This window comes from Pan troglodytes, chromosome X (genome assembly GCF_028858775.2).
Source record: "Pan troglodytes isolate AG18354 chromosome X, NHGRI_mPanTro3-v2.0_pri, whole genome shotgun sequence".
Lineage (NCBI taxonomy): Eukaryota > Metazoa > Chordata > Mammalia > Primates > Hominidae > Pan > Pan troglodytes.
This window is the reverse complement of record NC_072421.2, coordinates 3388747-3460835: the sequence shown is the minus strand read 5'-3', so window position 1 is coordinate 3460835 and position 72089 is coordinate 3388747. Positions and strand designations below refer to the sequence as shown.

Here is a 72089-nt window from a genome sequence, read left to right as displayed (position 1 = left end):
GAAAAATGAAGGTAGAAAGGAAATTAACTTGGGTTGGGAGCTGGGCTACACATATATGTACATTGTCTCATCTAATCTCCAGAAAAAAGCAAAGAACCATTAGTGCACAGACTTGTCTTTTCACTCTTCTATCTAAAAAACCAAAAACTTTTGTGAATTATAATAATAGAAGAGGCTGAAATATGAACTCTGAATAACTGTGAACCTTAGCTATAATTCTGGGAGGCAATATCCATTTCTCCCAAAGGACATCAGGAAACCTGGCATCTAGTAACTACTTTGTTGTTGATAAGATGTGTGACTTTAGACAAGCTACGTGGTCCCATTAGGGCTCACTTTCTGCTGCCTTCTTCAAATGAGAAGATTGGATTATTTCTACAGACCCTTCCCTTTGATATTCTATTCCAGGAATTGACAACTATCTTCTACAAAGGGCCAGATAGTAAATATTTTAGGCTTTGCAGACCATAATGTCTCTGTCAAAACTACTCAACTCTATCTGTACAGAACAAAGACAGCTGTAGATAATATGTAAATTAATTGGCATGACTACATTAGAGTAAAACTCTACTTACAAAACAGAGTGTGGCCTGAATTTAGCCCAGAGAACTTAGTTTGATGAGCCGTGGTCTATGGAGCAATGAAGAATTTTGTGTGTGACCAATTCCACTCTTCCTTTTTCTGTTTGGATCAATATAGTCAGAACTAATTTTGTTCATGCCTCGCCTAAAGGTGTCTCTCTGTTGAAGTGGAGTTTACTTATGTGCTTCCATCTTTTTTGTTCAAGTCAGAATTAAGCTGGGAATTTTGAGAAGTAAATAGGTTTTTGGCTGTAGCTTATTAAGAAGAGCATTGGCTATCTTAAGCATACATGAATACTATCGTGTTCTACATATGAACATGACAGAAATGAAGAAAACATTAATGAATAAAAGTTATATGATAGTTACGAATTTGGATAGATTTAAGATCCTACTCTCACCTATTTGTTCCAATTTTTATGTGTGATTACATTCTCACAGCATCCTAGCCAATATATTGACACCAATCAAAATACACATTGGATTGCATTTTAAGTTATCAAACATATTGCTTTTATGAAATGCACAGAGATCTTTAATGAGGCTTCTTAGCTATAAGAAAATTTTTCACAAAGGATGGGGAATTAAGAATTTTCATGTATTTCTGCAGATGGTAGATGGACAGATGGCCTGTTAAAGGTATTTGATTAGGTTAAGCAACCGTCACAGGAAAGTGACTTGGAAATCACTGTCGAAGCCAGCATTTGAACAATAATGTAACTTTAGGTCTGTGTACTCTAAGTTTTTCTTTATGTATGGCTTGGCCAGTTCAACAATGGTAGCATTACTTTAGAACTTTCTTTTTCTTTTGCTGTTGTTTAATTCAGCTAGCTCTTTGTGCTAAAGATGAATCTGATGGCAATGTGTATCACCAAAGGTTTTCATCACAGCAAGAAGTACTTCTGAAGCTGGAGGAAGCTTTGGGCACATTGACAAATATCCCCAAAGCAAGACTGCAGTATGGGCTCCTAAATCAGCAAGTGTTTTGATATTTGCATGTTCTCTTTATTTTCTATTCTCATTGTTTCTTTCTGTTCTGCTATGCCTTCAACTTCACTTGCTCAGTGACTTCAGTCATAGGAAATATTCAGAGGGCATGGGCAGATGGTGAATTCACCAGGGAGTTTATGCAATTCTCTGATTCATTTCATCATTCTAGAATTATACAGAAATAAGCCCAGTATGAGCTTAAGCATATTCTGCCTTGAAGAATGAAAAAAAAAAACACCAAAAATGATTAAAACATAAATTTAAGTAGTCTTCTATTTGCCCTGGAGAATATTTCTAATTAGATTTAATTGAATTCTGTCAGTTCCTTACCCCTGATAGCTGCATTTTTCAGTTCTGGATAACATTTTTATCAGTGTTTGTTTTTTTTCTAATAATGACATTTTTCTCATGATTTTTTATCTGATCAACCTTTCATGAATTTTATAAATAAATATGTATTTATTGTATGAGCTTCAACATTATTGTGCTTACTTTTGACATGATCCATTTTGTTATTGCAATCTGGTGCCGTGTAAAGAATCTGTCAATTCCACTGGTTCTCAGTGAGATGCAATTTTGTCCCACGTCACACATTTGGAAATGTTTGGAGACATCTGTGGCTCTCACCACCTGGGGTGAGAGGAGACAGGGAGAGATACTAGTTGCATCTAATGGGTACATGTCAGGGATTTGGCCAATGGTCTTGCTATGCACAGTCCAGACCCTCATCCCCAACAAGGAAAAAAAAAAATATCCAGTTCAAGTTACCAATAGTGTCCAGGTCTAAAAAATTCAGGTCTGGTCTAAAAGCATGTAAAAATGTACACAGATAATTCAAGCAATTCTATATCGTAGCACAAATCTTTAACATGCCCTAAGTCCTTACAGTACATATGGGAAAGTTTTACAGGAAAGTGCTAGAAGCTTTGTTTCTGATGGTATTCAATCTACTCTTATATTAAGAAAGTTGCAAAGTAGGGAGTCTTACAATGCACCCAAATTAATATATTTTTCCTTGAGAAATGACCAGGAGGATTTGATTAAGAATATATATTTTTGTTTGTAGTTATCTTCATAGTTATATCTGCACAGAACTTTTTTTTCGATTAACTGCTGTCAGTCACTCTATTCCATTTCTTTGCTACCCATACTTGAGTAATGGAGGAGCTGCCATGTTAATTCAATATAAGCTTTGACCCTGGAAATTTGGGGAAAGACATTGGGAGTGAGAATCTACTCTCTCTTTCATTCCCTATGGTGACTAAACCTATAATACACAATGTACCAGATATTTCTAAGGCCGTACTTTTGATTACATGAATTGAAGAAGCACTGAAGATCTAGAGGGAGACAGAGATAAACAAAAAGAGGAAGAAGTTGTGTAATAAGCTCTTCTGTGCATTATGAATATATTTTCCACTCTGGCACATTTTCAAAAGTAGGAAATGAAAAATAAAGTTGCTTTGTGCATATTGGCAATGATAGACTGTTGTTTCTTTGTTTCTTTTTTTTTTTTTTTTTTTTTTTTTTGAGACGGAGTTTCGCTCTTGTTGCCCAGGCTGGAATGCAATGGTGCCATCTCGGCTCACCGCAACCTCCGCCTCCCGGGTTCTAGCGATTCTCCTGCCTCAGTCTCCTGGGTAGCTGGGATTACGGGCATGCACCACTACGCCCGGCTTATTTTTGTATTTTTTAGTAAAGACAGGGTTTCACCATGTTGGTCAGGCTGGTCTCGAACTCCCAACCTCAGGTGATCCGCCTGCCTCGGCCTCCCAAAGTGCTGGGATTACAGGTGTGAGCCACTGTGCCCAGCCGACTGTTGTTTCTTTGAATGAGAAACACTGGAAATAGACTTTAATGAGAGAACATGAAGGTCAAGATTATTTTAGTCATACATTCATATATGTGCACACAAGTGCACACACACGCCTTTACACATATAAATCCATAATGTATATGTTATCTGCTACTTTGCTACTTTTACTCATGAATGTCTCGTAAATGCCTTTTTATTTCCACTTACATCACTATTTTCATAGCTGATGAATGGTTCATGGCTTTACAGTTCTTTCCTAAGCTATGCTTTTCTTGACTGGAATTTAGGTGGTTTGTTAGCAGAGCTTCCCTGATAAAACAATGCTGGAGTGATCATGCTGGTGCAAACTCTTTATGCATTTTTTGCTATCATCTTCAGAAATATTTCTGCAAGATCTGTTAAGCCAAATAATATTTAATTTAAACAGTTTTGAAGCACAATGCTAATTCCCCTTCTGGAAAGGCTGGGACAAGTTGCATTCCCACCAGTGCACAGATATGCCCACATCATACACCTTTCCTGACAGCGGGAGACCTCAGGCTCCTCCAGCTTTGTTAACATTTTCTTAATTATCACTATGAAGGGTAAAAAAAACTTCATTTTCATCTACATTTTTGATAAATAGTGAAGGTGAACATCTTTTCATTTTTACTAACAATTTTCAATTCTTATTTTGGCATTTTCAATTCTTAATTGGCTTTTCATGTTTGTTGCTCAGTTTTAAAAAATGTTACTCATCTTTTTAGTTTAAATTTATACAAGCTCTTTGAATATTAAGAAAATTAGTCTGTCAAATGTATTACACATATGTTTCCCAGATTGCCTTTTAACTCTCATTATGGTATTTTTTAGCTAAAAAGAAGCTTACATTTTTATGTCATCATATTTATCATTTTTTAGAAGTTCTTGGTATGCTAGTGAGGTTGAGAAAGGCATGACCTACATCAAGATTATAAAAAGCATTCATACATAACTCCTTCAACTGTAATTTAATTTTTAACATTTAAATATTTGATCTATCTGGAATTGATTTGAGAGCTTTGGAGTGAGGTACTGTCATCAAGCTTAGTAACTAGTGGTTAGGCTATATAATAAGAAAGACTTGTATTAAGGTCTGAGCTCCATCACTTAATTGCCAAGTGACCTTGAAGAAAATCACTTAACCTTTTGAAGCCTGTTTTTTTTAATCTGTGAAAAGGGACAATTATACTCCCTAACTCACAGGTTTGTGATGAAAATAACGGGTCACAGAATTTAGAGCAAATGTTGGAACATATTAAGCATGTTATTAATGTTAGCTGGACTTTGTCATGTTATTATTACTATTCCAAGTAAGTAAACAGTTTTCCCCAGACGATTTATTGATTAGTCTACCTTTTACCCAAAGATTGAAAATGTTATCTTCAATACATACTTAATTACAATATACGATTAGATATATGTCTAAATGTCTAAACCCTCTAATCTGCCATATTGTTCCGCCTGCGCATCTGGGTAACGTCTTTTGAATTACAAGAGCATTTAGGGTAGTTTTTAATGTCTAGTGGGCAAGGTCCCTGCCATTACTCTACTTTACTTGGTCTTTGTATAGATATTCTTCCATATTATTACCCTCCAGGTACACTTTGGAACTATTGAGTTGAGATCCACACACACACGGAATCCCATTCAGTAATATTTTTAACTTGTTTTTTAAATGAAAGAATGATATTATAATTATATACTAATTTTGCTATCAGTTGCATTCATTTCTGATGTATAAAAAAAATGATGTTGTCTTTTCCAAAAACATTAGAGTACTCTCAAAATATTTTTTTGTTGTTGTTGTTTGAGATGAAGTCTTGCTCTGTCGCCCAGGCTGGAGTGCTGTGGTGCGATCTTGGCTCACTGCAACATCTGCCTCCCCGGTTCAAGCGATTCTCCTGCCTCAGCCTCCTGAGTAGCTGGGACTACAGCTAATTTTTTGTATTTTTTGTAGAGATGGGGTTTCACCGTGTTAGCCAGGATGGTCTCGATCTCCTGCCCTCGTGATCCACCCGCCTCGGCCTCCCAAAGTGCTGGGATTGCAGACGTGAGCCACCGCGCCCGGCCAAAAGAATTTTTAGTAAACAGTAAGCATCCTTCACTTGTTTCTGGAATTAATTTTGAACTTTCTTTATTTTTTATGATTAAATATGCTGTTTTTAGTTTGAGTCCTATATTTAAGTTGTTAAGAAAGCACAGTGCTAATTGCCCATCCAAAAAGCTAGAAAAATTTGCATTTGCAACAGTGTGCATAAATATGCCCACATTCCATGACATCCCTGACAGCAGATTTCCTTATGTTCTTTTCTTTTGGCTAATGTTTTTGTTATCAATTTGAAAGGTCAAATATCTCATTTTAATCTCTTTATAGACACAGGAAGAACTGATATCTTTAAATCACTGCCTTTTCTATGTTTCTCTACTTTGATTCAGGCCTTTTTCTTTTAATCTCTCCCAGTCAAGTTTTATATGGTAGTTTTCTTCATTTAGTGCTCATGCATCCCTTATTTAATTTATTCCTTGTTATTGTTTTTTCATTTTGCTTTTGACTGCTTGTGTGAATGGGCTTTTTCATTTCATTTTAGCTTTTTGTTGGTATGAAAGGAAGATATTAGACATTATATATTAATTTTACAGTCACTTTCATATCAAACATGTAAAATTTTTCTACCCTTTTCTTTTTTTTTTCTTTTTTGAGACACACTCTCACTCTGTTGCCCAGGCTGGAGTGCAGTGGCGTAATCTCAGCTCACTGCAACCTCTACCTCCCAGATTCAAGCGATCCTTGTGCCTCAGCCTCCCAAGTAGCTGGGATTACAGGCACACATCACCATGCCTAACTAATTTTTGTATTTTTAGTAGAGACGGGATTTCACCATGTTGGCCAGGCAGGTCTCGAACCCCTGACCTCAGGTGATCCACCCACCTCGGCCTCCCAAAGTGCTGGGATTACAGGCATGAGCCACTGTGCCTGGGCTTTTTCTTTTCTTTTCTAAATGTATTATGTAGCAATTGTTAAAAAATATTTTTTTGTATATATTCAAGGTATAAAATGTGATGTTATACACATATACAGCATAAAATCTATCAATTTTAAAGCAATTTTATATAACTGTCAAAAGCCACATCCTAATTTTCTTCATATATAAATTTTAAATTTTTCAATTATTTTTACAATTAAACATAAGGCTTTTAATTTGAGTCATATGTTACACATTTCAAGAAAGCACTTATATTTAAATGAAGTTTTAACTTTATAAATTCCCTCATTGACATCTACCGGAATGGCCATATTTCTCCCCTCCTTTGGCTTATTAATATGGTAAATTATATTTACATAATTCTTTACAGGATTCCTGATTTCGAATGCTTTTCATTCTTAGAATGTCTCCCACTTCATCGTTATATATTATTTTATTGATATACTGTTGGATTAGTTTTACAAATATTTTCAAATACTTTATTTCAGACTTTTGTGTTAAGATATATTTTTCAGTAGATTTCTCTGCATTCATTATTGCCATTAGGTTCATTTGGGTATTAGTATTATGCTTCCTTAATGAAACAATTAGAAAAGTGTTGTTGTCTTCCACACTCTGAAACAGTTTAAAATATGTAGCAATTATACTGGTTAAAGGAATGACCTCTCTAGCCAGAGAATGGGAGAGAGAGAGAGAGAGAGAGAGGGGCAAAGATTCAAAATCTGGATTTCCCTACTCTTCTACCTACTGTTTGTTTTTACATTTATAAAATGGTTATAATAATTGATACGATTTGGCTGTGTCCCCACCCAAATCTCATCTTGGATTGTCACCCCCATAATTCCCATGTCTGGTGGGAGGGTCCTGGTGGGAGACAATTGAAACGTAGGGGTTGTTTCCCCCATACTGTTCTTGTGGTAGTGAATAAGTCTCATGAGATCTGATGGTTTTATAAGGGGAAACCCCTTTCTCTTGGTTCTCATATTCTCTCTTGTCTGACACCATGTAAGACGTGTCTTTTGCCTTCTGCCGTGATTGTGAGGTCTCCCCAGCCATGACTTAAGGGCTCTTAAGCCCAACTGACTTAGGGCTCTTTTTGGGCAATGAAAATGTTCTATAACTGGATTCTCATGATGATTGCACAACTGCATAAATTAAATATTAAATTGCGCAATTTATAATTCATAACCTTTATGGTACGTTAATTATACCTCAATAAAGCTGTTAAAGTCAAGAAAGTATAGAAAACAGTTTATGCAAGTAATATTAAGAGATGATACATTTGGTGATTTCATGTGAGAGAATGGGGAATGAAAACACTTTACCGTAATACCCAAGGCTCTGGATTGAGTAACAGGGATTACAGTCTTGAAATTCACTATATTGACGAACACAGGAGGAGAAACCAGATCCACGGGAGAAGATAAATTCGTGTTTAACAGTTGAGTTGGAAGCGCTAGTGAGATTTTCAAGTGGATGTCTGCGAGGCAGTTCAGTATAAGAGTTGGAGATTAAGAAATTGGTCCAAATGGTAATTTGGATTTGGAACTTCTTTTCATCAGTATTATTGTTTTTCACCCTTTCTAAATAAGTAACTCTTGTGATCTTCCTTAATCTACTTTATTTATCTACTATCTCATATTTTTACTGTTTATATTCAATATTCTATATTAAAAATGATTGCTACTTGTAATATGTGTTTTTCAAACTACGTATTCTCCCCTATCATGCACTTCTAGATACTTTGATAATTCCTCTATGGGCTTGTATTGAAACATTTCATCAATGGTAACTGAATCCATTGGAGTGGCTGAGTTTGCTCATAGCACAATGAGAAGTGGCCATAGATCAAAAGACTGAGAAATATAGAAATATTATTAATGAACTTGTGAGAATAGTTTCAGAGGACTGGAAGGAACAGAATTCCAATTACAGTGGGAAGTTGTCTGTGAAGCAATTTTCAGCTAAGACAGAGGAAAGATATAGGGCAGTAGCTGGTGGGATTTGGAGAGAAGCAAAGGTTAAGATGAAAAATATGTTAGCATATTTATATGGAGATGTGACAGATCAATGACATAACTGGAGATAAAAAAGGGTGAATGTTTAAAAAGTTAATTTCCTTAGAAGATGAAAGATGAAAGGAATTTGGTGCATGCTTAAGAAAGGCAGTTTTTTTCTACTATAACCTGAAGAAAAGATGAAAGAATAGCTGCCCGTACACAGATATTCATAGTTGTTCCTCTGTGTTCATACCCTGTCTCCTCGTTTTCTATTTGAAATTTTGGGGATATTGGCCCCATTATGTTGTAATTATTTATAACATATTACATTGTAATTATTTATAACCCATTTTGCTCATTTTTCAAGGGTGTGTGTGTGTGTGTGTACATATATTCTATAATCATCAATTGTTTTATGGGTCAGTACATTGTTTTCTACACAGTAACCCCTGACTCGTAGCTCTAAAAGAGTTGCCTCAAGACTCTGTTTAGGAAGCTGGGCCAGGAAAAACATGGTGATGCATTTAGTCATGTGGCTGTTCCTCTAGCCCTCCCTTCCCTGTAGAGAGCTGAGGTCAAGGAATACAAAGCAAGCGGGGTGTGCTATTTCGTATGATTTGCTTTTGCTTCCCTCCCCAGCCTTCTAAGCTGAGACCTATCACTGGAAATATTAATAACTTCTTCCACGTACTTACTGAAGAAAATCAGTTATATATGGCATTCAAAACCTGCAGAGTCTGAATTGTTGTATCCACTCTCCTTTTGGTCTAACTGGATTGTTCTTGAACAGTAATATTATCTGGAGATTCTAGTATGTCCTTGTGACTTTTCCTGGTCTTCGTGGAGGTATATTTATTTTGTTTGTTTTGGTGGCTGTTAGAGAGGAAGCATTGTTGGTGTGCAATTATGCCACTTCCTTTCTCAGAAGTTCTAGAGAAGATTTTGAGGCCTCGATTAGTCTTTTTCAATTGCCCTGCTAACCAGTACACCATTCAGTCCCAATTAATGGGCAAGATTCAGCTTGGCAGAAATGACTTTGGGATAGTGTCAACTACATCTATGTAATGACACATTTAAATAAATTCATATTTGTGTGAGGGGTTTCTCATCAATAGAAATTTGGAAGCTAGGTCACTTAGTAAACCAATTAATTAACATTGTGTATATAAACCTTCTTTATAAGCTAATACTGTAAAGAATACAACCCATTAACGGAATACATAAAAGTTAGATTGTTTTAGTAAGAATAATTTCTTACACTTGTATAGTGGATAGTGTCCTGTTTAAAATGTTCTTTCTCTACTAGCTAAATGACTTATTACAGGAAGACTGGGCTGGGTGTGGTGACTGACGCCTGTAATCCCAGCACTTTGGGAGGCTGAGGTGGGTGGATCACCTGAGGTCAGGAGTTCAAGACCAGCCTGGTCTTGTCTCTAGTAACCCCCCGTCTCTAGTAAAAATACAAAAAAAAAAAAAAAATGAGCCAGGTGTCATGGCAGGCACCTGTAATCCCAGCTGCTTGGGAGGCTGAGGCATGAGAACCACTTGAACCCGAGAGGTGGAGGATGCAGAGAGCTGAGATCGAGCCACTGCACTCCAGCCTGGGTGACACAGCAAGACTCTGTTTCAAAAAAAAAAAAAGAATTCATAGAAAAGTGTTAACTAGGCCCTGTCAGAAGCACTTTTACATAAATTATCTAATTTAATTCTTCCACAATCTAGTGGAAGTTTCCATTATTATCGTAATATTAGAGAAAAGGGGACTGAAAGATGTAGGTGGCTGACATTTGCTCAAAGTCACACAATTAGTTCTCCAGGTTGGAAGCCAAGCCCTATTCCATAGAGCTCACAGCTTTAACCATGATAGCAGCGTGTCACCTCACGTGAGATCGACAGCAGCAGTGTAAGGTAAGCATGACATAGCATCCAGGTTCTCCACATGAGGAACCGAAAATTCAGAGAGGTTAGAAAATTGTCCAAAATAACCCCCTAGCAGCAAATATGATGCACCTGGGAATAAAAGTCAGGTCTCAAGGCAAGTTCATTGTTCCATTTTATTACACTGCCTCTGTCTGTGCCCTGCCTTTGAGTTATCTAGAGACTGACACTGTGTTATGGAAGGTTATTTCCTAAGTAGGAAGACTGCAGCTACATAATGCCAGTACATCCCTCATAGGTCAATTGTGAGTTTCAAGTTAGGTAGTGGCTGTAAATGCCTCTCACATTCCTTACACCTAACACATATTCTATAATCTCCTTGCACATCCTAGTACTGATCATTTACCTTATTTTATTGACTCTCTGTTCTTTATTTTGATTCACTTTATTACAAAGTAACAAACATCTCTGTTTACCTTCATATCTTTGACCTCATTCCTTAGTCAGTGCTACTTTCCTTAGCTTTCTACTTTTACTGACTGCTAAGCTCAATTTACTGCATGAATTCTACCAGTTGGAAAAAAAAAAAAAAAAAAAAAAAAAGCATGGAATAAAGCCCTAATGAAGGGATAAAGCTTGGGAGCCTGGAGGACATAAGACATCAATGACAGGAAGTCTGAGGAGTTCCTATGAGTAGCAATGAGCAGAGTTCAGAGCCAAGGTGAACGCTAAGCAGACCTATAACACTAATGTGATAAATGATGTAATAAGAAAGTAATGATCATCTTTTCCAAATTAATACATCCTGCAAAGCACCTACACTATAAAGACAGCAATTCCATTCTTGAGGTTTATACCTGAAGCTTAGATGGGGTCTATGATAGTCCATTTTAATTGCCAACTTGACTGGGCCACTGGGTGTCCATATATTTAGTTAAATATTATGCTGGTTTGTCTGTGAAGGTGTTTTGGGATGGATTTGAGTGGGTAGACTGAGTAAAGCAGATTGCCCTCCCTGATGTGGATGGGCATCATCCAATCAATTGAGGGCCTGAATAAAACAAAAAGACAGAGTAAGAGAATTGTTTCTCCACCTTACTGATTGGGCTGGGGCATCAGTCTTCTCCTGCCCTTGTACTGGGACTTACATAGTCAGCACTCCTGGTTCTCAGATCTTAAACATGGACTCGAATTTACACCATTGGTTCTCCTTGTTTTCTAGCTTGCAGAGAGCAGATTGTGAGACTTCTCACAATAAAATATGGAATTGACTCATTTGATTTTGGAGGCTGATATATAAATATCTTATATTACAAATCTATTACATATATAAGAATCTTATATTATTATATATGTTTTTTATTTGTTTTGTTTTTCTGGAGAACTCTGACAAATGCAGGGCCTAAGTTATTAGGATTTTAATCATTTGGGAACTATTATTGCAGATTGATTGTACTAGCCGTGTATATAAAATGTCAGTTACAAATATATTTACTACTGGCCCACTTTTACATGCATTATCACATATAAACTTCATAACAAACCAGAAAAACAGCAAAGCTACTATAATCTCCATTTTAACATAAGGAAGAATCAAGGTTCAAAGAGTTCAAATAATTAGCTACAAATCACACACCATCAAGTGGTGGAAGACCATTTGACTCTGTTTGACTCCAAATTCCTTCTTTTTCCATTTTTCCACACTGTCTCACTAAAATGAAACATAAAGGTTTGTTAAGGAATAAATTAATAAATAATTGATAATACGAGTACTCAGAGTTTTTGGCTTCAGTGTTAGTGACTTTGCTGGATGTTCTTCTTATTTGTATGGTGCAAGATTTAGGGTGGAGCTACCTAAGCAGGTTTTGTTCTCATATTAAACATCTTCTCTCCACTGAACCTATTCTATACTCAGCACAAGGTCTAGAAAATCTGTGATTTGTTGTGGTTGTGAGTCTTTTTGAGCAGCCTTGCAAATAGACAGATACCTTAAACAAAGCTACTCTTGTAAAGGCATTGCTTTCATTTCCTTTTTCATTTGTCTACACATTATTCTCTAATTCTTCCAGCAGCAAGGATGTTTTCCAAACAGTCTGTTAGTTTTTGCACTTTGCTGGAAATTTCAACTTCATGGGCTCCCGATGGGAACAGGCAGGAGATTATTTGGGTGTATAACTAGGAAGAACCACTCATTATTCTTTTCTTTCTCTAAAGTAAATTGCCAGAATTTCAATCCATTATTTTGTACCAAATTGGTTTTTTTTGGCATGGTCTCTGTTTGCTCTTTTTCCATCAAAATGTATAGTAACTTGAGGAACAGTATCTTCTTGGTCTAAAAATAGTGTATGTCAACAATACTGGTGGAAGAAGGTTGTCTGTGGGGTGTGTGTGTGTGTGTGTGTGTGTGTGTATGCATTTATTTAGAAGGGAACCTTTCCATTTAACCACCGAGAGTCCTCTTGCGAACAAGGACCTGGACACAATCTCAATTTTATCCTTAGAGCACAGGCTCACTAAAAATACAGAGTTGGAGGGCCTCTCAACCCTTTGCTGGTTTCCTTTCTGGAAGTTTGAACACTTCAATGGTGTGGCCTGTACTGGACCTATCATTATATACCTGGCACCTGGCAAAGATATTTGACAAGGTAGGTGCTCAGTAAGTGTTTCTAAAATAGATGAGTAAGTAACTGTAAAGGAATGAGTAAATGAATGGATAAGTTAATAAATAAATGAATGAATGAATACAGTATTAAGAATAGAAGTTAGAATGGCTGGAAAGCAGCAAGGGCCAGATTGGGCTAAGGATGTAACTCCTAAGGAGTCAGGAAAATGAACTCCTTTGATGTCTTTCAAGAGGATACTCAGAAGGTCTGATTTAGTTACCGTGAAAAAGAAAAGTTCTATTTCTTATTCATATGGTGGATTAACTTCTCATGTTTACCATGTCTCTTCAAAAACATTGTTTCAATGGTTGTAAAGGAATAAAAATTGTATAAAACCCAAGGATAAAGAAAATAAGAGAAGTCACTGGCCCAAAAGAGATTTCAACATTCATTCATTTCTGCAACTATGTCCGGGATGCCTTGCTATGCGCCAGGTACTCTTCTCAACGCTGACAACAAATCAGTAAGCTGAACAGACAAAAATTCCTGCCATCACGTATCCAATGTTCTAGCGGCCAGAGCACATTTTCAAAAGAAGCCTGAAAGTGATGGAAGGATAGCGATTGAGTTAGCAAAGTAGAGGAAGTTAAAAATGTCAACATGGGGCAGACATAAAAGGAGGTGAGACAATTTGCCACACGGAAGCCAGGATAGGTCAGGTCTTGAGGCATCAGATACTGCAGAAGACAGGTATGGAAAGCTGGAATTAAAACAGAGAGAGTTGTTGAAAGTCTGTGTTTATAGGTGATAGACTTCCAGGTCTCCCTCTGCTACCCTCCACTTTCTGCTCCTCTCAGATAAGAGACTAAATGTTTTCCTTCTGAAAGTTGAACTTGTGAAGTTCTAGACTTTGAGACACCTAACACTGGCTGGCAGTGGCAAGATCCAGAGTGGATTTAAAAAAAAGGATGAAGTGAAGACGTGCATACTGAGATTCCTATGTGTCTATCAATTTCTTCTTCCCAGAACACTAGGTTATGGCACCCTGAGATGACATTGGTGGATTTTTCTATTGAGAAACTGACTGACCTCATAAAAATTATTTCCAGATACTGACATTCAGTGGTCCCTCAATAAGAAGAGTCAAACAGAGCTCTCAACGAGTATGTGTTGGATGTAATCTTTTTCTTTTTTTTTTTTTTTTTGAGACGGAGTCTCGCTCTGTCACCCAGGCTGCAGTGCAGTGGCTCAATCTCAGCTCACTGCAACCTCCGCCTCTGGGGTTCAAGCAATTATCCTACCTCAGCCTCCCGAGCAGCTGGGATTACAGGCTTGCACCACCAGGACCAGCTAATTTTCATATTTTTAGTAGAGACAGGGTTTCAACATATTGGCCAGACTGGTCTTGAACTCCAGACCTCATGATCCACCCACCTGGGCCTCCCAAAGTGCTAGGATTACAGGCATGAGCCACCACACCCAGCCTGATTTAATCTTAAATGTGAATAAGCCACCCTGAGATGATCAGACATTTCAGAAATCCCGAGACAGTGTAGGAAAAACATTGAAAGAGCAGACATTTTTTCCTTCATTTCAACTTTGGTGAATCTGACAATTATGTGTCTTCTCGAGGAGTATCTTTGTGGCGTTCTCTGTATTTCCTGAATTTGAATGTTGGCCTGCCTTGCTAGGTTGGGGAAGTTCTCCTGGATAATATCCTGATGAGTGTTTTCCAACTTGGTTCCATTCTCCCTGTCACTTTCAGGTACACTGATCAGACGTAGATTTGGTCTTTTCACATAGTCCCATATTTCTTGGAGGCTTTGTTCATTTCTTTTTACTCTTTTTTCTCTAAACTTCTCTCATCACTTTATTTCATTCATTTGATCTTCAATCACTGATACCCTTTCTTGCACTTGATCGAATCGGCTATTGAAGCTTGTGCATGCATCACGTAGCTCTTATGCCGTGGTTTTCAGCTCCGTCAGGTCATTTAAGGTCTTCTCTACACTGTTTATTCTAGTTAGCTGTTCGTCTAATCTTTTTTCAAGGTTTTTAGCGTCCTTGTGATGGGTTTGAATGTTTCCTTTAGCTCGGAGAAGTTTGTTATTACCGACCTTCTGAAGCCTACTACTGTCAGCTCGTCAAAGTCATTCTCCATCCAGCTTTGTTCCGTTGCTGGCGAGGAGCTGCAACCCTTTGGAGAAGAGGCACTCTGGTTTTTAGAATTTTCAGCTTTTCTGCTCTGGTTTCTCTCCATCTTTGTGGTTTTATCTACCTTTTGTCTTTGATGCTGGTGACCTACAGATGGAGTTTTGCTGTGGATGTCCTTTTTGTTGGTGTTGATGCTATTCCTTTCTGTTTGTTAGTTTTCCTTCTGACAGTCAGGTCCCTCAGCTGCAGGTCTGTTGGAGTTTGCTGGAGGTCCACTCCAGACCCTGTTTGCCTGGATATCACCAGTGGAGGCTGCAGAACAGCAAATATTGCAGAACAGCAAATATTGCAGAACAGCAAATATTGCTGCCTGATCCTTCCTCTGGAAACTTCATCCCAGAGGGGCACCACCTGTATGAGTTGTCAGTTGGTCCCTACTGGGAGGTGTCTCCCAGTTAGGCTACAAGGGGGTCAGGGACCCACTTGAGGAGGCAGTCTGTCCATTCTCAGAGCTCAAACACCATGCTGGGAGCACCACTGCTCTCTTCAGAGCTGTCAGACAGGGACGTTTAAGTCTGCAGAAGTTTCTGCTGCCTTTTGTTCAGCTATACCCTGCCCCCAGAGGTGGAATCTACAGAGGCAATAGGCCTTGCTGAGCTGCAGTGGGCTCTGCCCAGTTCGAGCTTCCCTGGCCGCTTGGTTTACCTACTGAAGCCTCAGCAATGTCGGATGCCCACCCCCCCAGCCAGGCTGCTGCCTCACAGTTCGATCTTAGACTGCTGTGCTAGCAGTGAGCAAGGCTCTGTGGGCGTGGGACCTGCCGAGCCAGGTGCAGGATATAATCTCCTGGTGTGCTCTTTGCTAAGACCATTGGAAAAGTGCAGTATGTGGGTGAGAGTGTCCCAATTTTCCAGGTACAGTCTGTCACAGCTTCCTTGGCTAGGAAAGGGAAATCCTCTGACACTTCCCAGGTGAGGCAATGCCCTGCCCTGTTTTGGCTTGCCCTCTGTGGGCTGCACCCACTGTCCAACCAGTCCCAATTAGATGAACAAGATACCTCAGTTGGAAATGCAGAAATCACCCGTTTTCTGTGTTGATCACGCTGGGAGCTATAGACCGGAGCTGTTTCTATTTGGCCATCTTGGAATGGAATCCCAATTTTTGTATTTTTAGTAGAGACGGGGTTTCACCATGTTGGTCAGGCTGGTCTCAAACTCCTGATCTCAGGTGATCCACCCACCCCAGCCTCCCAAAGTGCTGGGATTACAAGCATGAGCCACCGTGCCTGGCCGCATTTTCAACCCAAACAATAAAATACAAAGAATAAAAGTGACTGTAATTCAGATTCCCATGGCAGCTCCATGACCATCGGTTTGCAGTCTCATTGGTGAATTAGTTAAGTGACTCTGCTTTCTACAGATTCCTCTCCTCCCAGCTTCCAGGACTCTCTCAATTCATTCTGTTTCTCCATGGAATAAGTATTCACTTTGAGGACTTCTTTCAGAATCCCTACTTATAATCACAGAAAGGTTTTCCACCTTCGTGCAACTGCTCGTGGTAAAATCTTGGTTTCTAAAGAATTTACTAATCTCTTTTTTTCTTTTTCTTTTAGAGACAGGGTCTCATTCTGTCACCCAAGCTGGAGTGCACTAGTGTGATAAGAGCTCGCTGCAGCCTCAGCCTCCTAAGCTCGAAAGATCCTCCAGTCTCAGCCTCTGGAGTGGCTGGAACTACAGGCATGCACCACTGCACCTGGGTAATTTCTTTATTTTCTATTTTTTTGTAGAGACAAGGTCTCCCTATATTGCCCAGGCTGGTTTTGAACTCCTGGCCTCAAAGAATCCTCCTGCCTTGGCCTCATGAAGCACTGTGATTACAGGTGTGAGCCATCAGGCCCAGCCTAGATTTACTGATCTTGATATGTTCTGCCTTTTCTGACTCCCTTTTATGTTGACAAAAACAGCAAGTAGCCTGCCTGTGGTCCCGGCTACTCAGGAGACTGAGGTGGGGGATGGCTTGGGCCCAGAAGTTCTGGGCTATGGTGCGCTAGGCTGATCAAGTATCTGCACTGCATTCAGCACCAGCATGGTGACCTCCCAGGAGCAGAAGACCACCAGGCCGCCTAAGGCCTGGTGAACCACCCTAAGTCACAAATGCAGCAGGTCAAAACTCTCGTGCTGATCAGTGGGGGAATCACATGCCTGAATAGCCACTGTACTCCAGCCTGGGCAACACAGCAAGACCCTATCTCCTAAAAAAAGAAAAAGAAAAAACAAACAGTAACATAGCCACACTTAGCCAAATTCTAAACTATGGTTCATGCTACCTAATCAGTCGTGTCTATTTAATGCAATAATGCCATTGCACACAACTGTCATAAGGGCAGGAAAAGAAAACACTAGAACACAAAATGAAAAGGAACAAACCTTTGACCAAACCAAGTGTTGTTTCCTGAGCTGTGTAAGTCAAAGACAGTCCTATTACAGGTCATGATTTGCAATGTTCTGCTGTCCATTGAGTGGTTGTCGGGGTAAGGTGCATGTGTCTGACTTCACCCAAATTGTTCAGAAATGGCACTTGCCTGCCATCTCTGAAAGACATAGATGAATCTTAATACAGTCCTTGTACATAGCTTTTCTATGTATTTTTTCCAGTGGGACAAGAAACACATGGCAGACTTTATTGTCATGCTGGGTATAGTGACCCAGTGAAGAGAAAGCTCCCCTAAGGAAATTGATAGCATGTCTATTTTATCAAAGTTTGCATTTCTTTCAAAGGGTAGCATCTGGCCAGGAAATATAATGTCCCCTCTTCTAGGAAATAAAGTGAAATTGTAATAAATGCAATGTTTATCATCGACACATCTACATTCCTGAAATTCTTGGAGTTCACTTTTCTCATGGGTGAAATCAGGATTGGCGTGTTATCTGTGCATAGCCTTTGATGTAAAGATGACGACACTCCCTAGCCACATTCCCTAGACGATTTCAGCTGCCCCCTAATAAGACGTTCTGCCTGTTACTCTTCAGAATTATGGGATGAAGAGGGCTCCATAAACCATCTCACCGAAAGAGAATCAGAACCACCCACTCTTCCAGGAGCTGAAGGGAGCTTTTAAGCAGATCACAGATGACCAAGTGTCCAAGTAATGTCAGAGTTTCTGGGGAAAAAAACGCTAATAAAGAGCAAAAGTGCTCCCTGCATTTCTGATGCAACAGATAATTCTTGCTGAAGCAAAGCAAAACAAACAAACTGTTTTTTGCTTCTCATTAATATAAATTTTGCTTAACAATATTCAGCTCCAGAGAAGATATGACACATGTCATTTTGCAATAAGCAACCTGCTAGGGTGTTTTTTATGAAAAAATATCCAGGGATCTATCAAATGATGGGCAACCCACTCTTTTACCCCAAAGCCAAAGTTCATTTGTTCATGGAATATTTATAAAATCCCACCTGAGCATCTGACTTCCAGGGTAGACTTTGGAGTCACAATGAATGGAATCAGAATAGCTCCTCTCTCAGCAGAGAGGATCAGTGTCAGTCGTGGCTATTAAAAAGTTCAATAAAGTGTCACAGACAACAAGCTTAATGTATCCTGGGCTGAAACAGACACAGGTTAGAAAGTGAAAGGAATTCTACCTAGGGTGATCGGAAGAGAATCATAGAAAAAGATCAATGTTCTCCCGTTTTCTAATAAAGCAGTCGGCCTGTCTACAAGAAAATTGAGTGAAGCAGATTTTGTTTAAGATTTGAGATAAAGTCAGCACTGCCTCCATCTGTTTCAGGTTGGGTGGAGAGGGTCATTCTCTTCAACAAGATGTTGTTTTGATACGATCCAATATGTTCAATTCTTTTAAATGTCTAGACTAGACATTGAAATTAAGAACGATGCTTCATCCAGGAGTGGTGGCTCACGCCTGGAATCTCACCACTTTGGGAGTTGAGGCAAGCAGATGGCTTGAGCCCAGGAGTTCGAGACCAGCCTGGCCAACAGGGCAAAACCCCGTCTCTACTAAAAATATAAAAATTAGCCAGGTGTGGTGGCACATGACTGTAATCCCAACTACTCAGGAGGCTGAGACAGGAGAATCACTTGAAGCCGGGAGGCAGAGGTTGCAGTGAGCCGAGATCGCGCCACTGTGCTCCAGCCTGGGTGACAGAGGGAACTTCATTTCCAAAAAAAAAAAAAAAATAGGAATGATGGTGCGACCCGGCGCAGTGGCTCACGCCTGTAATCCCAACACCTTGGGAGGTTGAGACAGGCAGATTGATTGAGCCTGGGAGTTTGAGACCAGCCTGGGCAACTAGTGAGACCCTGTCTCTACAAAAAATATTTTACAAAAATTATCCAGGCACGGTGGCACACACCTGTGGTCCCAGTTACTCAGGAGGCTGAGGTGGGAGGATTGCTTCAGCCAAAGGGTTTGAGGCTGCAATGAGCCGTATTGTAATTCCACCACTGTTCTACAGCCCTGGCAACAGAGCAAGATCCCATCTCGAAAAAAAATTTTTTTTAATTAAAAATTTAAGACAAAAAGAATGATGCCACATTTCTTTTTCAAACCTTAAATCCAAGTAGGTTATTAGGGAGGTAATTGAGGGAGCATTGGTCAGGGAAAGAGGAAGAGAGACAGGGAAAGGCAGGAAGCCAGTAGAGGTTGTACTTATGAAGCAGCTTGCCACTGGGCTATTGAAGCTGAGTCCTGTGCAGAAACACTGAGATTCAACGACAGACCCTCAGAATTATCCAACCCAGGGACGATGAAGATGAGATATTTATCCTAGGATTCCTTTTCATCCTTCTGTCCCAGCACCTTTATTTGGTCTTCCACGCAGGGGCTGACAGCAGAGTCAATAGGACAACTTTGCCATGTGCTATGACGGCCAGTACCATGGGGCCATAAGCTGTCTGCAGACAGCATTCACCATATATACGTATTTCTGTGTTAACTTGGAGGTTTCCTTGATCATTCTTTATATTTCCTGACTGGTTGACTTGAACAAGAGGGATAAGGGGAAGCAGAAACCAGGCAATCTTGTCCAGCAATAGTTTGAAATAGGCATAGTTTACTCCCAAAAGTAGGAATTGGGGACAATATTAGATTTTTTCTTTTTTTTTTTTTTTTTGAAACGGAGTTTTGCTCTTGCTGCCCAGGCTGGAGTGCAGTGGCGCGATCTGGGCTCACTGTGACCTCCGCCTCCCAGGTTCAAGTGATACTCTTGCCTCAGCCTTCCGAGTAGCTGGGATTACAGGCATGTGCCACCATGCTCGGCTAATTATGTATTTTTAGTAGAGACGGGGTTTCTCCATGTTGTTCAGGCTGGTCTCGAACTCCTGACCTCAGGTGATCTGCCCGTCTTGGCCTCCCAAAGTGCTGGGATTACAGGCATGAGTCACTGCGCCCAGCCAAAGATTGGATTTGAAGTGCAGTTTTGGCTGGATGTGGTGGCTCATGCCTGTAATCCCAGCACTTTTGGGAGGCTGAAGTGGGTAGATCGCCTGAGGTCAGGAGTTCAAGACCAGCCCGACCAATATGGTGAAACCCTGTCTCTACTAAATACAAAACATATTAGCCAGGCGTAGTGGCACATGCCTGTAATCCCAGCTACTCGGGAGGCTGAGGCAGGAGAATCGCTTGAACCTGGGAGGCGGAGATTGCAGTGAGCCGAGATCGTGCCGTTGCACTCCAGCCTGGGCAACAACAGCAAAACTCTACCAAAAAAAAAAAAAGAGAGCAGTTTCATGCCTCCATCCTAAAGGTTGGATTTATTTCCACCTTATCTAAACTTTCATGAATGCTTAGCGATTTGAATTCCATAGAGAAAAGTAGACAGCCCTAAAAGACTTCATGGGTTTTAAGAGGACACTTAGGTGCGGGGGCTCACACCTGTCATCCCAGTACTGTGGGAGGTCAAGGCAAGAGGATGGTTTGAGACAAGGAGTTTGAAACCAGTCTGGACCACATAGTGAGACTCTCCCCCTATTTCAAGTAATGATAATAACAATTAATAATAATAATAATAATTGAGGAGGCTGATTGTAGGCTGCAAATTTTTTAATTAAAAAAAAGTCATTGTGGAGCCACATTCCTGAGGAAAGGCATTTGTAAGAAGCCTGTGAGGAGACACCCTGAGAACCGGGGGTGATGTCCCTTCAAGAAGAAAAGAACAGATCGTCATTGCTGGGACCTTGGAGGTAGTAATAGAGTATTTGGATTTTATCTGACAGTGAAGGAGAGCTGCCCCATGATTTATGACCAAGGTCCATCCACTCTGGCTTGTGTTTCAATATCAATACACTTGACCAAGTACAGCACACACTGTAAAGTGAGTGTGCAGCTGGGACCAGGAACAGGCATTCTTTCTTGAGAAACTACAGTGTGTCTCCGAAAAAAAGTCCAGTAGGTAGGCTGGGTGCAGTGGCTCATGCCTGTAATCCCAGCACTTTGGAAGGCCGAGGCAGGTGGATCACCTGAGGTCAGGAGTTCGAGACCAGCCTGGCCAACGTGGTGAAACCCTGTCTCTACTAAAAATACAAAAATTAGCCGGGTGTGGTGGTGGGCACCTGTAATCCCAGCTACTTGGGAGGCTGAGGCAGGAGAATCGCTTGAACCTGGGAGGTGGAGGTTGCAGTGAGCCAAGATCGCACCATTGCACTCTAGCCTGAATGACAAGAACGAAACTCCATCTCAAAAAAAAAAAAAAAATTTACCCAGGCGTGGTGGCATGCACCTGTGGTCCGGAAGGCTGAGGCAAGAGAATCGCTTGAACTCAGGAGGTGGAGGTTGCAGTGAGCCGCGATCATGCCACTGCACCCCAGCCTGGGCAACAAGAGTGAAACTCTGTCTCAAAAAATAAATAAATAAAATAAAAATACATTACAAGTAGTGACAAGCTTAGGGCTAAGGATGCTGCAGGGTAATAGCTTGATAGTTTTGTAAATCTGCCCAAATTTAAAAATTAAGTTGTAATTAGCCAGGCATGGTGGCACATGCCTGTAATCCCAGCTACTCGGGAGGCTGAGGCACTAGAATTGCTTGAATTCGGGAGGCAGAGGTTGCAGTGAGCTGAGATCACACCACTGTACTTTACCCCGGGCAACAGAGTGAGACTGTCTCAAAAAAAAAAAAAAAGTTGTGAATACAGCATTCACACCTGCTGAACATTTATTTTGACCAAGAAATGATCTCTCAATGTACAACTGCAAATCAAGGAAGTTCAGATTATCGGAGGACATGTCAGAAATTCTCCCTAAATAAAACGTCTGAAAAAGTGTATTTCCAAATGTGGTCCATCTTACCTACAGTGCCCTCCCCTGGAATTTAATATGCAACTCATTATGAATGTTGGGAGCTTTCTCACAATGTCAGGCTAGTTCCTGGGCATAGTTCCCAGGAAACCGATTTTCTGCCATTGCCTCACCCCATGCCAGAACTTGCTAATTTGCAGCCTGTTCACTTCCTCCTGATTTGCATCTGCTAATTCTGGGGTAGCGACCTCACCCAGTCTTTCTCAGCAATAATAATCAAGAAAATAATTTCCTTGATAGACAAGTTAGATAAGCAGGATGAACTTCAGAGAGACAGGTTCTTTAAAACATTCCTAGATGCCTTCTGTGTGCAATAACAATAACTGTAAAACATTTTTAGTGTGTGATAGGTGTAAAAGGATTGCAGGCGTATGCGTAAAACAAGGTAGCTGCAATCAGGGAGATAGGTTTGATACTGTTTTATTTTGACTTCTTTGAATGTATCTTTTTTTTTTTTTTTTTTTGAGACAGGGTCTCACTGTCACCCACACTAGAGTGCAATGGTGTGATCACAGCTCACTGCAGCCTCAACTCCTGGACTCAAGTGATCCTCCTGCCTCAGCCTCCCAACGTGTTGTGATTACAGATGTGACTGACCGTGCCCAGGCTGAATGTATCATTTTTACAGTAGAATATAATTTGAGCTGTTTCTTTTTAATCAGTGATTTCAAAAACTATAAAAGAACCTCTGTTGGTAATAGAAGAAAATTACACCCATGCTTAAGATAGGATATTTAGGCCTATACTTAAAGAATCAAAGCTTTTTGGCCAAAGTGGACTAGCAAAGCCAAAATATGAAGGACATGCAGAAAAAATAAATGAAGTATTGCAAGTGTTTGAATTTGACAAAATGTAGGTGAAAGTACTACATTGCTGAAAACTAAAATGAATGCTTAAATACAGCGAGGCATAGACCCTGTCATGGGAGATAGGTTATACAGAGTTATGCATTTGCTTTTTCTTAGCAGAAGCTCGGTGTTATCACGAGTGCAGTTGACAAGGAAGCTTCATTTTATAAGGATGCCACTGGAATAGAAAATCTCAGAGGTGACTCAACAGTAAGTGATTAAAATAAAATTAGTTAAAAATAATCTGATGGGTGACAATAGAATACAAGTTTTTTTTGTTTTTTGTTGTTCTTTTTGTTGTTGTTGTTGTTGTTTTGAGACAGCATCTCGCTTGGTTGCCCAGGCTGGAGTGCAGTGGTATAATCTTGGCTCACTGCAACCTCCAGCTCCTGAGCTCAAGCAATCCTCCCACCTCAGCCCCCCAAGTAGATGTGATTACAGGTGTTCACCACCACACCCAGCTAATTTTTTTATTTTTTGTAGAGACAAGGTCTCGCTATGCTGCCCAGGCTGGTCTTGAACTTCTTGGCTCAAGCTATCCTTGGCCTTGGGCTCTCAAAATGCTATGATTACAGGAGTGAGCCACCATGCCTGGCCAAATTTTTAACCTCAGTCAAGCAATAAAGGAAAGTGTACACCATCTCCAACTTTGCCACTTTTTTCCTAAGAGATAAAAATGAACACACTAATAACTTTGGAAGGCAAAAATCTTCTCACATAGTTACAGAGTCAGTCTGAAGAGGAAAAAGAAGCTCCCTCCTTGTATATTATCTTTGCATTCCCCAGGTAGCAGGTCCTACATGAACCATTTATGTTTCATCACGGAACTCTTTTGGACACCATTATTTCCATTAGCTTCGGTTAACATCCCATAGCAAGAGTGTATGCCTCTGCTGATGAAAAGGGTCAAACTCTGTAAACCATTCTAAGATATTTATTCTGAGCCAAATATGAGTGACTACTGGCCCATAGCACAGCCCTCAGGAGATCCTGAGAACATGTGCTCAGGGTTGTTGAGTTACAGATTGGCTTTATGCATTTTAGGGAGACATAAGACACCCCTCAATACATGTAAGATGGACATTGGTTCAGCCAGGAAAGGTGACACACTTCAAAGTGGGGGCTTGCAGGTCATAGATAGATGCATAGATTTTCTCACTGGAAATCGGTAGAAAGAGTTCAGTTATTGTTACAGTAGGTAGCTAGTCAGGCATGAGCAAGGCAGGAAAGGCTCTCCCCAGCCCCACCAGGAATGTCAGGCGAGCATCAGGCGGTTATTAAAGTGTCTCTCTAAAATAATAATTGGTCACAGTCAGCACCAGGGAAAGGCCGTCTCCCAGTAAATAGAAAACACCTAAAACTGGTGGTCAGCAGTTTCCCAATACGATCTCAGGAGGTGAGTGAGTGGGCTCAAGCATGCACACTGAGAAGCAAAACGGTGGAGTTTAACTGGTCTGTAACCTTCTAGGAACATTCAGCTGGTAAGGGAAGAACGCCTCAAGTGAGCATGCGTCCAACTCCAGTAAACACACTGCGCATGCTCCCCTCCCAAGTGCTGGCAGGCCACTGTGCATGTGGACAGCCCAACCCCAAGGGAAGACTCAGCGGAGAAGGGACACAAGACTCCAGAAGCATGCCAACCTATAAAACCCCAAGTCTAAAGGTCAACCATACACTTGATCTCTTAGGTCAGCTACTTGGCCGTCTTCCAAGTGTACTTTCCTTCTTTTCATTCCTGCTCTAAACCTTTTTTTTTTTTTTTTTTTTTTTTTTTTTGAGACAGAGTTTCGCTCTTGTTGCCCAGGCTGGAGTGCAATGGCATGATCTCTGCTCCCTGCAACCTCTGCCTCCTGGGTTCAAGCGATTCTCCTGCCTCAGCCTCCTGAGTAGCTGGGATTACAGGTGCGTGCCACGACGCCCAGCAAATTTTTTTGTATTTTTAGTAGAGACGGGGTTTCACCATGTTGGCCAGCCTGGTCTCGAACTCCTGACCTCAGATGATCCGCCTGCCTTGGCCTCCCAAAGTTCTGGGATTACAGGCTTGAGCCACCATGCCCAGCCTCAAGTTTTCTTAAACTTCTCCAATCTGAGGCAAATGAAGAAAACTGGCCTGGGGCCCCTTCATGTTGGGGGACCAGTTGGGGCTCCCTGTGGCCCACCCAACCTTTGATCATGTTGTAAAGTCTTTTGTTTTAACTCCATCAATTTTCCTTTTCTTTTATTTCTTAACAATTATCTAAAGATTCCAGCCTGGCCAACATTGTGAAACTTCGTCTCTACTAAAAATACAAAAAAATTAGCTGGGCGTGGTGGCAGGTGCCTGTAATCCCAGCTACTCAGGAGGTTGAGGCAGGAGAATCACTTGAACCTGGGAGGCGGGGTTGCAGTGAGCCGAGATGGCACCATTGCATGTCAGCCTGGGCAACAAGAGCGAAACTCCATCTCAAAAAAAGAAAAATTAATAATAATAACAAAATAATTATCTAAAGATTTCCACCCTTCTGGCATGAGCCCTTTGACTCACTTTTCCCTTCCCTGTTTTTGTTTGTTAATTTATTAATTTTGTTTGTTAATTAGTGAAAGGAAACCAAAATCCCCAAGCCAAGGGGAAAAGGCAAGCTGGGAACTGCATCAGAAAAACCTGCCTCCCATTTTCTCCTAAATAAGACAGCTATGGAGACAAAAACAAACAAACAAACAAACAAAACAAAACAAAAAGCTGCATACCTCTTTCATGATTTGCCCACAAAGAAATTTTTTGTGGACCTCAAGATCTTTACCCTAAAACAGATCTGTTCAATTTCACCTTGGCTTATCTTCACAGGTGTGGGTCAAAGGAGAGACAGAAGTGAAAGTCAGCCCTCTCTGCTCACCTGAGACAAATGCATATCTGATAGATTCCCCTGCCCTATTGTTTACGCAAACATGCAGATTCACTGAACAGGCATCAGTCACTATTCCTCTACCCACCACCCCCACCCCCCAACCTCCGTCACATGTAAATTGTGTATTCTGATCAAAGACCGAAAAGAATGCAACCTTTTGTGTCTTGTCCATCCATGAGCTGGAATCCCCCACTTTGAGTTATCTCACCTTTTTTGAATGGAAACAATGTACGTCTTACATGTATTGATCGATGTCTCATGTCTCCCTAAAATAGAAAACCAAGCTGCACGCAGACCACATTGGGCGCATGTTCTCAGGATCTCCTGAAGTCTGCGTCATGGGCGGCCATGGTCACTCCTATTTGGCTCAGAATAAACCTCTTAAAAAAATTTACAGTTTGTCTCTTCTCGTTGACACCCTAGTCTTTTGGTAGCATCTGTAAGACCCATGAGGGAAAGCTACAACTGCAAATTTGATAAGGTTTCTCAAACCATTGTTTGATTCTGCAAGAGTCATGTCACCTGGGGTGCTCTTGTAGAAGGGGACCCTTGAACCACAACATTTATAGAAATAAACCTTTCCTTTCCAAATTTATGAGCTTCACAGTTCTTCAGCTAACATCATTGATACACTGAGAATCTATTGCGAACCCAAAATATCTGAGACAGGTCTCAGTCAATTTAGAAAGTTTATTTTACCAAGGTTGAGAACGTGCACCTGTGACACAGCCTCAGGAAGTCCTGACGACATGTGCCCAAGGTGTTCAGGGCACAGCTTGCTTTTATATATTTTAGGGAGACATGAGACATCAATCAATATGTGTAAGACATACATGGGCTCAGTTCAGTAATTCAGGACAACTTGAAGTGGGAGCTTTCAGATTAGAAGTAGACACGAGACAAAAGGTTACATTCTTTTGAGTCCTTGATCAGCTTTCCACTGAATACACAATTTAGGCTGGCTCCGTGAATCTGTACTTTTACATAAGCAATGGGGCAGAGGAAGTTATCAGATAAGCATTTGTCTCAGGGGAGCCTTGGAAGGATGACTTTGAATTCCGTCTGTCCTTTGTCCACAAGGAATTTCGTTAAGCACAAATTGTGAGGGGGGTATGTAGCTTCTTATCTTTGTAGCTGTCTTATTTAAGAATCAAATGGGAGGCAGGCTTGCCTGACACAGTTCCCAGCTTGACTTTTCCCTTGGCTTAGTGATTTTGGGGACCTGAGATTTATTTTCCTTTCACACTATGACCTCGGTGATATAGTTTGACTGTGTCCACACCCAAAGCTCATCTTGAATTGTATCTCCCATAATTCCCATTGCTGTGGGAGGGACCTGGTGGGAGATAATTGAATTCTGGTGGCAGTTTCCTCCATATTGTTCTTGTGGTAGTGAATGAGTCTCACGAGATCTGATGGTTTTACAAGGAGAAACTCCTTTCGCTTGGCTCTCTCTCTTTGCCTGCCACCATCCATGTAAGATGTGACTTGTTCCTCCCCGCCCTCCACCATGATCGTGAGGCTTCCGCCGCCACGTGGAACTGTAAGTCTAATTACCCCTCTTTCTTTTGTAAATTGCCCAATCTCGGGTATGTCTTTATCAGCAGCATGAAAACGGACTAATACATTGGGTAATGGGCATATTCAGCTGATGAATATCCCGGTCATCATGAAGCCAATCCCACATGGCTTGCATATGAAGCACATCGGCTGCTTTATCTAGGGTGCTCCACTTGGCATTATATAGGGAGGGCTGGGCAGTCCCCTTTTCAGGATAAACAGACCTTGTAGGGTGTTTACCTAGTCCACCAGGCTGGCCATTTCCTCAGGAAAAACTTTCTGTGCATCTGGGTCCCATACACTCATCAGCAAGTGTTTAATAGTGAGTGAGCTGCGGGCCCTGCACCAGCCCAAACATGCTCTTTCTTTCTGTGGCATTTAAAAATTAAACATCTCGGCTGGGCAGAGTGGATCACGCCTGTAATCCCAGCACTTTGGGAGGCCAAGGTGGGCAGATCACCTGAGGTCAGGAGTTCAAGAGCAGTCTGGCCAACATGGTGAAATTCCATCTCTACCAAAAAATAGAAAAATTAGCCGGGCATGGTGGCGTGTGCCTGTAATCCCAGCTTCTCAGGAGGCTGAGGTGGGAGAATTACCTGAACCCAGGAGGTGGAGGTTGCGATGAGCTGAGATCATGCCACTGCACTCCAGTCTGGGTGACAGAATGAGACCCTTTCTCAAAAAAAAAAAAAAAAATTAAACATACTGTTCTTAAAGTAGTCATTCTTACAACCCATTTTAGAAAAGGGAACTCGGGAAGCTGACGATACCAATCTAGAAGATGAACCAATTCCTTTTCAAGCTTGTCCAATCCACGGCCCGCGGGCCGCACGTGGCTCAGGACGGCTTTGAATGTGGCCCAACACAAACGTGTAAACTTTCTGAAAATGTTATGACATTTTCTTGCCTTTTTTTTTTTCTCATCAGCTATCATTAGTGTTTGTGTATTTTATGCATGGCCCAAGACAATTTTTCTTCCAGTGTGGCCCAGGGAAGCCAAAAGATTGAACAGCCCCGTAAATACCCTCTGGGTTTAATAGCTACTTGGTTTTGCCCTTCCTCCACATGTCTATCTTCTTGGTAATCACAGGTCTCAGAGGTAACTTTTGGTTGACGTGGCTTAATTTTTCCTTGTGTAGGAAGCTTTGAGGTCACTGGCCTGATCTGAGACCGACCCACATCTGAGCTTGGTGCTGCCTTCACGCCCAAGGCAGCACTCTTTTACTTTCGTTTTAGCAACTACATAGGCAGTAAGCAAGGGACTGAATAGTTCACTTTTTCCTTATTAATTTGCATTTGCTATACATCCAGCGAACTAAATTCCCTGGGACTATGAGTAGGATCCATCTCTAAATTCCTCTGGTGGCTTTGACCTTTAGTGACTGAAGACAAGCCAGCTGCATCTCCTTACTGATAGAGGAACTAGAAAGAAATTATTCAGGCAGATAGTGAGGGTAAAAGAGTCCTTGGCAGAATTTCCCTTTTTAAAAAGGAGCCCCCAAATCATTTCTTTTTAACAAAGAGCAGCCTGGAAAATAGAGCTGCAGGCATAGATAATAAGCAAGCTGGAAGCTTGCATGGGTAAATGCTGGCAGCTGTGCCAATGGGAAAGGGCTACCTGGAAGCCAGGTATGTTCAACATGGAGGCTCCGTCTTCCCTTTTCTTTGTCACCACGTGTACAGTAAAAAACCAGAGGCCAGGCGCAGTGGCTCACGCCTGTAATCTCAGCACTCTGGGAGGCCGAGGCGGGCGGATCATCTGAGGTTAGGAGTTCGAGACCAGCCTGGCCAACATGGTGAAACCCCGTCTCTACTTAAAAAAATACAAAAATTAGCCAGGCGTGGTGGCACATGCCTGTAATCCCAGCTACTCAGGAGGCTGAGGCAGGAGAATTGCTTGAACTCGGGAGGCAGAGGTTGCATTAGGCCCAGATCACGCCACTGCACCCCAGCCTGGACAAAATGAGTGAAACTCCGTCTCAAAAAACAAAACAAAACAAAACAAAAAAAACAGGCGACATGGCACTAGCCAGGTAAAGAGTCCATCTGCATAATAAAAGATTAGGCACCGAGTTGGGCAGATCACCTGAGGTCAGGAGTTTGAGACCAGCCTGACCAACATGGAGAAACCCCATCTGTACTAAAAGTACGAAATCAGCCGGGTGTGGTGGCAGGCACCTGTAATCCCAGCTACTCAGGAGGCTGAGGCAGGAGAATCACTTGAACCTGGGAGGCCGAGGTTGCAGTGAGCCGAGATGGCGCCATTGCACTCCAGCCTGGGCAACAAGAGCAAACTTCTATCTCAAAAAAAAAAAAAAAAAAAGATTAGGCCAGCTTTTCATGCCCTATGCAAATGACACATCTAGTCCTAACCAGCTTTACGTGCCCTATGCAAATGGTACACCTGGTCCAACCAATCTTTTGCGTCCTATGTAAATCATACACTGCCTCCTCAAGCTCATCTATAAAACTTGCTGCATTTCAGCAAAGAAGCAGCAACCCACTTCTCCAGGACCCCGCTCTGCTGCAGAGAGCTCTTCTCTTTCTTTTGCCTACTAAACTTCTGCTCTCAACCTCATTCTGTGTGTCCACGTCCTCGTTTTCTGTGGCCATGAGACAATGAATCTCGGGTATTTACCCCAGACAATGATGCCACTTCATTACCATGTGTGACCACGTGGCCACCCAAAAGTCAAAGGTTTCTCATTCCCCACCTCTTTATTTTTCTCTTTCTCCAATGAGTTTTATCTACATAATTTTCCATTTATTTTAAAGTGACCTTTAAATAGCCTCTAAACATTACATTTTCTTTGGCAAAAACCACATCTTTGTGTTTTTATAAACCTCACCAAAAATACATCTTACTCTCCTACTATTCCAACTCCCAGTAACCCTAATTTCCAGTGCAAAACCTAGGATTGCCTAATTTAATCTAACATTGATACAGGATGGCTGGGCTCCCGGCTAAACTACAACCTCAAGTCTGGAAGCTCGGCCCTAGTGAAAGCAGCTGACCTCGTTTCTCTGCCCAGATGATTGCCTTTTTGGCCTGCCCTGCCCCCTATCCTGTGCCCATAAGGACCAGACCAGCTGGCAGGAAGAAAAACGAAAAAGAAAAAGAAAAAGAAAAAGAAAAAAGCAACACAAGCAGCTGACCGGCAGGGATACAAGCTACTGAGTGGCGAGCAGAGAAGTAACTGAGCATTGGAGACTACAGATAAACATGACTAACTTCAGACGGTGTGGTTTGGAGGGGAGCCCAGCCAGAGAAGGCTAGGCTTCAGAGAAACATCACCTTCTTCACACACCATCCCCTTTCCAGCTCCTCTTCCACCAAGAGCCAGTTCCACTGCTCAATAAAGTCCTCCACATTCATCATCTTTCAGTTTGTGTGACCTGATGATTCTTGGACACCAAACAAGAAGTCGGTGTCCAAAAGGACAGGTGCAGAAGGCTGTCACCTTGACCCTTCACTGAGCTGTTAACACATAGCTGTCCACAAACTGCAGGCTGAGTAACATGAGCCACTCCAGTTCCTGCCCACGAAGGGGGTCAAGGTCAGGGGAACAGTCCCATCTAACGTGACTCTAAGATTTTAAACCACTGGACAGGATTTTGAAATTAAATTTACCAAATTAGTCTTACCAAAGATTACTAAAGGAATGTCAATTAAAAGCATCTGAGCTAGCTTTTGGTTGTCTGATAAGCACTTGCTTTTCTGTAAGCCATTTGATTAGAGCTCTTTCATATAATTTGGTACTGAAATATTACTTCCTCATGACAGATAGAAACTTACAGACAAGGCCAGGCATGGTGCCGCACGCCTGTAATCCTAGCACTTTAGGAGGCCAAGACGGGTGGATCGCTTGAGCTCAGGACTGAGACCAGCCTGGCCAACATGGCAAAACCCCATCTCTACATAAAAAATACAAAAAATTAGCTGGGCGAGATAGTATGCACCTGTGGTTCCAGCTACATGGATGGCTGAGGTGAGGCAGGAGGATCCCTTGAGCCCAGTGCTCAAGGGAACAGTGAACCAAGATCACACCACTGCGCTCCAGCCTGGGTGACAGAGTGAGACCCTGTCTCCAAAATAAACAAATCAATCAAACAAACAGACAATAAATAAACTTATAGACAGACACACAGATAGAGGCACATCCTGTAACATTTTTCACTTGCCTCTTTTCAAAAATTCTCTCTCTTCCTTTAGACTACTAATTTTTAAAAAATTACGGGAGCCAGCAAAAGTTGAAGGAGAGAGTTACCATCCCAGGCCTTTTCAAAAGAGGGAAAGCTCTGAGGCAAGCAGGATGCAGCAGAAGTGGAACCCCTAGGATGTCCATCTGAAGAATTTCAAGAAGAGATTATGGAATTCAAAAATAAAAAACTTCTTGCAATTTCACTGAGTACATCAGTATTTTAAGAAAATCTTGTTCTAACCAATGATCTCCTTTGGCATTACTGTATTTTTATTATTGAAGTCCAATACCTAGAATGATTATAATTTCCTTTTAGTTATAGCAAACTTAATTACATAAAAATTTTTTTGAATTCCTTTTTTACAGACTGTATTATGACTTGCACAGACCATATACATCCTGCTTGGATTTTCTGTTCTGTCCTAAACATCTCTCTTAAACAACAAGATTCTTTCTCATACAAAATTATTTTTCTTTTAACATTTCTTACCAAAAAATACCTCCTTGTAACTTTCTTCTTTTTTTTTGAGATGGAGTAGTCTCGCTCTGTCACCCAGCCTGGAGTGCAGTGGCACGATCTTGGCTCACTGCAACCTCTGCCTCCCGGGTGCAAGCAATTCTCCTACCTCAGCCTCCTGAGTAGCTGGGATTACAGGCACGTGCCACCATGCCTGACTAATTTTTATATTTTTAGTAGAGGCGGGGTTTCACTGTGTTGGTCAGGCTGGTCTCAAACTCCCGACCTCATGATCCGCCTGCCTCAGCCTCCCAAAGTGCTGGGATTACAGGTGTGACCCAATGCACGCAGCCTAACTTTCTTTACATCTCTTGTTTCTTGGTTCCTTTTACCATATTTCATAAATAACCCTTAAATAAACCTAGAATCTGGCCGGGTGCGGTGGCTTGCACCTGTTATCCCAGCACTTTGGGAGGCTTAGGTGGGTGGATCACCTGAGGTTAGGAGTTCGAGACCAGCCTGGCCAACATGGCAAGACCCCTATCTCTACTAAAATTACAAAAATTAGCCAGGCATGGTGGTGGGCACCTGTAATCCCAGCTACAAGGGAGGCTGAGGCAGGAGAATCGCTTGAACCTGGGAGGCAGAGGTTGCAGTGAGCTGAGACTGCACCATTGCACTCCAGCCTGGGAGACAGAGCGAGGCTCCATCTCAAAAAATATAAATAAATAAACATGGAATTAGATGAAAATAACTTAGCTTTGAATAAGAACATATTTTTTAGAAAAGTTTTTCTATAATACAATTTATTTAAATTGAAAATGGCCCAGACATTTAGTGAATATCTATTATTTAACTTTAGATTCTAAATTATATTTATTTACAGGCATTTGTTTCATTACATTTACCTAATTAATTTTATAAAATCTTTTACCTAGATTATCTGTGAAAACTCTGATAGTCATCATTTAAAGTTATTTCCCTGTTAACCATTTTTATAGTCTATGAATTTTCTGTGTTTGCCTAAGCAAAAATTTTAAATATATAGATATTTTACTGATAACTTGGGATTTAGCTCTTTTTACTACACTAATAACATTAAACGTCTTATTTCTCAAAAAGTACAGAAACAAAGATTATTGTGTTTCATGCTGGGTTGCTGGGTTTATAGTTTTGTAAGCCTTATGGCAAATTTTGACACCTTATAATATCTGTCAGAGGTAAATATGAAACTGCTTGATCAGTAAATGCAAACAAACATGTATGCTGACAATTTTTAAGATATTTCTAATACTATCGTACCAATAATTTTAAAGCCAGCTTATTTATTAAAGATTTATGTAAGTCACGTGAACTTGAAAAGCGTTTTGGCTTATTATTTAATTTATGAGTACTCTTTGACTTGAAGCCAATTGGACACTTCAGGGCTAAAGCACGTAAAAAATGTATGTATGTGCACACATATGTGCATGTACATAAACACATCTAAACACGCATGCACACTCACACAAAGATCCTATAGCTTTTACTTCAGAACTCTAGCAAGAGATATCAACACAAACTCACCAGTTTATACAAACAAAAAGGTTGGATCCCAATAGTGACTTCTATCTCAACAGCAGTGGAAAAGTAACAGAAGGGCCAGGAGTGGTGGTTCACGCCTGTAATCCCAGCACTTTGGGAGGCCGAGGCCGGCGGATCACTTGAGGTCGGGAGTTCGAGACCAGCCTGGTCAACATGGTGAGAGCCTGTCTCTACTAAAAATACAAAAACTAGCCGGGCGTGGTGGCAGGTGCCTCTACTCCCAGCAATTGTGGAGGCTGAGGCATGAGAATTGCTTGAACCTGGGAGGCAGAGGTTGCAGTGAGCCAAGATCGCGCCACTGCACTCCAGCCTGAGGGATAAAGGGAGACTCTGTCTCAAAAAAAAACAACAACAAAAAAAAAAAAACTGAAGAACAATCTATAAAATAATTGATCATTACTTAGATTGGATAGTGGAACAGAATCATATCAAATGCATCCATTTATTTTCAACATTTTGTTTTTAATTAAGCTGCCTCCTACACTACTGTATGTCTGGATTTTATGTTTATTTTCCCATTCAGAAAGCCTATCTTTTTTAAAGGAATTTTAATCCATCCATGTTTATTATGATCATGGTTATATTTGGATTGAGTCCTGCAGTTTCACTTTATATTATTTTCCCTTTTTTACATATATCAGATTTTCTGCTTCTTCGGTGTAATTCTTTCCCACCCACCTCTGATTGCATGAATCAGGTTTTCTTCAATCCACGCATTTCCCATTAAGGCTCTGAAACTTGTGCACATCTTTTCTAGTTTTCTGGTGGTAACCACCTTTCACCTGTCAGCACACGTATTTAAGCTTATATTTTCTATCAAGTATAAAGATAGTCATTACCTATGTCTTCTTCCCAGACGAAACAAAAACATGAACATATGCTCATTCTCTCTTTCTTCTCTGCTCTTTCAATTACCTCCCATGTGAAATGTTAACTCCAGATTATTTTCACAACTGTGCACTAACACATTCAGACTTTGTTTTATACATTTATTTATTCAGCACTGCTTCCTGTGTACTCTCTTCTTTTTATTATTATTAGTAGTAGTAGTAGTAGTAGTATTTTGAGACAGGGTCTTGCTCTGTCACCCAGGCTGGAGTGCAGTAGTGTAGTCATAGCTCACTGCAGCTTCAATGTCCTGGGCTCAAGTGATCCTCCCACCTCAGCCTTCTGAGTAGCTGGGACTACAGGCATGTGCCACTCAGCAATTTTAAACAAATTTTTAGTAAACACTCAGCAATTTTAAATGAATTTTTAGTAAAGATGAGATTGCACTATGTTGTCCAGGCTGGTCTTGAACTCCTGGACCCAAGCGATCCTCCCACCTCAGCCTCCCAAAATGCTGTGGTTACAGGCATGAGCCACTGTGCTTGGCTACTCTCACCTTTCTTGGATGACATTCCATTTTGCTGGAGTCAATCAACTAACTTTTTCCTCAAAGGTCTTTGAGGAATAACATTTTTGAACATTTGCAAATTTGAAACCCTCTGTAAAGATCAAAAATGGCACATTCATTTCTTCAGTCTCTCCATACCTAAGGTGATATGGTTTGGCTGTGTCCCCACCTAAAGCTCATCTTCAGTGGTACCTCCCATAATTGCCACGTGTTGCAGGAGGAACCCAGTGAAAGATAATTGAATCATGGGGGTGGTTTCCGCTGTTCTCATGGTAGTGAGTAAGCCTCATGAGATCTGATGGTTTTATAAGAGGTTTCACTTGGCTCTTTTTTCTCTCTTGCCTGCCACCATGTGAGATGTGCCTTTTGCCTCCTGCCATGATTGTGAGGCCTCCCCAGTGATGTGGAACTGTGAGTCCATTAAACCTCTTTCCTTTATAAATTACCCAGTCTTGGGTATGTCTTTATCAGCAGCACGAGACTAATACCTGAGGAATATGTTCTTCCTGGCAAACATGCAGGGCAGCAAACACAAAGACACTCTGGGGCTATTTCTTAAATCTCCCTCCTACTACCTTAACAATTCTCCAAAATAATGCTGTGAGTTTTGGAAAATATAATAATGAAGGAAGGGTTTGCTCCCATCACCTCATTGCCAGCTCTCTGGCAAAACCACAGAAAATCTCTTCTCAGACACCTTCCAGAACTCACGTCTTTAAGGTTCATGGTAGGAGGCTTCCCGTGTGGGAGCGTCCCTGATGAAGACTCTGTCTGTCCTTCACTCTCTCTCAATTCCCCCAGTCCTCTGAATATGTGCCTTTTCATGTCCCAGCATGGGATGATAGACAGATCAGGGCAGATGGTTTGAGTAAGACTCCTACTTCAGCTACCTCATGTTTCTTATACATTCATTTAACACCTCTTATTTTGTCAGCATTTTATTTTTATTTTTAATTGATAAATTTTATATATATTATATATTATTTTATATAATATATATATAATATTTTATATAACATATATAATATATTAGATATAACATTACATATAATATTTTATAGAATATTATATATAATATTTTATATATAACATCATATATAATATTTTATATATAACATCATATATAATATTTTATATATAACATCATATATAATATTTTATATATAATATTTTATATATAATATTTTATATGTATTATATATATTTTACATATATAATATTTTATATATATATATAGTACCATGGAATGCTTTGATATATGTTCACAATGTGGAATGATTACATCAGGCAAGTTAATAAATCTATCCCCTCCCAGGAGCAATAAGCTTAGTGATCTATTGCACAGAATGGTGATCATAATAAGTAATAATGCATGGTATATTTTAATGACCACTTCTTCCTAATCTAAGTTCTGGGTTAAGAAAATTCAACCTCAGTCTTTCTTGTAATAAAATAAACTTACTGTCATCTTAAAGTGCTCGTTCCAGCCTCTTGTGTTTTCGCATATTTATCTATTTAATCTTTGCAGCAACTCTATGAAGCATTTGCTATTGTAGTCATTTTAAAGTTGAGACATTGCACTACAGAGAAGTTAAGTGACACTGATTTTTCCCTAGCCAATAGTTAGAAAGAACTTGAAAAGCAGACATTCAGTTTTAGACTCTGCATGTTTCAGCACCATTTTTTATTTCTCTAAAAATGCTGAATTGTGGAGGACAGATTGGCTGCTTTGACTGTCTGAAATGGACATGTCTGGTTGCTACCTATCTACCATCATATCCCCTGGATTAACATAAAACAAACCGAGTCTTTTCCTCATGGCCATTTCCTTCTAATGGCTCAAGAAAACATCAATGACAAGTCTCTAGCAAGAACACCTGTGGCATGCTTGAACGCATTGACCGAGTAGTTGAGAAATGTTTGTCTAGCGCCCTCTAGTGGCCCCATTAGTGAAGTGGGGGCATAATTAATTGGTTCATTTAGGTCAAAGGTTCATTTACATTGCAGTGTGGCTGCAATGTAAAGAGGCATAAGAAATAGCAGAATGGGGGCGGGGGCGGTGGCTCACGACTGTAATCCCAGCACTTTGGGAGGCCGAGGCGGGTGGATCGCCTGAGGTCAGGAGTTCGAGACCAGCCTGGCCAACATAGAGAAACCCTGTCTCTACTTAAAAATACAAAAAATTAGCTGGGTGTGGTGGCGGGCGCCTGTAATCCCAGCTACTGGGGAGGCTGAGGAAGGAGAATCGCTTGAACCCAGGAGGCGGAGGTTGCAGTGAGCCGAGATCGCACCACTGCAGAATTGAATAAAGAGAAAATGATGGATTTGGGGTGATGTAGGACCTGCTAGCTGCCCTCTCTCTCTCCCTCTCTCTACACACACACACACACACACACACACACACACAAATTTGAGAACAGCATTAAAGACAAGTAAAACAAGGGAGCTCTGAGTGAAATAAGTAATCTTCAAACTTCAAAAATTGCAAAAGATGTTGTTATTGCATTTGTTTGCTCGGTCGTTTTTTGGGGTTTTGTTTTGTTTTTGAGAAAAGATCTCCCACTGCACTCCAGCCTGGGCGACAGAGGGAAATTCCATCTCAAAAAAATAAAAATAAAAAATTAATTACGGTAAAACAACACATAACAAAATTTACCATTTTAAATCATGTTTAAGTGCACAGGCTGGTGATATTAAGAACATTCATTGTTGCTGGCACGGTGGCTCACACCTATAATCCCAGCATTTTGGGAGGCTGATTCAGGTGGATGGCTTGAGGTCAGGAGTTCGAGACCAGCCTCGTCAACATGGTTAAATCCTGTCTCTACTACAAATACAAAAATTAGCTGGTTGTAGTGGTGTGTGCCTGTAATCCCAGCTACTCAGGAGGCTGAGGCAGGAGAATCACTTGAACCCAGGAGGCAGAGGTTTCCGTGAGCTGAGATCGCACCACTGCACTCCAGCCTGGCTGACAGAGTGAGACTCTATCTCAAAATATAAAGTATAATAAAATAAAGAACATTCATTGTTGGCCACATGTGGTGGCTCACACCTGTAATCCCAGCACTTTGGGAGGCCAAGGCAGGAGGATTGCTTGAGCCCAGGAATGGTAAGAAGAAGAAGCAGAAGCAGACAGAGGACCAAACTGAGGACTAGCTAAACCATGGAAGCAGCATTCCATAAGACATGCCTAACAGCATGCCATGTCAGTTTACCGTTGCCATGGCAACATCTGGGCATTACTGGCCTCTTCTATGGCAATGACCTGAGCACTCAGAAGTTACCACCCTTTTCCTAGAAATTTCTGCATAAACTGCCCATTAATCTGCATGCAATCAAAAGTGGGTATAAATATGACTGTAGCAGTGCCCTGAGCTCCTGTTCTCTGCAGGAGCGGTCACAGAACTGTGACACTACCTTCTCCATAAAGCTGTTGCTTCCACCACTGGCTTACTCTTGAATTATTTCCTGAGGGAAGCCAAGAACCCTCCCAGGCTAAGCCCCAATTTGGGGCTCACCTGCCCTGCATCCATCTGTAGATCTTTTCTTTGTCTTTTGTAGTCTGCAGTCACAAATGCTTCAAATTTTGGATTTATGTTTGTTTATCCTGCTTTGAATTACTTCCTATGTGTATTGCCAAATGCCTTTCTTCAATTAAATAATTGTTTTAGCCATGTTTCTTTATTTTTTCTTAAATGTTGACTCTTTGCCATTTTTCTTATTTTGTGTTTAAGGAATCATGATTAACTGCAATTGATGATGCTTACAACAACATTTGTAATAATAACATTTATTGACTGCTTATTCTACACAAGGCGATTTCACATTAATTAATGCATGTAATCCTCATAGCTACTCTGTGAAGTAGACACTGGTTTTCCTTCTTTTACACATGAAGAAACCAAATCACAGAGACATTTCCACGATGATATAGCTACGAGGAAGCAAAGTCAAGAACTTCAGCCCAGCATTTTTTCTCATAACCAGATGTGTATCGGACAGGAAGAGAAAAGAAGGAAAGAGAGAAAATCAAGAAGTCAAACTGACTATAATAGCACTACTTCAAGTTTTATGTGACCCTCTGCTTCATGAAAAAATTAAGTACTTATCATGATTTATTAGAAAGCTAGCATGCCTGGGTATAGAATCTGCAAGCAGAAGTTTCTAACTTATGACATTGGACCTGATGCTTCCATGAATTCTAGGAACAAAAGCTCTACAAGAATCTGCTGAAGTCACCTTGATTTGCTCTTTTCCTTGGGCAATGGCACAATTATATACCAGAAAAAAATTATACAACAAATGCTCCCCTCCAGGTTCACTGTTCTATGGGCCCACTTTAATTTCACCGAGCTCTTGAAAGAACTGATTTCTGAGGATAAAACAATGGGTTGGGCCATCAGTTTTTATCCCAAATGGAATGAATGAGTCAGGTGAGCTCTGCTCCTATGACCGTTGTAACAGTAAGTTTGTGGTGGGTAACACGTGGTCCCCATGGTCTCAGGGAGCCATGGGAAGGATGTCATCTCCCTTGTCACACCCACAGAAGGGGAAGGTCCCACAGCATGGCTGCAGCCATGGTTTCCAAATTGTGGTGAACACAGAGAACTGCTGTGGGACAGGTGTTAGTGTCCTACGATGCTCTCTTATGGCTGCCTCCATCTTTTTGATCACGGAGTCCAATAATGGCTCGTTGTCAGGGTTCAGTGGAAGGGCTTCCGAAGGGTCTCTTGAGATGTCAAAGAGGAGTGGTGGGTCGTGGTAGGTTACATCCCCCGACCATGAACATATTCCACTCCCATAGCAGGCACCTGTTCCTTCAGGGTAGAATTTAGGAGTCACATAATGAGCTTTCCACACAGTTGCACCTAAAAAACAAGTTGCATTATGTATGATACCGTCTTTGTGGTGCTTTTAGGACTCTTTTCGTTAAAGATGTTTTTCTCAAAAGCTTTTTCTAGTGATTGATAATACTCTTCTGCACAGAATTACACAGCAACAGTAGCATTTCTTCAACTCTAAGAACAATGCACAATTTCACTGCAAACTTGCAGACATTTGTAGAAATCTTGTCATGAGAATATTTGGAGATAATAATGATGACCCAGATGGGAATTGGGTAATTCTGGGAATACCAAATTAAAATTCTACCTCAATCTGATTAGGTACAAACAAAATTAAAAATGATCCAAGGCTGAATGCCACTTTCACATCTGAAATTGACAAAAGTAATTTGGCAAAGTTCATCATTCTTTATCCTTTTCTCCCTCCCTCTTCTGTCTCTCCCTCCCTCCTCTTCCCTTCCTCCCTCCCTCTTTCTCACTCTCTTCTTTCCTTCCTTTTTTCCTCCATTTCTGTTTTCTTCTTTTCTTTCTTTCCCTCCTTCCTTCTCTCCCTCCCTCACTCCCTCCTTTCCTCCTTCCTTTCCTTCCCTTCCCTTCCCCTTCCTTCCTTCCTTCCTTTCCTTCCTTCCTTTCCTTCCTCCCTCCCTCCCTTCCTTTCTTCTTTCTTCTGATATGAAATCGTTACCAAATCTATTTTCAGAGATCAATTTTATTTTTCATTTTTTATTATTTACTTATTTATTTATTTTGAGGCAGGGTCTCACTCTGTCGCCCAGGCTGGAGTGCAGTGGCAACATCTCAGCTCACTGCAACCTCTGCCTCCTGGGTTCAAGTGATTCTCCCACCTCAGCCTCCCGAGTAGCTGGATTTACAGGCATGTGCCACCATGCCTGGCTGCAGAGATCAATTTTAGATAGAAAACATAAGCATTCCCCAGCCTCTGGTAAATGAGGATTATACCGAAGTCTACTGGTGGGGTCTTGCAGAGAAGCTGTGCTTTCCTACTAAAATAGGATCAAATCATCTAACTGGATTCTTTACCGCCTTTGGTTTTTTCCCTCCTTACTGCATGGAGTGCAGGTGTGATGCTTGGAGGAACTGCAGCCACTTTGCAACCATGGGGTGAGATGCACAAGAATGAAAGCTAGCATGTCAGAGGTGGCCAAGTGGAAAAAAAGAACCCTGGTCCCATGACCGTGGCACTGAGCACTGTGTCAGCCCCATGCTCCCAACTTCTGAAATTATGATGAGAAAAAATAATAACAAAAAATTCTACTGTATAATCCTCTATAGTTAAATTCGGGAGGCTTGTGCTGTTTACGGGGCTGTTTTATTTATCATTGATCATGTCCTGCACTCATATAGAATCTTAAAAACATAGATTTTTATTTACTTATTTTTGTTTTTTTAATGGTTTTATGTGGGACTATCCACATCAAAATGAAGATACATCACACCACAAGTGACTGATCCCATCAGAGAAAATTCCTCCTGCAAATAAAGTTAAATCCAACCAAGTAAGAATTCTGGAATTTCATGCAATGACTCCAAAAGACCTTTCTTTACAGGTCTAAGGCAAACGATACTATTTGTTAATTTATATTTGTTTGCATGACTTCCATAGCGCGAATGTGGGACAGAAACAATCACTAGGATGTTAGAAAGGAAGGAAGGTGGAGATAAGCAACCACCCGGCAGGTCACGTTGAAGAATTTACTCCTCGTTGCTAGAATAATTACTTCAGTCATCCCTAAGCTGTGGGTATTCATAGTCTCTCTTTCTCTCTTGTTCTCTCTCTCATGTATACATTCACACAAGCTAATGCATACTTACACACACACATTAATCATGTTGTCTTAATTTTCTGTATCCTATAATGTTTTGACTTTTTTTTTTTGAGACAGTGTCTCACTTTGTTGCCCAGGCTGGAGTACAGTGGCACGATCATTGCCAACTGCAGCCTCAAACTTCCCACTCAGCCTCCTGAGTAGCTGGACTACAGTTGTATGCCACCATACCTGGCTAATTCTTTTTTTTTCTTTGTAGGGACAGGGTCTTGCAATGTTGCCCAGGCTGATATCAAACTCCTGGGCTCAAATAATCCTCCTACCTTGGCCTCCTAAAGTGCTGAGATTACAACTGTGAGCCACTGTGCCAGGCTAGTATTTTGACAGCTTGAGGGGCCTCATAGACTTGGGGAAAGACTGCTCCTCCCAGGACTAGCTGATTCCTAAAAATAGCGATATGGTTTGGCTCTGTCCCCACCCTAATCTCACCTTGAGTTGTAATAATCCCCATATGTCAAGGGCAGAGCCAAGTGGAGATAATTGAATATGGGGGCAGTTTCTGCCATACTGTTCCCATGGTAAGGAATAAGTCTCACGAGATCTGATGGTTTTATAAGGCATTTCCCTTTTCACTTGGCTCTCATTCTCTCTTGCTTTCCACCATGTAAGATGTGCCTTCCACCATGATTGTGAGGCCTCCCCAGCCATGTGGAACTGTGAGTCCATTAAACCACTTTTTCCTGTATAAATTACCCAGTCTTGAGTATGTCTTTATTAGCAACGTGAGAATGGACTAATACAAATAGTAACAACTCACTTAGGAACACACCCTACCTATGCAAGCATCCACCTCCTTTATCTAACTCTCACACAGTAAGCTGATATTTTCTCTGTCCTAAATCAACCCAGCACCGGGTACCAGGCAGCTAGGGGCAGTCTCTGTTGCTCCAAACTTACTGTAATTACTCAAACTACCAGTGTGAAGCTGTTCACCCTGCCCTGCCTGACCTTTCCCTTGGAAAGCCTAATAATAAAGGCTGTTGCTTGGGCTCCTCATTCCTTCCTGCCTCTGCTTCCAAGCCAAACCCTGGTGCTTCCCACCGCGAACCTGTGTGGTAGGGCATATCCCCTTCTCTCGGGAAATCTAAGTCATGAAAATATTGCAATGGCATTGGTTTGTCTGTGTCAACACTCACCTCCCTAAGTTAAAATGCTTTGAGTGGATCGGCTGTGGTGGGTCACGCCTGTGGGAGGCCAAAGAGAGAGGATCACTTGAGCTCAGCAGTTCGAGACCAGCCTGGGCCACATAGTAAGATCTTGTCTCTATTTGATAAATATTTTTAAAATTTAAAATAAAACCCTTTGGGCACAAATCTCTCTCACAAACACATCTCTCTAAAATCCTACTGCAGGCCAGGCACGGTGGCTCACGCCTGTAATCCCAGAACTTTGGGAGGCTGAGGTGGGCAGATCGCCTGAGGTCAGGAGTTCGAGACCAGCCTGGCCAACATGGTGAAACCCATCTCTACTAAAAATACAAAAATTAACTAGTCATGGTGGTAGGTGCCTGTAGTCCCAGTTACTCAGGAGGCTGAGGCAGGAGACTCACTTGAACCTGGGAGGTGGAGGTTGTGGTGAGCCGAGATTGCGCCACTGTACTCCAACCTGGGTGACAGAGTGAGACCCTATCTCAAAATAAAATAAAATAAAATAAAATCCTACTGCAGTGCACTGTTTATGTGGCTTTCTCAGCGAAAAAGAACCATCATAGCTGGGCAATATCTGCACATGGTGCAGCTTCCGCCAGGAGACGAAGGAGACCGGAACCGGACCCTTATCGTCTTTCCACGTGTCCACAGCCTTCATACTTACAGTCCTTCTGATGCCACCTGACCGTGTGCAGATAGACCCCACAGTAGTGGAAGAGGAACTCGTGGTCGGAGTGGGACGCCCTTCCTTCCAGCAGGGGCATTAGGTTCTGGCCGTCAATCACTCTTGGGAGAGAAGGGGGTGTGTAGAAGGTGATGAGAGAGGCATGGTTCAGTCACGCATTTTATAGCAGAAGAAAGAGGAGGAGGCGGAGGAGGAGGAAAAGGAAGGGGAGGAAGAGAAGGAGGCGAAAGATAAAGAGGAAGAATTTCTTTTCTCTTTTTTTTTTTTTTTTTTTTTGAAATGGAGTCTTGCTCTGTCACCCAGGCTGGAGTGCGATGGTGCGATCTCTGCTCACTGCAACCTCCGCCTCCCGGGTTCAAGCAATTCTCCTGCCTCAGCTTCCCAAGTAGCTGGGATTACAGGCACACGCCACCATGCCCTGCTAATTTTTGTATTTTTAGTACAGACGGGGTTTCACCATGTTGGCCAGGCTGGTCTCGAACTCCTGACCTCATGATCCGCCTGCCTCGGCCTCCCAAAGTGCTAGGATTACAGGCGTGAGCCACGGCGCCTGGCGGAAGAAGGAATTCTTAAAACTTTCTCCTTTTCCCTCATTTTATAACAAAAAGAAAGAGAAACAAAACATTCATTTTCTGAGGTCATGGAACAAGAGAACAGCTAGAACTATTATCCTGATACCTTGCAAGACAATATGAGTTACTGTTGTGGATTGGAAAAATTAAGCTATTTACGCTCTTTTGATTCCAATAAAACTTCACATTTAATGAATAGATATCACCCCACACACATGGAATTAAATCGTTAAAGCACAGGATGTATTTGTTCATTTTAAAGCTCATAGACAAGGCCAGGCCCGGTGGCTCGTGCCTGTAATCCCAGCACTTTGGGAGGCCGAGGTGGGTGGATCATGAGGTCAAGAAATCGAGACCATCCTGGCCAACATGCTGAAACCCCATCTCTACTAAAAATACAAAAATTAGCTGAGCATGGTGGCGCCCGCCTGTAGTCCCAGCTACTCAGGAGGCTGAGGCAGAAGAATCACTTGAACCCGGGACGCAGAGATTGCACTGAGCCGAGATCACACCACTGCATTCCAGCCTGGCTGACAGGACGAGACTCTGTCTCAAAAAAAATTAAATTAAATTAAATTAAAAATAAGCTCATAGACAAAGTGCAAACCAGAAAGAATAATATCATTTAGCACACATGCAATTACACATACGTGTTTTGTTTTCGTTTTTGTTTTTGTTTGAAACAGGGCATCACCCTGTCACCCAGGCTGGAGTGCAGTGACGAGATCTCGGCTCACTGCAATCTCTACCTCCCGGGTTCAAGCGATCCTCCCACCTCAGCCTCCCAGGTAGCTGGGATTACAGGCACGTGCCACCACACCAGACTGATTTTTGTATTTTTAGTAGAGATGGGGGTTTCACCATGTTGGCCAGGCTGGTCTCGAACTCCTGACTTCAAGTGATCCGCCAGCCTCGACCTCCCAAAGTGCTAGGATTACAGGCACGAGCCACCGCACCTGCTCTATGCATACATGTTTTTATTCAGTAATCATTTAACACTTAATTGCATAATGGTCTAGAAGCTGTGAGGGATGTGATGATATATGAGAATCAGATCCCATCCATGAGAACAGTCAAACACACACAGGCATAAGTGTAATATGACAAAGGATATTAAGGTAAACGCTAAGAAGAAAACAAAATATTCCACCATGCACCAAGGGGAGAAAGACATCTGGCCCTATGGGCAGAATATTGATAATTAAGTAATATACTATGTACATACACACACACATAGAATTATCAAGTATATCCACTTATGTTCAAATATATCACCCTAGGTTAGGAGCAAACACTGTTTCCATACCTGTCCTGGGACAAGATCCCTCCGCCTATATAAGACAGCGTCGGATAGATGTCCATTAAGCTGGTGGGCTCATTGATCACTCTCCCAGCCTCCAAGACTGACGGACACCGGAATATCCCTGGCACACGGATACCTCCTTCCCATCCTCCCATTCCTTTGCCACCTAAAACCAAAGATTACGACACAACCAAAGATGAGTTAAAACCCAACCATATTGGCCGGGCACGGTGGCTCACGCCTGTAATCCCAGCACTTTGGGGGGCCGAGGTGGGCGGATCACTTGAGGTCAGGAGTTCAAGACCAGCCTGGCCAACATGGTGAAACACCGTCTCTGCTAAAAATACAAAACCATTAGCTGGGCATGGTGGTGGGCGCCTGTAATCCAAGCTATGTGGGAGGCTGAGGCAGGAGAATCGCTTAAACCCAGGAGGCGAAGGTTGTGGTGAGCCAAGATCATGCCACTGCACTCCATGGTGGTGCATGCCTGTAGTCCCACCTACTCGGGAGGCTGAAGTCGGGGGATCAGAGACGAGGAAGTGGAGATTGCAGTGAGCTGAGATTGTGCCACTGCCCTCCAGCCTCGGTGACAGGGTGAGACTCTGTCTCCAAAAAAGAAAAAAGAAAAAGAAAAGAAAAATACAGGTTTTATCCACATTATAATGATCCTTGAGGAAAAAGCTAAAAAACTTTACCCCGTGATTTCCCATATAGAGGAAGAAAGAGAGGAGTGTGAGTAGAAAAATGGCCAGAGGCAGAGTTGAGAATCACTTCTTAGACAAAAGTCCCCTTGGGTGTTTCTGAGCACAAAACAAAAATGAAGCCCTTGCCGTACGATCAATCATGAGACTGAGGTGGTTGTTACAGAATAGAAAAATGGCCCTATGCCAAATGCCAGTGTCAAGACCATATGTCTAGACTCTTTAAGAAAAAATAGGAACCTCTCTGGAGGAAAAGGTCTCTTCCTATGTGAAATGTTCATTGAATGTCTTCTACGTGCGCACCTGTCTGACAGGCAGCATTACAAAGAAACACAAAACCGGAAACCTCTAGCAGAAAATGAGGTAAAATTCACTGCTGACACATTCACTGATCTAACCAATCTAACCAGTGTTGAAAGGCAGCTCAGCTTCTTGGCACCATTCTTTTTTTATTTTTATTTTTTTTAATTAAGACACTGTCTCCTTCTGTCGCCCAGACTGGAGTGCAGTGGCGCAATCATAGCTCACTGCAGCTTCCAACTCCTGGGCTCAAGCGAGCCTCCCTCCTGAGCCTCCCAAGTAGCACCATTCTTTATTATAAGAAAAACTCGACAAGCTCACTGAACCAAATCTATGTGCTTTTAACATACAATCATAAAGCCATCCTGATGTTTTCTTCATCGTATTTAATAACCTGTGTCTTTGTGGGGCAGAGCTGCGAGGTGTAACTAGACTAGAACAAAACCCATTGCTTACCCAGGAGATCTAAATCTCTCTATCCATTGAATTCATCGCTTCACAGGAAGCACCCTGAGAAACAGGCATCCTGTCCCAAAGCCTGAGAAATGCTCACAACAATTTTGCCAGTCCTATTCCAGGGTTATGTGTGCTTTTTAAGGACAGGGGCTTTACACTCACACATACTCATGCAATTATAATAATTATTATAATATATAATAGGTACAGTTGCTAGAATCATCATGACTGTAATAATCACACTTCGTTAGATAGCATATATATGGTGACTCAGATCTGTTCCTCACTTTTTCTACTAGGTTTAGCACCAATTTAGTCTTTGCTAATTAACAGTTATGACTACAGCAAGTCCACATGACAAGCCAGAGGAGGTGAATGCTTTCAGGAGCTCACTTCTATTAATTTACAATATATAATCCAGTATCCACAATCCTATATATATACAATGAATATAGTGAATATATATATAGGATTATGTGTAATATATAATGAATATAGTGAGTACATATAGTGAATATGTGTAGGGTTATGTATACTCTATACAGTGAATATATAGAATTCTATATACTATATATAATTAATATGTGACTATAGACATAGTAAATATATAGTATTATATATTATATTATATATACTGAATATATAAAATTATATATAATGATCTATACAATAAATATAGTAAATATATAGAATTATGTGTGTATATATAATGAATATAATGACTATATATACATAGTGAATGTGTACAGGATTATGTATATTATATGTAGTAAATATGTAAAATTACATGTATTATATATAATGAATATAGCGAATATATATAGGATTATATGTGTTATGTGTAATGAATATAGTAACTATATATACATAGTGACTATATATAGGATTATATATCACATATGATGAATATATATGATTCTATATTATATTACATACAATTAATACGGTGAATATATATACATAGTGATTATACCTCTAGGAAAATACATATATAAGACACACACACACAGAACTTTTTAATGAAATATAAGGAAGTTCAAACATTCTGATTTTATAATGATGACGATTTTGATACCCTTTTAGTTTTTTTGTTTTGCTTGGAAGGTTAGGGGGTAGGGGGAAAATAGCGAATGCAGAATTCTTTTTTAAATTATTCTTTCTGTTGGCATGCCTTTGGTGATGCCTAAGAGTGGGTGCCATGGAGTTCTTGAACAACCCGGCATGAAGTCTATCAAAGTGAGCTGGAAGAATCTGCTGGCCATGAGGAGCTAGGCACCCCAGTCAAATGAAAAACTCTTTTTTCTGATCCACATAACACTAGTTAAAGCATAATGAATAGCATCATTGGTGGGATTGAATTAAAAACCTGCATCTGAGAATCCAAGTGAGGATTAATCTAAAGGAGCACTTCTCACTTAGAAATGACCCTGTCCCCAGGGGACACTGGGCAATGTCAGGAGACATTTCTGGTTGTCGCTGCTCTGCGGTGGGTGCTACTGGCATGTGTGGGTGGAGCCCACAGACGCTGTTCAACACCTACAATGGCACAGGATGCCCCCAGCCAGAGAATCCTCCAGCCTCAAATGTCAATCGTGCGGAGGCTGGGACATCTGCCACAGATGGTCATTGAGATGCTGTGCTGTCTCCTGGGGTTGGCGTTGCTTCAAACATTTTACTTTGAAGCTCTTGGAAACTGCCCCAAAATTTGCAGTTTTTTTTTTTTTTTCGGTCTAGCTTAATAAGAGTCTAACTCACATCAAAATATCTGAACATCATGGCAAATGAATTCAAGCAAACACAAAGCCAATAGAGACTACTGATTTAAAATGGACAGGCGTTGGTTCTCTACACACAATCACCTTTGTAGATCCCGTTCCAGCCACCCAGCTGAACAGCCCCGTCCAGGGGCTCCAGGTGGCCCCCGTTGTCAGAGGTGAAGTACACCAAGGTGTGGTTGGCCAGGCGCTCCTGGTCCAGGGCATCCAGGATTTTACCTGGAGAGGGTCAGAGACACAAAGACGTTGACCTCTTGATGCAGATCACCACTGCTTTATTACATATCTGCTACTATGTATTTATTACACATAGCGTTTCAATGTTATTCTGCACTACACGATATTGTATAATTAATCATATAATATTGTAATACATACTATTTTAAACTATATGTAATATAGTGTATATAATATATATTATATCCAGCAGTTAAAATATTTAATATATAATGTAATAATGTATAATATATGCTATATTTACTATAATACATACTTTTATACATTTGAATTACTAATTATATATTTATTATATATTGTATGATATATAGTACATATTTCTTAAAAATACATATTAATATATAACATGATGTATTAAAAATGCATAAAGAATTGTTATATATTAAAATATAATCAATTATGGAATAGAACAAAATATATTGTAATATGTATAATCAATACATACTATGTATTATTATACCATATGACTTTACAATACTAGAAACATATCATTATATAATAGTTTATCATTGTGTAAAAATTGTTATGTAATTATATAATAACATGTAACTATTATTTTATTATATAGTATTTTGTATATCAATGCAATATGTAAAAATATGTTTATTGACATAGGAAAATATATTAACTATAAGATAAAATATGAGTATATGTAATAAATGTATAATATATAATGAACATATTAAATTTTATAATATATGTCTAATTAATATATTAAATTTTATCATAAATTTATATCTTTATATAAATATATACTATATTATTTTATATAATTGAATGATATGTGTCACATATTACTTTAATTAATTTTATTATATTAATGTAATTATATAAATTATATTAAATATACTAGATACATTAATTATATTAATTCAAAATGTAGAATAGTTCATATACAATATATAAAGTACTGGTTTATTATACAATTTTATTGTATAATGTGTTCATTATTTTATTATTGAATATATAATAAAATCTATTTTATTATTGAATATATAATAAAATCTATTTTATTATACAAATCATGTAATAATACATAAGGTCATCATTGCCCCAAACGATTCAAATAGACAGTGCCAAGAAGGCCCAGCAGTTAAGTAAACTGATGAACATTAATTAAAAAAAATACAGTTTGCAAAATGACACCTCCAGGAACATATGAGCAAAGCCATCCCCGTACTCCAGGGCATAGCACCACCTCCCTTAGAGACTTGCTGTCCTGGCTGCTATCTGAAGTCTACATGGAAATTGCAGGTTATTCTTGCTGTTTGGGTTATGGTTAAGATCTAATGACAATTAATGCTGCGCTAGACTCAGCAGACACTGTCTTTAATGTGTTGACAATCCCTCAGGAGGACAGTTTTTTAAAATAATAAGTAGAAAGCTGTTCTAGCAAAATTCCAAACAACATTCATTTCCTTTCTGATGTCTGTTGAGCATTTGCTAATCAACAGATAACATCGTCCTGGGCCTGAGGTCACACTGCATTTCTAGTTTACACTAGATCATCTCTGTGCTATGCTCTTGTCCCATTCAAAGATAAAAGAAAATGTAACTAGCTTAACTAGCTGCACAGAAAACTGTTTATACGTAAACTCAGTGATTTGTTTTAGAAGTGACATATACTATTTTTTAGAAATGCTATAATTAGAAATTAAGATATTTTAAAGCCCAGGGTTTGTAAGATGAAAGATTGTAAAGGCTTTCTGGGAACAGCATAATTATATGTAAATTATCAATTCACATTAGATCTGGCTATAGTATAAAAAAAATCATAAAAGTGATTTGTAATTTATACTGTGCAAATATAGTAGCTGCAAATTCTTTTTCTGTTCCAGAACAAATATATTTGCAAATAATTGTCTGTATAGTGTCTAAAGTGAAAACACACAGATGCATATGAATATATAAATACTAATGGTAATAGGTCACTTATAAGACCTCCTACCAAAGACACCTGGAAAGAAACCAATAATGAAAAGTGATTAAGGTTGGGCCTGGTGGCTCACACATGTAATCCCAGGACTTTGGGAGGCCGAGGTGGGAAGTTTGCTTGAGTCCCAGAGTTCGAGACCAGCCTGGGCAAGATGGCAAAACTCCTTCACTACAAAACACACAGAGATACACACACACACACACACACACACACACAAATTGGCCAGACATGGTGGTGCACATTTTTAGTCCCAGCTACTCACGAGGCTGAGGTGGGAGGATCACCTGAGCCGAGGAGGTCAAGTGTGTGGTGAGCTGTGATCGCACCACTGCATTCCAGCCAGACTGGGCAAAAGAGTGAGACCCTGTGTCTTAAAAAAAAAAAAAAAAAGGACTAAAAGTGTTTTTTAATAGGCACAAGTTTCTTTCATTGGAAAGTTTAAAATGTTACTGAATTCCCGAAGATTCATTAAGTTCATTTTGCACGTTGTATTTGCATTTGCATGAGTATAGCATTGTTATGGCTTATTTTTGAATAAAGTTAATAAGTTACTAAACCTTTGAGTTTTATATTCATATTGTTAAATAGTAAAATAATACCCACAGAGATACCTGTCTGACTTTCAATATGTCTTTATTTTGGTAGAATTTTTATAAGAAATGACAGAGAAAACTCAGAATATTTGGGAGATGTTACGCAGAAAAATAGCTACTCATCATTTCTCCTGTGTCAAATAATATTAGCCATTTAATAATGCAATTGCTAGCTTTTGTAACACGTCTTCATCATGTATTTACATATACTGTAAAACAAACATAATTATTTCTTAGTGATAAACACTCAGATACAGACTTTAACAGAAAATCCCTTTACAGGAAACTGTCCTTTGACTAAGTACAACTATAGTAAGCGATTTCAAAAGAAGCAGAGAAAAAAAAAATCCCAATTATATAATTCCATAAAGGCTACAATGTTATAGCTATTTTTAACTGTAACACCTTTCAGTGTTTGTATTTCGTTACCAAGGAATTAAACTATATATAATAAATGTGTATATATGCAACATACAGTGCTATGTGTGTATATGTATAAAACATAACGTGTGTATACATATAAACCATATGGGGTGTGTGTATATATATATGTATATAACATATGGTGTGTGTGTGTGTATAGCTTAATTCATATTAAGTCTGGCTATAGTATTATGCATAAAAGTGATTTGTAATTTATACCGTGCAAATAAAATAACTGCAGCTGGGTGTGTATATATATACACACACATACACATCCCACAGCAAAGATTAAATTAAGAAATACAGAGCTTAGCTTTAGTTCAACAAGCTTCAAAAGGGTTTGGATGTCAGGGTTAGTTCCCTTTAACTAAGCCCATAAGCTTTTCCCTTTAACACATCCCTTTTTTCTCCCCATTTCTGCTTAAATGCCTTACTGGCAGCCTGGCAGCACTGACTTTCCTTGTACTCTTTTTTTTTTTTTTTTTTTTTTTTGAGACTGAGTCTGGCTCTGTCGCCCAGGCTGGAGTGCAGTGGTGCAATCTCGGCTCACTGCAAGCTCCGCCTCCCGGGTTCACGCCATTCTCCTGCCTCAGCCTCCTGAGTAGCTGGGACTACAGGCGCCCGCCACCACGCCCGGCTAATTTTTTCTATTTTTAGTAGAGACGGGGTTTCACCGTGTTAGCCAGGATGGTCTCGATCTCCTGACTTTGTGATCCGCCCGCCTCGGCCTCCCAAAGTGCTGGGATTACAGGCGTGAGCCACCGCACTCGGCCTCTTTTTTTTTTTTTTTTTTTTTTTTGAGACGGGGTCTTGGAGTACAGTGGCGCAATCTCGGCTCACTGCTACCTCCACCTCCCAGGTTCAAGTGATCCACCCACCTCAGCCTCCTAGGTAGCTGGAACTACAAGGCGTGCGTGTGACACCATGCCTGGCTAATGTTTGTATTTTTTTGTAGAGATGGAGCCTTGGTATGTTGCCCAGGCTGGTCTCAAACTCATGGGATCAAGTGATCCTCCCGCCTGAACCTCCAAAAGTGCTGGGGCTACAGACATGAGCCACCACGCCTGGCCCCTCTCTGTATTCTATCTCCTCTTTGGGATTAAATATAGACAGTAAATGTTACAATGGTACCTATAATTAGAGGTAAACACACATAGTGGAAATATACAAGAGAAATTTATCCCATGACAAGATTCCCCTCTTTGTCCTATCCGACACCACTAGTTCTTCAGTAATTTTAACTAGTATTTTATAGCTCACTTAGATGGTGGTTTTCAGAGAAAAGAAAGTTATTTATAATAAAATGTGATTGATTAACACCCCTTAAATGCATTTAAATTAAAATAGCTCTGTTTCTTTCAAAGGCGCTCCATATAAGTCAACAGAGGCGGCTGATAACTTGGAGATTGTTCGTTTCAATGGTTTGGCAGAGCACCGTTTTCAGAAGTTTGCACTCAGAAGAAGAAGAAAAGTACTGTATTCCAAAATGAAACACCATCGCTGAGAGGAAGGACAACTCTGTCACGTACATAGAGGCGGGGGTGGGAGAATGCAATTCAACTAGCACAGCTATTTATTATTCTGGAATGCATACAGTACCTCTTCCCACCTGCTCATTTATTATCCTTAGCATTTCTTTATAGTGAACACTATGCCTTTGAAATAAGTTGCTTTAGTTGTGTTAAATCCCCATCCCAATTTTCTATGTATTTCCTGTAGAACTGACTAATCAGAATAACGTTCCCTTTTATATCCATCAAAATAATTGGGAATTGAAATTACAATATTCTTTTTTTTTTTTTTTTTTTTTTTGAAACAGAATCTCGCTGTGTCACTCAGGCTGGAGTGCAGTGGTCTCATCTTGGCTGACTGCAACCCCTGCATCCTGGATCCAAGTGATTCTCCTGCCTCACCCTCCCGAGCAGTTGGGACTACAGGCCCGCATAACCATGCCTGGGTAATTTTTGTATTTTCAGTAGAGATGGGGTTTCACCATGTTGGCCAGGCTGGTCTAGAACTCCTGACCTCAAGTGATCTGCCAGCCTTGGCCTTTCAAAGTGCTGGGATTACAGGTGTGAGCCACTGCGTGCCCGGCCAGGAATTACAATATACTTTACAGTGCAGCTTTCTTTATCTTGCCAATGAGTTTTTCAGAAAAGTGGCTGCCTTTATTTTAAAGATGGGAAAACTTGTATTTACAAACTGTGACTTATCTTGGGGAATATATTTCACTGGTATTGCTGAACAATTAAAAGCCAGCTTTTAATCCAATTAAGGGATGAAACAGATACTTATCAGGTATCTATGCTATGCAAGGGGCTGGACATAATTTGAGACAGTTAGTACAGATTTGTTTTTCTGTAGCCCGTACTTCAGATATTTACAGTTCTGTTACTGAATACTTACCCACCATCCAATCCATTTCTTCTACATTGTCCCCATACCTGCCATATTTACTGTGCCCAACAAACTTCTTTTTGGAGATGAGTGGAGTATGTACGTGCAGGAAGGAAAAAAAGAGGAGAAAAGGTTCCCTTTTGTACCTAAGGGGTAGAAAGTTACCAAAATTACCTTCACAAATATGAAGTCATTTCCATCATTTAAATGCGATTCTGCACTGATGAAAAGATCTCATAATAGCTGGTGGAGGTTTTCTATGTACTTTAGATGACAATACCGCTCCTGTGAGTCGTAAATACCACAAGATTTATGTTGAAAGGATATGAGGAGGAATGAAGGATAACAGAACATTTGTGTTCCCAGTAAAATGTTTCATGTAGCCAGGCACAGTGGCTCATGCCTATATTCTTTGCACTTTGGGAGGCTGAGGCAGGAGGATTGCATGAGCCCAGGAGTGTGAGACCAGCCCAGGCAACATGGCAAGACCTCGTCTCTACAGAAAATACAAAAATATAGCTGTGCTTAATGGCACACCTGTGATCCCAGCTACTCAGGAGGCTGAGGCAAGGGGTTCGCTTGAGCCTGGGAGGTGGAGGCTGCCGTGAGCTATTATCACACCACTGCACTCCAGCCTGGGCAACGCAGTGAGACCCTGTCTTAACAACAACAACAAAAATGTTTAATGCAGTTCATTTTATACTCTCTTGTGTCCAGTTTAGCATCTGACATAAAGTAGCAGCTTAATAAATCTTTTAATCTTTGTTGAATGGGTTAAAAAGTATGAATTCTCCTCATCTATTGTTTCAAAGTGTTCTTTTAGGTATGAGTTCAGAAGAATCATATCTTAAGGACAGACTCAGATGTGCCACAGTAAGGATTTGATGCTCCTTACTCTCCATTTTCCCTTCTTTCTTTCTTCCACCTCCTTCATGGTTCCTGGAACATAAGTCTGATGGCTGGAGCTTTGGCATCTACCTTGGGCCATGAGGCTGCTCACAAAGGATGGCAGAGAACAAGATAACCTCACTGTATCTGTAGCCTGCCTACCCCAAGAGAGAAATAAATTCCCCTCATTTACATCTTGCTTTTTGTGTTCTGCATTTTATGTATTTATTTATCTTGAGACAAAGTCTCACTCTGTTGCCCAGGCTGGAGTGCAGTGGTGCAATCATGGCTCAACCTCCTGGGCTCAAGTGATTCTTCCACCTTATCCTTCCAAGGAGCTGAGACCACAGGTACACGCCACCAAGCCTGGCTAATTTTGTACATTTTTTGTAGAGATGGGAGCTCACTATATTGCCCAGTCTGGTGTCAAACTCCTGGGCTGAAGCAATCCTCCTGCCTCAGCCTCCCAAAGTGCTGGGATTACAGACATGAGCCACCACACCTGACCTTGTGTTTTGCATTTTAATGTCACATGCAGTCATTCTAAAGCTACTCCTTTACACATTTTTCACAACCAGCATAGAAAGAAGGGAAGGAGATGGAGATTGAATATATTCCCAAAAAGATAGCCCAAGCAAATGGGTTGGGACGGGAAGGGCAGGTAAGATGAATGGAGAGCTGAGTGGGTGGCTGATCACTGTTCTCATGGTTGTGTTGGAATAAATAATGAATCTGATGGGCACAGGGGCATATGAGTGAATGATATTCCACTGCATACCCTTCAGCCTGGTGGAGTAACAAAATATCCTCCCCTCTCCACTCCCTGCCAACCCCACTAAGGAAGGTGACAAACAGTGTCAATGAGAATCCACACCAACAACTTTAATGTGCCTCTCATTTGTAACCCAGGCTGGGCACAATGGCTCACACCTGTAATCCCAGCATTTTGGGAGGTCAAGGCAGGAGGATCGCTTGAACCCAGGAGTTCGAGACCAGCCTGGGCAACACGGCAAGACCTTGTCTCTATGGAAAAATAATTTTATAAAATTAACTGGGTGTGGTCATGTGCACCTGTAGTCCCAGCTACTCAGGAGGCCAAGGTGAGAGGATCACTGGTGCCCAGGAGTTTGAGGTTTCAGTGAACTATGATTGCACCACTGCACTCCAGCCTGAGTGACAGAGTGAGACCCTGTCTCCAAATAATAATAGTAATAATTTGTAACGTAGAAGTGAGCTGGTATGGGATGATGAGAGCTCATTATAGTTATGCCTGCATAGCTTGTGTTGAACACAGAAAACTTAAAACTAGGTATCTGTAAATACAGAGCCACTATCCAATAGTTTATGGAGAGAGAGCTCTTCCGGCTGTGTCTGAGACAGAGAAAAAAAATTTTACCCCTCAGGTTTAATCAATTTACATAACAATCCACACTGAAGCAATATAGATTAAAATATGGCAACTCCAGTTTTCATTTTTAAAAAGGGGTAAGTGGCCAGGCATAGTGTATTCCCAGTACTTTGGGAGGCCAAAGTGGGTGAATCACTTGAGCCCAGGAACTTGAGACCAGCCTGGGCAATATGACAAAACCCCATTTCTAAAAAAAAATGCAAAACTTAGCCAGGCATCCTGTAGGTGCCTGTAGTCTCAGCTACTCTGGAGGCTGAGGTGGGAGGATCACTTGAGCTTGGGAAGTCGAGGCTGCTGTGAGCCATGATTGCACCACTGCACTCTAGCCTGGGTGGCAGAGTGAGATCCTGTCCCAAAAAGTAAAAAAAAAAAAAAAAAAATTAAAACATTAAAAATGGGGAGGTGAGCAAAATATGTTTTTATGTTTTGTTTTGGTTTTGGTTTTTGTTTTTTTGCCTTTTGAGCATTCAAAATTTGCAGGAAATTTAACTATTTAATTCTACCTAAGAGGAGACTCAAGTCTATCACAAATGTCACCTAAAGTTTTTTTTCCTCAGCTTTTATTTTCGATACGGGGTCTCCATGTGCCGGTTTGTTACATGAGTCTATTGCGCTCAGGGGGTAAGCAGAGCACCCAATAGGTAGTCTTGCAACCATGTGCCCCTGGTCCCCCTGTCTCCCTCTCTCCTCTAGAAGTTTGCAGTCTATTGTTTCCATGTTTATGTCCATGGAGGCTCAATGTTTAGCTCCCATTATATCCCACAAAATACTACACAGCCATGAAAAAGAATGAGATCATGTCTTTCGCAGCAACATGGATGCAGCTGGAGGCCATTATTCTAAGCAAATTAATACAGGAACAGAAAGCCAAATGCCGCACATTCTCTCCAAAAGACTTTTAAAGGCCCATGTTATCAAGGTGTGATGACCTGCTATGAAATAAAAATAAAATTTCCATGCAGGAAATCAGGCAAGAAATGGCTAAATACCTTTCAATGAAAGCAAGTGCCTCCTTCAGCATGAGGGAAGCTACTTTCTCCTCTTTCATTGGCTGCTGGATAATTTCATGGTTCCTCATAAGGATGCAATTCCAACGTCGAGTAAATCCATAACTAGAGTACCAGGAAGTGAAAAACAGAAAGGCGAGGAGAGCAAAGACAAAGATGACCTTCCATGGCACTGAGAACCAGCGGGCAAACTTGGGAATGAGAAGCAGAAAAGGAACCAGGGCAAGGGCTACCGTGGAGATCCACAGTTTGATCCTGAGCCAGCGGTGCAGTTCTGGTGTCTTGGATGCCTGGCAGTCGCTTAAAAGTCCGAAAGGCACCCCGTAAAAGTAGTGAAAACCATGGTTGAGCGGGTGGTAGCATTGATCATTCCGAGAGGCGCAGCTCAAACCCAGGTGCCATTTGCCTAAAAGTAAAATAGAATCGTACCATGGCAGCATGGCAGCATTCAATGCCGGTCTGTTTCTAGAATGTGGGCTTCCCTTTGGAAAAGTCAAATATAACTTTCATTCTGTTGTCATCATGGTTTTTTCTTGGTATCCCCAAATACCTCCCTGGTATAGACATGCCACCAACAGCCTTCTCCCTACAATATGCCTCTTTCAGACAAAAGCCATGCAGCAGGAGCCTCTTTGCTTGCGACAAGGAGAGGAGCCTAGTGTTCATTCAGAAGAAACCTTTTGCTTGGTACCAAACAACCTCATGAACAATGAGAAACTTTCCAGGTATCTGGAGCTTGCTAGGAGGGCAGAATCGATGTCTTGGTTGTTTGGTGGGGACAATACCAAGGACTTTCAGTGCACCTTGCACATTCATGCTTTTATCTAGCAGTGCCTTCCGACCCTCTTATTCCATCTCACTGAAAGGTAACCGAGATTTTATGTATAGATGGAACACCTCTTCTAGGTCCTCAAGCTAGGGATGACAAAGTAGCCAAAGAATTTCATCAAGAACCAAATGATTCTGATAATGCAAGTAATTCCTTTTATCAAGCACATACTCTAGGGGGCCAGGTCACGTTCTGATTTGTCCGCACACATTATTATATTCAACACTTCCCAGACCCTTTATTATGAATAAAAAACACATTGTCTAGATTATTTTTTTAAGAGACAGAGTCTTGCTCTGTTGCCCAGGCTGGAGCACAGTGGCATGATTATAGCTCACTGTAGCCTCGAACTCCTCGGCTCGAGCAATTCTCCTGCCTCAGCCTCCTGAGTAGCTGGGACTATAGGTGCGTGCCACCATGCCCAGCTAATTTTAACATTTTATTTTTGTAGACCCAGGGTCTTGCTATGGTGGCCTAGGCTGGTCTTGAACTCCTGGCCTCAAGCAATTCTTCTGCCTCAGCCTCCCAAAGTGCTGGGATTACAGGTCTGAGCCACTGTGCCCAGCTATCTAGATTTATTCAGAAGCCTGAGTCACATTAATGAATAATAGCAGAGTCAGATCTGAATCCCGTGCTCTAATGATGTAAGAACGCTGCTCAAAGCTAATCTAGAGAATTCCCACTCACTGGACGCTGCTGGGAGTTGCATGGGAATACATGCCCTACTGATGGAAAATTTCTTAACCTTTTTTTTAACTGAGGATATCTCGGAGCTGTGGCTTACAATTCACATTAGGAATCCTCAAAAATGGTGGACTGTACAATGCTTTTGAGTAGCATTTCCCAAAAGGATTTGATCACACAAGTTATTCTTAGAGGACTATCTTCTAGGACTGGAATTCTACAAACTTATTTTTCAGTGAAAGGCTCCCTCACAAGCTCATGTCCCCCCGCCCCAAACCCCCACCCCCGCCAAAAGGGCATAGAATATTAAGTGATCTAAATCGACCAGCAATTGCCTCCATTTGACAACTCTTAATGCTGTAAGTTTTCCATTTCAACAGTACTTCTCTACAAATTTACTAGTTTTTCTGCTAATACTGGTGTCACAAACATCGTATCCCTCCAACACAACATTCCATTTTAGTGGTAACTTTGGATACACTTGTTTGCTTTCTGTTCTCATTGTTTTTCCAATATTATGCCCTCGATTCTACACATGCTTAATCAATGTGTGATCATTTCCTTCTCCAAGTGTCTTATCTCAAAGAGAAGTCGGTCAAACTGGCGTGCACAAAGCCAACATCCCCGGAAACACCTTAGACACGATGACAGAGAGGCTGCAGGATCACGTTTCCACGGGCAGAGTTCCGGCGCCATACCTATGAGTCCCGTGCGGTAGCCACGGTGCTGCAGCAGCTTGGCAAAAGTCGTTTCATTGGTGGGAAGACCACCTGACCCACCAAGCCACGTGAAGGCACGGTTCAGGTTGTAGGGAGACACCATCCCTAAATTCACAGAAGTCAATAAGTTAGCACCATAGTCTTTGCTAATACCGAATTTATCCCGACATGCTTAAAGTCCTCTCCTCCCGCACCTCCTCAAAGCCATTCTTCCCCAAGTTTTCTGTTGCTTTCTGGCTGTACGTCCTTGACCCTCCTTTTTTCACTTGCTAAATGCAAACATTCCCTTGGAATTAGGGTTGCCAGAATAAATACGGGACACTTCGTTATATCCATTTAAATTTCAGACTAACAACAAATAACCTTCATTAGTTTTTCATATAGAGGCTGCTAACCTTCAATGTTTCAATAGTATCTGAGGACACTACTGCATTTTAGCTGGGTATAAATACTCGAGTATTTAGCTGGGTATAAATACATTTTTCAAAAGTATCCTTGAGAATCTGAAATGAAGAAGTGTAGGAGTGACAATTTCTTTTTCATATGTGTGTGTGTGTATATACATATATATATTATATACATATATAATATATATATATATATTTTTTTTTTTTTTTTTTTTTGAGATGGAGTTTCACTCTGTCACCCAGGCTGGAGTGCAGTGTCAACATCTCGGCTCACTGCAACCTCCGCCTCCCAGGTTCAAGCAATTCTCGTGCCTCCGCCTCCCTAGCTGGAATTACAGATGTGCGCCACCACACCTGGCTATTTTTTGTGTGTGTGTTTTTAGTAGAGACGAGGTTTCACTATGTTGGCCGGGCTGGTCTCTAACTCCTGACCTCAAGTGATCCACCCACCTCAGCCTCCCAAAGTGTTGGGATTAAAGATGTGAGCCACCGTGCCTGGCCTCCATATAATTTTATGTAGATTTATACTGGTGGACAATATTATACACCTATAGTTTAAAAGGAATTCACAAGAAAACCACAAGTGAAGATCAGCAAGAAATAAATAAATGATAATTTCAGGCCGGGCTCAGTGGCTTACGCCTGTAATCCCAGTGTTTTGGGAGGCCAAAGTGATTGGATCACCTGAGATCAGGAGACCGGCCTGGCTAATATGGTGAAACCCTGTCTCTACTAAAAATACAAAAATTAGCTGGGCTTGGTGGCAGGCACCTGTAATCCCAGCTACTCAGGAGGCTGAGGCAGGAGAATCACTTGAACCTGGGAGGCAGAGGTTGCAATGAGCTGAGATCATGCCATTGCACTCCAGCCTGGGTGACAAGAAGGAAACTCCATCTCAAAAGAAAAAAGTATATTTCAAGGATCCTACCTTGGAAGAAGAAGAAAGTAGACTCTAGATAGTGTCATTGATAGGAAAGAGAAACAGTTTTATTAAGGGAAGCATTAGACCATTATCTTGCTGTTGAACTGTTTTGCTGAAATTTTTGATAAGTAGAATGAATTAAACTGAACCGTTTGTGTCAAATGATTAAAAATATACACATGGCAATGACTTGAAATCTCTCCACCAATCACCTAATTTTTTTCTTAATTTTTTAAAATAAATTTTATTTCACCATAATCAATACTTAAAATTCCCTGAAATTAGGCAGAGCATGGTGGCTCACTCCTGTAATCCCAACACTTTGGGTGGCCAAGGCAGGTGGATCACACATGAGGCCAGGAATTCAAGACCAGCCTGGCCAACATGGTGAAATCCCATCTCTACTAAAAATACAAAAATTAGCCGGGTGTGGTGGTGCATGACTGTAATCCCAGCTATTCAGGAACTGAGGCAGGAGAATCACTTGAACCAGGGAGGCAGAGATTGCAGTGAGCTGAGATCACACCCTTGCACTCCAGCCTGGATGACAGAGCAAGAGTCTGTCTCAAAAAAAAAAAAAAAGAAAGAAAGAAAAAAAAAATCCTGAAATCCTGAAATTATAAGTGTAGTTTTTTTTGGAAACTCATACAAATTCATATCTTTATCCCTCTTCATACATGGTACTGTGTTATATAGAGACTGCTTATCTAGAAACCAAACTATTTTGAATAAAATGGAGAACCTTGAATTATGAAAGAAGGTCATTAGGCAACAAAAAAAGATAATAATAAATCAATATTTATGGGACAAAAACTTTTAATGTTTACTCTTAATTTTAGTATAATTCTCATTAACCTAATTAGTTCATTCCTTGAATGTATTGGATGAGAATCTACTACTTAGGAGGAAGAAAATTCATACAGAAAAATTTTTCACTGAAAAATTAAACTGTGAAGGCAGGTATACTAAAATTATGACAAGCAAATACTAGAATTAAACAAAATGCAACAGCACGACACGATATTTCACATAGAGTCTGATAACCATGAACACTTCAATAGTGTCTAAGGGCACCACTATATTTTAGCTGGGTATAAAAATTGTTGTTCATAATATTGATCTTGAGTGGATGTTTGTAGGTATTGATCCTAAGCTAAGCAGCAAAGGAACACATTTAATTGTCGTTATATCAACTTGGTAAGTCTAAATCTTGAAATGATGGGGTCAAGTAAGGGAGTATGTAAAAGTTTCATTTCCTTTTTGTTTTCTCAGTTATACCTTTTTTCCCAACTGTGTCTAGTTTTCCAATCTCATCCGCAGAGGCGGATTTGATCCACTTATCTCAGAACCACTGCATGGTCTCTGCTAGCTTAAAGACATCAGGGGTCTCTTGAGAAATCTTAGCACAAGTACCTGAAAATGGGAGTGCTGACCATAAGTTGGCAAATTGCACCCAAGAGGCCTAAACCCTGTCGCTATATGCACAGAGATGAGCAGGTGCAGTGGTACCTGGTGAGAGGCACACATATTTAAGCTGCCCAGGGATAACAACCACCTTTGAATTTAGATCCCTGATACTCTGAGTGACCTTTTGAGAATTCTTATAAAGATTTGCAAAAACTAATCATTAGAATGCATTCTGGTGAGACTGAAATGTTGCTGCCTTTTTATTGCCTCACCTGATCTGATGGGGTACCGGCCGGTCAGGAAGGCAGCCCGACTTGGGGTGCACATGGAAGCAGCTGCGAGATGCTGGGTAAGCCTCACTCCCTCACTTGCCAGGCGGTCAATATTAGGTGTGCTGCAGACCAAAGAAGAATTCAGCAGGTGAGTTTCTAAAAATTCTCAATACAATGATCAAGGATCAAAGCTATTCTATTTTGGGTCAAGTTGACTCTATTTCTGGTAAACCTAAAATCCATCTTTTTAAAACTTTAATCTGTCTATTTCCTTATATGCATTGATGGTTAGAAGCAAATGGAAACATAAGTTTAAAATATATCTTTAGTCAAAACTATTACAAATGAATACAGGTCACTCGGTATACAGTTTTATGAGTCTGAGAAAAAAATGTATTTCAATGGAAAAATTAGCCAATTTCTTCTTATCAAGGACCTAAAATTAATGGGTAATTTAGATTAAGTAAAATTTTAATGTGTTTCATATTTTTTTAAGAGACAGTCTCTTGCTCTGTTGCCCAGGGTGGAGTGTAGTGGTGCAGTTATAGCTCACTGCAACCTTAAATTCCCTGGGCTCAAGTGATCCTCCCACCTCAGCCTCTCAAGTAGCTAGGTCCACAGGTGTGTGCTACCATGCCCTACTAATTTATTTAAATTTCTATTTAATTTAATTTTTTTTCTGAGACGTGGTCTCACTCTATTACCCAGGCTGGAGTACAGTGGTGCGATCCCGGCTCACTGCAACCTCCGCCTCCCAATTCAAGTGATCCTCCTGCCTCAGCCTCCTGACCAGCTGGGATTACAGGCATGAGCCACCACGCCCAGTGGTATATTTTTAGTAGAGATGAGGTGTCACCATGTTGGCCAAGCTAGTCTTGAACTCCTGACCTCAAGTGATCCACTTTCCCCAGCCTCCCAAACTGCTGGGATTGCAGGTGTGATCCACCACAACTGGCCTTAAAATTTTATGCAGAGATACATGTCTTGCTATTTTGCCCAGGCTGGTCTCAAACTCCTGGCTTCAAATGATCCTCCCACTTCAGCCTCCCGTTAATATATATCTTACGGTAAAATTGACCTATTTTATGACCAAATTGTGACATTTTGGAGTTTAATTTATTTCCCATTTTTTTTTTGTCTAATACATTGCAAAAATTTTGTAAAACTTATAGGTTAAAAAAAAGACGTGCCTGTTCTCCTAAAAGCTAAACCATATCCAATCTTGATCCCATGGGTATAACTTTTTTTTCCATAATCCCACAGAAAGATGATAATGGAGGCTGAGTGTGATGGCTCACGCCTGTAACCCCAGCACTTTGGGAGGCCAAGAGGGGCTGAACACTTGAGCTCAGACCAGGGTGGGCAATATGGCAAAACCCCACCTCTACAAAAACAAAAAACAAAAAAAAAACAAAACAAAAGAAAAACCACAAAAATTAGGCGGGTGTGGGGGCTCATGCCTATAGTCCCAGCTACTCAGGAGGCTGAGGAGGGAGGATCACTTGAGCCTGGGAGGTCAAGGCTGCAGTGAGCCAAGATCATGCCACTGCACTCCAGTCTGGATGACAGAATGAGATCCTGTCTTAAAAATAAAAGGAAAAAAAAAGAGATAGAGGAAAGAAAGAAAAAGAAAAAGGGAAGAAGAAAGAAAGAAAGAAAGAAAATAATAATAAGAAGACCAATGCCTTTCAATCAACAAATATATGCTTAAAATATAGGACTAGACTGTGATCTGCATTCCAAGAAGAAACAATGTTATTTAAATCCACACTAAAAGATGCTATGTATTTTTACAAGAGCCAGATTGGTCTATCGATAGAGAGTAGAGAAATAAAGAGCCCCGGGTACCAGAGACTTTAGAAGTAATTCAAGGAAGATATTTTTAAAACTGTAGACTAATGTGGTGTATCTATATAATGAAAAAGTATTCAGCCATGGAAAGGAATGAAGTACTGACACATGCTACAACATGAATGAACCTTGAAAACATTACGCTAAGTGAAAGAAGCCAGTCACTAAACACCACATACCATATGTTATGAGCTAAATTGTGTCCCTCCCAAATTTCTGTGCTGAAGTCCTAACCCCCAGGACCTCAGAATGTGACTGTATTTGAAGATGGAGTCTTTATAGAGGTGATTAAGGTAGCATGAGGTCGTTAAAGTGGACCCTTATCCAATAGGACTGGGGTCTTTATAAGAAGAGGAAATGAGGACACAGACACACACAGAGGGATGACCCTGTGAGGACACAGGGAGAAGACTGCATCTCCAAGCCCAGGAGAGAGGCCTCAGGAGGAACCAGCCCTGCAGACACCTTGATCTCAGACTTCCAGCCTCCAAGACTGTGGGAGAATCAATGTCTGTTGTTTCTAAGCCACCCAGTCTATGGTATTCTTTTATAGCAGCCTGAAATAGACTAAGACACCTCATAAGAAGAAGAGATGAGGACACAGACCCACACAGAGGGACGACCCTGTAAAGACACAGGGAGAAGACGGCATCTACAAGGACAGGAGAGAGGCCTCAGGAGGAACCAGCCCTGCCCACACTTTGATCTTGAACTTCCAGCCTCCAGGACTGTGAGAGAATAAGCTGATGTTATCTAAGCCAACCAGTCTGTGGACCTTTGTCACGGCAGCCTGAGAAAATAAATACTTTATATGATTACTTGTATATGAAATTCTAAGAAGAGACACATCCATAGAGACAGAGGGTACATTTGTGGTTAACAGGGCATGGGGATAGGATAGGAAATGGGGGCCTTCTTTGTGGGGGTGAAAAATTCTGCAACTACACAGAGGTGACGGTTGTCCAACACTGTGAATGTACCAAATGCCACTGAATTGTTCACTTTAAAATGGTTAAAAGGTGATTTTTTTTTTTTTTAAACAGAGTCTCCCTCTGTCACCCAGGCTGGAGTGCAGTGGTGGGATCATAGCTCACTGCAGCCTCAATCTCCCTTGCTCAGGCAATCCTCCTGCCCCAGCCTCCTGAGTAGCTGAGACCACAGACACACGCCACCATGTCCCAGTAGATTTTTTTTTATTATTTTTGTAGAGACGGGGTCTCCCTGTGTTGCCCAGGCTGATCGCAAACTCCTGGGCTCAAGCAATGCTCCCACCTTGGCCTTCCAAAGTGCTGGGATTATAGGCTTGAGCCGCCATGCCTGATCAAAAAAGGCCAATTTTTAAATGTAAATTTTGCCGAACAATGAAAACGCCACCACCAACAGCTAGAAACTAAGGAAACTGGGAGGTTAAGTGGTCTCCTGACATTTTGCAATTTTCCCCAGTGACCTCTGCTATTCCTGCCGATAACATCAGACAATGACTTCTCTCCAGAAACCCTTCTCTGCAACGGCAAAGACATGAACACTGTGGTAAGGGAGACTCCCACATACAGGGAGGGGGTCAGAGTCCATCTTTACCTCACTGAGTTATTACCGTAGCAGCACAAATCCCCCACTCCAAGGTCATCTGCCACCAGCAGGACAATGTTGGGTCTGGCGTTTCTTGTCATAAATGTGCCATCAACACCGCAAAACAAACAGCACAGGGACACTGACAGCCAGCAGCTCCTGAAAGCATTTTTAGAAATAAGCAAACAAACAAGCAAGCAAAAAACCAGGCACTATCAATTAACATTTGCATTTTAGATAACTTAACATATGAAACAGTGATATTCGTTATCAGTTCTCACTGTACAACGTACCTGTGTTGTCTTACTCAGAAACTAGATTAAACAACAACAACAAAAACTAATGTTCTATACCTGTTAGCAACCAGGCCACACAGCAGGAGGTGAGTGGTGGGCAAATGAGTGAAGCTTCATCTGTATTGACAGCTGCTCCCCATTGCTTGCATCACTGCCTGAGCTCCACCTCCTGTCAGATCGGTAGCAGCATTAGATTCTCATAGGAGCGAGAACTCTATTGTGAACTGTGCATGCAAAGGATCTAGGTTGTGTGCTCTTTATGAGAATCTAATGCCTGATGATCTCTCTGTCTTCCATCACCCCCAGATGGGATCATCTAGTCGCAGGAAAACAAGCTTAGGGCACCCACTGATCATACACTACGATGAGTTGTATAATTATTTCATTATATATTATCGTGTAATAATAATAAAAATAAAGCGCACAATAAATGTAATGTGCTTGAATCATCCTGAAACCATCCTGCACCCCCTTCCTGTCTGTGGAAAAACCGTCTTCCACAAAACCAGACCCTGGTGCCAAAAATGTTGGAGACCATTGTTCTATACGAATATGGCATCATATTTTACCAATTCATTTTGCAAGCATGATGAGGTTTAACTCTTATAACATCTTTTGATATTGTTTTAGTGACATCAGAGGCTTAAAATTTATAACAGTGGTTACAGTTGAAGGTAAGCTCTAAAAATTGAATTTTGCCGGGTGCTGTGACTCATGCCTGTAATCCCAGCACTTTGGAAGGCCAATGCGGGTGGATCATTTGAGCCCAGAAGTTTGAGACTGGCCTGGGCAGCATGGTGAAACCCCATCTCTACAAACAATACAAAAATAGCTGGGCATAGTGATGCATTCCTATAATCCCAGCTACTCAGGAGGCTGAGATGAGAGGATTGCTTGAGCCTGAGAGGTCAGGATTGCAGTGAGCTATGAATGCACCACTGCACTCCAGCTTAGACAATAGAGCAGACCCTGTCTCAAAAAAAACTTTTTTGTTTACTTTATTGAATAAAAATGTAACCAAGGCCGGGCACAGTGGCTCATGCCTGTAATCCCGGTGCTTTGAGAGGCCAAGGCAGGTGGAATACCTGAGGTCAGGAGTTTGAGACCAGCCTGACAAACATGGTGAAACCCCATCTCTACTAAAAATACAAAATTAACCGGGCATGGTGACACGCGCCTGTGGTCCCAGCTACTTCAGAGGCTGAGGCAGGAGAATCACTTGAACCCAGGAGGTGGAGGTTGCAGTGAGCTGAAATTGCACCACTGCACTCCAGCCTGGGTAGCAAGAGTGAGACTCCGTCTCAAAAAAAAAAAAGTAAGCAAAATGGAAAATCAGAGACTAAGAGCGAGTCAGTTTTGATTTTTCAAGTGTTCAGTTGTACTTTTTAATACATTTTATAACCTCAAAGGTTTTCTCTAAGCCACATGGAGCGGGGTGGGGGCAATTATAACAGAAGCTCCAGTAACTTATTAGATCTAAGCCCAGAACTAGATGCTGAAACACTGATATTTGGGGATGGAACACATGTGTGTATAGAAACTGTTTTCTCCTTTGGTTCATCAAGAACATATGTCCATAGAAGAAATCAGGTGGAAAAAATTCCACTTCAAAAACAATCTAGAAATTATTTAAAATCTATGAAAGAAAATTTAACATTTTTGAGATTCTGCTAAATTTTTTTAAATTTGTCAATTAGTTCAATGAAAGGCAGATTTTACTAAATTTTATTTTATTTTTTAATGGGTCAATGTTGGAATAGATCTACTAAGTTTTATTTATTTATTTATTTATTTATTTATTTATGTATTTTTTGAGACGGAGTCTCACTCTGTCACCTAGGCTGGAGTGCAATGGCGCAATCTCGGCTTACCGCACCCTCTGCATCCCAGGTTCAAGCGATCCTCCCACCTCAGCCTCCTGAGTAGCTGGGACTACAGGTGTGCACCACCACGCCTGGCTAATTTTTGTATTTTTAGTAGAGATGGGGTTCGCCATGTTGGCCAAGCTGGTCTCAAACTCCTGACCTCAGGTGATCCACCTGCCTCAGCCTCCCAAAGTGCTGGGATTACAGGTGTGAGCCGCCACGCCCGGCCTAAATTTTAGATTGTAAAAGAACCCTCTTGTAACAGCTGAATTGTACAATATCCTGAAATATTCACAACAGCCGTTGATCAAAAATGATCACTATGAATTGAAGACCAATATCCCCTCAGTCAAAATTCCAATATCCCCAACTCCAAATTCCATTCAATCAATTCCAAGTCCTCCTAATTCAACCTCAAATATTATATCATAAATCCTTTTGTATCCATCCATCTTCCCTTCTATTTCATGTTTATATTTTTATTTTAAAAACTTTTTAAATTGAGATGGGGGTCTCACTAGGTTGGCCAGGTTGGTCTTGAACTCCTGAGCTCAAGCAATCCTCCCACCTCAGCCTCCCAAAGTGCTGGGATTACAGGTGTGAGGCACAGTGTCTGACCTATTTCTTTTTTAAATATTAATAGTAGTTATTTTATTAAATCTCAAGCTCATGTTTTTTTTTAAATAGACTTATTTTTTAGAGCAGTTTTAGGTTCACAGAAAAATTGAGCATAGGTACAGAAAGTTCCCACATATCCCCTGCCCCTACATATGTAATAGCTTCCTCCATTATCAACACCCGGCAACAAGATGGTACATTATCTGATACAATCAATGAACCTACATTGAGAAATCATTATCTCCCAAAGTCCATAGTTTAATATAAGGGTCACTCTTGCTGTTGTACAAATATTCCTATTCTTGCTGTTGTAACAAATGTGGGTGGGTTTACCTGCCTATTAAAGAATCCCATACTAATTTTTAAAAATCTGTCCTATGTTTTTCTTAAAGGACACACCTAAAACCTAATGACAAACAAAACTTGAAACCAAAAAGATGTAAACATCTAAGTAGGCCAGCCAAGTAGTAATCAAAAGAAACTTGTAGCAATAATAACATCAGCCAGAAGAAAATTACAATTGAAAAATCATTAATATAGAATGGCAAGACTATTATAGAATAATAAAAATACAAATCCACAAAGATGATATGAACATCATAAACCAGTGTGAATTTAGTTATGGCTTGAAAATATAGACAGTAGGCTGGGCATAGCAGCTCATGCCTCTAATTCCAGCACTTAGGGAGGCCGAGATGGGAGGATCCCTTGAGTCCAGGAGTTTGAGACCAGCCTGGGCAACATAGTGAGACCCAATCTCTATAAAAAAGAAAAAAATTACATAAATAAATAAAAGACAAAAAATAGAAAGCACAGCTTGAATAAAATATGAGGAATAATTGATAATCCACCCTCATAAAGGACATTTTAAGCACATATTTAACCCAAGTCCTCCAGGCTAGAGAAAACCTTGACAAAGAATCCTTCTCTCTAGAAATGGAGAGTGATGAATGTTCGTGAATTTGCCAGCTCACCAGTCATACAGCAATTGCTTCATGGCTTCTTCTTAGATTATCTAAGGAAGAGAAGAATAAAATAAGAGCATCTGCAAAGCAAATGTTTTTCTCATAGCTAGGCAGATAATGGTCCAAAGGCTTAACTAGATTGTTTTGTGGTGACCCAGTAAACCCAGTACATTCTTTTTTTTTTTTTTTTTTTTGAGACAGAGTCTTGTTCTATCGCCCAGGGTGTAGTGCAGCGACTCGACTCACCACAACCTCTGCCTCCCAGATTCTAGCAATTCTCATGCTTCAGCCACCCAAATAGCTGGGACCACAGGTGTGCACCACCATGCCTGGCTAATTTTTTGTATTTTTAGTAGAGACAGGGTTTCACCATGTTGGCCAAGCTGGTCTTGAACCCCTGTCCTCAAGTGATCCACACGCCTCGGCCTCCCAAAGTGCTATGATTACAGGTGTGAGCCACTGTGCCTGGCCAGCCCAGCACATTCTTTAAACGTATTTGCAAATAAGTGATATTTGCTCACAAAGAATAAGGCAAAATTCTATGCATGGTCTATGCAGCTCAGGTTAATTCTAATGGCAGAGTTACAAGAAATTACGTTGGTATAGCAACAAAAACCTACTATTCTGGTGTCAGTAAAGTAAATCAGTAATCAATGAATGTGCATATATTCAATAACTGCTTTGTATCAGATCTAATTTATGTGTGGTACTGTTCTGGAAAGCACTTTGTTTTTACACGTACTGGATCAACTGTGGTATCTACCTTAAAAAGCACAACAAGAAACACCATAGACCTGTGATAGTCATGGAGGCCAGACTTGTTTGGTGGAGGAAGACATGTTTAGCAGCTGTAATTAAGATATTTTTACAAGAATGCAACCAGTGGTACAATCTGGTGTTTCCCTGCCTAGAATCCTCAAGTGATTCCAAGTTGGTGAGGCTTTATAGGCTGAGGAACTGCCCCACAAGACAAATAATATATAATAAAGATTAATAGCACCGCCATACTGTTAGCAGAGCTTTATAATTCCCCAGGCATTTCCACACACTTGTTACTATTTGATCCTCAAAATATCTCACCCCGCTTGCCTCAAAGGGTTAATGATGACTCTTCCGTTTTCTAGGAGAAGCAATTGGGTTTCATATCGCTTAAAAGACTTTCACAAGGCTGGTAAATTGAAGAGCTGGGATTCAAAATAAGGACTGATTCTCAGGAGTGTGTGTGTGTGTGTGTGTGTGTGCGTGTGTGTGCACAATTCCCCAGGCCATCTTCTCAACTTCAACCCTCCAATATGGCTCTCAAATGTAATATCCTTAAAGACTAACTACCTTGGGGCATTTGGTGAAGCCCACGTTCTAACCGTTCAGTGGTCCATTTTCTCTACCCCACAACTTCCAATTAATACCTCTATATTAGACTTGCCCACAATGTGACATTTAAAAAATATCACATTCTGGTTCTCATGTCTGTAACTCCACTGCCTAATATACTATTTAGTATTCCCATAAAGTTCACACCGAGAAAATCCAGAGTTTCCCAATAGTTAGGTGAGACAGAGACAGAAACATGGATGAATTGAGAATATCGTCTTTTTATTCACCATATTTAGCCATTTCCACCCTCCTTTAATAAGCATCTCTCCAGGACAAGATTAGTAAGAATCACCATGAATGGTCCTAGCCACCAGTGCAATGTTCTCTCCAACTAGCAAGGAATAAAGGTTATTTTTATTTATTTATTTATTCATTTAGAGACAGGGTCTCACTCTGCTGCCCAGGCTGGAGTGCAGTGGTGCAATCATGGCTCACCGTAGCCATGACTGTAATGTGAGATTAAAATAGCAAAGATGTGGAATCAACCCAAATGTCCATCAATGATAGACTGGATTAAAAA

General features: G+C 40.8%; 1 protein-coding gene across 1 annotated transcript; it reads right to left on the bottom strand.

Annotated features, from left to right (window-relative positions):
- Nucleotides 1-39045: 39045 nt before the first annotated feature.
- On the bottom strand, nucleotides 39046-66619 carry ARSH (arylsulfatase family member H). The gene is made up of 9 exons (XM_054676550.1): nucleotides 66461-66619; nucleotides 63032-63153; nucleotides 60003-60128; nucleotides 57774-58197; nucleotides 54498-54634; nucleotides 48987-49121; nucleotides 45674-45836; nucleotides 43775-43896; nucleotides 39046-40139 (listed from the first exon to the last, which is right to left on the bottom strand). The coding sequence occupies exons 1-9, from the start codon at nucleotides 66550-66552 to the stop codon at nucleotides 39772-39774; spliced, it is 1689 nt and encodes a 562-aa protein (XP_054532525.1). The 5' UTR covers nucleotides 66553-66619; the 3' UTR covers nucleotides 39046-39771.
- Between the last annotated feature and the right edge of the window lie 5470 nt (nucleotides 66620-72089).

Coding starts and splice junctions, on each gene's coding strand:
- ARSH (XM_054676550.1), bottom strand. CDS start 66,552: ATGACAAGAAACGCCAGACCCAACATTGTCCTGCTGGTGGCAGATGAC. Junction 54,635..57,773: donor GCACTTGCTTTCATTGAAAG/GTATTTAGCCAT, acceptor TCTACCCCTTAG/GTACAAAAGGGAACCTTTTC. Junction 43,897..45,673: donor GGGATCTTGTCCCAGGACAG/GTATGGAAACAG, acceptor TTCTCTCCCAAG/AGTGATTGACGGCCAGAACC.